The 62019-nt window shown below is 42.4% G+C and overlaps 2 protein-coding genes across 2 annotated transcripts; one reads left to right on the top strand and one right to left on the bottom strand.

Moving 5' to 3' along the window:
• The first annotated feature begins 2164 nt into the window (after positions 1–2164).
• Positions 2165–47598, top strand: stra6 (signaling receptor and transporter of retinol STRA6). Its single transcript, XM_084335357.1, has 17 exons — positions 2165–2366; positions 4159–4225; positions 5394–5476; positions 5828–5961; positions 17734–17900; positions 20601–20723; positions 32273–32337; positions 33876–33955; positions 35608–35669; positions 36117–36279; positions 39019–39094; positions 39570–39703; positions 40249–40366; positions 43589–43690; positions 44370–44533; positions 45255–45392; positions 46834–47598. Exons 1-17 carry the CDS (start codon positions 2299–2301, stop codon positions 47070–47072), a joined length of 1983 nt encoding a protein of 660 aa, XP_084191483.1. The 5' UTR covers positions 2165–2298; the 3' UTR covers positions 47073–47598.
• Positions 47599–49377: 1779 nt separating this feature from the next.
• islr2 (immunoglobulin superfamily containing leucine-rich repeat 2) lies at positions 49378–52447 on the bottom strand (the record flags this gene model as incomplete). The annotated part of the gene is made up of 2 exons (XM_084334555.1): positions 52317–52447; positions 49378–51531 (listed from the first exon to the last, which is right to left on the bottom strand). The coding sequence occupies exon 2, from the start codon at positions 51529–51531 to the stop codon at positions 49378–49380; it is 2154 nt and encodes a 717-aa protein (XP_084190681.1). The 5' UTR covers positions 52317–52447.
• Positions 52448–62019: the final 9572 nt, after the last annotated feature.

Below are 62019 nucleotides of genomic sequence, written 5' to 3'. Positions count from 1 at the left end.
TCTCTCTGGATATCTCTCTAGATGTCTCTCTAGATGTCTCTCTGGATATCTCTCTAGATGTCTCTATAGATATCTCTCTAGATGTCTCTCTAGATGTCTCTATAGATGTCTCTCTAGATGTCTCTATAGATGTCTCTCTAGATGTCTCTCTAGATATCTCTCTAGATGTCTCTCTAGATATATCTCTAGCGGTCTCTCTAGATATATCTCTAGCGGTCTCTCTAGATATATCTCTAGCTGGTCTCTCTAGATGTCTCTCTAGATATATCTCTAGATATCTCTCTATATGTCTCTCTAGATATCTCTCTAGATATCTATCTAGATGTCTCTCTAGCTGTCTTCTCTCTAGATGTCTCTCTAGATGTCTCTCTAGATATCTCTCTAGTTATCTCTCTAGCTGTCTCTCTAGCTGTCTTCTCTCTAGATGTCTCTCTAGCTGTCTCTAGATGTATCTAGCTGTCTCTCTAGATGTCTCTAGCTGTCTCTCTAGATGTCTCTCTAGCTGTCTCTCTAGATATCTCTCTAGATGTCTATCTAGATGTCTCTAGCGGTCTCTCTAGATATATCTCTAGATGTCTCTCTAGATATCTCTCTAGATGTCTATCTAGATATCTCTCTAGATGTCTCTTTAGATGTCTCTCTAGATGTCTGTCTAGATATCTCTCTAGATGTCTCTCTAGATATCTCTCTAGATGTCTCTCTAGATATCTCTCTAGATGTTTCTTTAGCCTTGTGCCCAGTTACTGCTGAACTACTGAACTACTATGGAAACCAAGTTATCTTTTGACAGCAATGGCAGGTGCTGCCCCCCTCAAACAAGGCTAATATATTGGTCACTAGTAACTAGTAAGTCACCCAATGTGACATTTGGATACAGCACATGCTCAGATTGTGCTGGTGGAGTGGGACCAAATTGAATGGAAATGTGGACAACCTTTCACTGAGCGTGTGTTCTACCCCAATTCTCTCCATTTACCATCCTTGCCCTTAAACCAATGCCATCAAGCCTGATTTAATCCTAATTAAATTGAATCTGGATCATGTCAATCGAAATTGAATCGGGTAATCGGTGCCGATACCCAGCCCTGTTCAAGTTCAATATTTCTTGATGTTGTCAAGCTAACTACTGTATTGTTAAATGTACTAATGCACCTCTGATGGGGGACAGTTTTCTGAAGAACTTCTTCTGGTTTCTCACTGAAGGGCGTCCTTTCTGTTGCTACCCTTGTACTGTACATCATAGTCTTTGTACTGTTGCATAGACAGCAGTTCGGTAATGACATTACGGTACAGACCACATACTGACATCTGCTCTCATCTCAAAGTGGGTCACAAAAAGACCAGGACAGTGGACACCAACAGGATGGACTTGATCTTATCTAAATTGTCTTATCCATTGAAGACAAAGTGTCGGGGTGATTGAACTCTTCCTCAACCCTTATCAAGGTGAAGGTGCAGTGTTACATATACATGTGTAACCCTTCACATATTCTCCCAAATACTTGGACACATCCAGTTTGATTTACTCCAGCAGGAACCTTTTACAGAGATAATTGCACTTGTGACAGAAGGGGAACAACTCTTTTTGAATTTCCCTGTTATCACCATGGAACACCGCTCTGATTGAACACTCTCATTTCTCCCATCAGCCCACACACACAGGGAGGGCTTTATAAAACACCTCATCCCTCTCTCACCACCAGCCACAGGTCCAATAACATAACCCCGGAAGTAGATGTAATCCTAGTAATCTTCGGGAGGCCAAGCAGATTGGCTGCCCATTTCTTTTTTTTTAACAATTCTCCCTCCTTTCTCTCTCTCTCTCTCTCTCTCTCTCTCTCTCTCTCTCTCTCTCTCTCTCTCTCTCTCTCTCTCTCTCTCTCTCTCTCTCTCTCTCTCTCTCTCTCTCTCTCTCTCTCTCTCTCTCTCTCTCTCTCCAGTCTCCTAGTGAGGTGGTAATCCTCATCTGAAGTGTGGGGGTGGCACACTGCAGCCAGGGACCTGTCACATCTCTCTCAGCTCCACAGTGGGACCCGGGGCACCTGAATGTGAGACTCAAGCAGGGAAGGAAGAGGGTGAGAGAGGGAGACCCAGACCACGCGGGGGAGACCAGGACACCACCGCCGCCGCAGTAGCACAGCTCAACTTTGGGGGAAACTTTTTTTCTTCTCCTCCCTTGAAGTTCAAGGGGATCACGGTTAGCGCCGCCGGTGGAGAGTTTGGGGGACGTGAGGAGAACGGTGCCCTTGGCTGTTTCACGTCGGGACATTAGATCTGTTTGAAACAGGGACAGGCACAATGGAGGAGGATGCTCAGGACTACGAGTACCCGGTACTGGATCCCTTGCCTCCCAAAATCCCCATCGAGTGAGTACACTCCACAACAGTCCTCTTGCGGTTGTGATTAGCATTGAGTTGGAAACTACAGTACAACCTGAAAGTATATTAGGTTATTGTTAAACTTATCCCCCCCCCCCCCCTCCCTCTCCATGAATGAATATACTACTTGTATGAGTCAGTCTATGGTTTACCAAATGCTGTGTCGCTGCTTGTTGGTGTCTAAACAGGATAATACCGGAGGATAATAGTCTCACAGAGGTGTTAGGTGACAGCTGGCACAATGGTACATTCTTTTAGCATGCTATTGGTTCTGTCCCAAGTATCTGTGTCAGTTAGTTTGGCAATACGACAGTGTTGTCTAGTTCATATGAACCTTTTTATGAATGGAACGTGTTCTGAAGAAGGAAATGTTTACTAATAATGACCCGCGGTGAAACACAATGGAACACAATGGAATACCATGGAATAGCTCAATCAGAGAAAGCATCACAGTTCCCTGGAGAACAGCGCTCCGTGCTCTTGGCCCGTCTCTCATTGCAACAGGTACCCAAGCAGCATTTGGGTGCATTAGTAAAATCCTATTAAGTACTCTTGTTTTAAAAGAAAGAGAAACAGATATTGGGCAAGAAACAGCAGAGGGATTTGAGGATGAGGGAAAGATGGAAAAAAGTTGTCAGATCTTTTGTCAGCCACACATTTCATGCATATGAACTAGGGATGCCCTGATATCGATACTGGTATGGGATATCGGTCCGATACCAGGCTGAAATAGAATATCAGTATCAGAGAATTTTCACTGATACTAAAATCCCATACCAAGAAACACGTCTAACATGTCAGAAATCAAAGAAAAGTGACTTGATTTGCTGCATTTTTGATACGTTAACTCTCTCTAATGGAGAAATCTCTCAGAAATGTTTGTCCAATGACCCCAAAATGACAGTCCAAGTCTATACTGTTCATTAAAAGTAATGGATCGGATTGGTATTCAGTATCGGCCGATTCCCAAAGCCCAGGTATCAGTATCGTTATCGGGACTGAAAAAGTTGTATTGGTGCATCCCTACTATGAACCCTCTGGCTTGGCTATTTATCTATTTATAATTAAAATGACTGGTGAATTGTGGTCTGTGGATAAATTATTTTCACTGTGTCGAGGTCACCAGCTGGCTTTACTGGTTTAGCTCAATACTAACTGTCTTATTGTAAACATTAAAATGCAGTGTTGCGCCTCCTGCTCAGCCAGTGTGCTTTGAATATACAAACAGGAATTCATACAACGGTCCAGTTCGGTGACAGACTGGTTGCCAAGTTACAGATGCACCCAATGTTGGAATGGTGCACAACTGTTTTGAAAGAGACAGGTATGGGAAAATGTAATGACATCCAACTAGGGAGCTGTCAACTTTAGGTCCTTGTTAGTCATGTCCAGTGTTTAAAAGGTTAGGCTGCAAAGTAAAACTCAGCCACCTTGGTGTTGTTTGTGAACACCTTCAGTATCCTCTAGCTTCTGCTCCTAACATCTACCTAAAAGCTGTGGATAGCTACTATCAGGCGTGTGTTACTATTCCAGTGCAAGGGAACATGTGCCACGGCATTTGTCAGTTGTTTTCCTGTGTCACGCTGATACCAACCCATTTAAAATGCAAATCTCTGGTATGTGATTTCAGTGGCAAAGTTTCCAGCCACAAATGGTCCTATGAGGCTGACGTGTGAGAAGCTGTGAGTGTGATCGGTGACTCAACGTGCCTTGGGTTACAAGACTCTAGCAGCTTATGATTATTTTGTTATGGATTTCTTTTTGTCTCCCCCTCTCTTAGAGTAATCCCACCATGTGACCCCACTGCTGATGACAGACTCTACCATATATGCATCTCCGCAATATCTGTGAGTCCCCTCTCATACTGGATTAATGTGACTCTACATTATTTTGACCATTCATTCATTTCATCCATTCATACATGAGGGGTGTATGTCTATCAGAGCTGCTCGTCAGAAGACGATCAACATAATTGTATGATATATTGAGTATTACATGTAAAGTTTGTCCTTTCCATGGATAATATTTTCCTGTGCAGCACTCAATTCTGTTCAAAGACTTGTGTAACCTGGATTGTACGTCAGAGATAGATGTGTAATCACTAGTACGCACACAAGATTTAACTCTGAACACAATGGCCCTCTGTGGAGGAATTGTAAGGCGAAGGAGTCAACCTATACAGGCCTCAATTAAACATGCTGTGAGCGGTATTTTGTTGTTAAAATAAGTTGTCTACATGTTCAAATAATAGCTATACACTCTGACAGCCATCACTGATATAGAGTGTTTTGGTCAGTCCCTCCGCTCTGCAGTAAACAGAAAAGGCATTTCCTGGTATCCCTTTCCCACTTTATCCAATCAGGAGAGAGAACATCACACAATGGTCTGACAAAAAATAAGAAATAAAAACGTCAAATATGTGCTTGAAACAAGTAAAATAAAGATTTCTTGAAATAAGTCAAAGTCAATCTCTCCTGATTGGATAAAGTGGGAAGGGATACCAGAAAATGAATTTTCTGTTTACTACAAAGCGGAGGGACTGGGAGACCCATCAGTGATGGCTGTTGGAATGTAGAGCTATTTAACACTTGCTGTTTCTGTAGCTGTATCTGTCACACTCCATGCTAAGCTACACACACACCCCTTACTGTGTCCATTCTCTCCACCACCTTTGATGTCTATTTAGATTCCTAGTAATTGGTCTGTGTCGGCCCAGGACGTAGCCCGGGCGTTTCTCCAGCCTTGTGTTTCCTAAACGTGTCACAGGTCAAGACAGGTCATTGAACCCTGTCACGCTGGTCAGTGATCCTCACTGATGGAGGTTCGCTCAGATCAGAGCCATGGGGAGGCCCTTCCGAGTGACCGAGGTCTGGCCCTTTGTACCACGGTCTCTCTGTGGGCTGAACCCGTGTGAGGGCTAAACCCTCACAGCTGCACAGGGCTCAGGGTTCTGGGTCAGGAGGACCACAGAGAGCAGGCAGATGGGGGCTAACTGAGATGTCTCCTGTCCTCTAGCTTCTTGTCATGCTGCTCCTTGCGATCTTAGCCCGGCGCATGAAGCTGGGAGATGGTCAAAAAGGACTCCCAGGTTTACTCAGGTGAGGCACCCGTTTCAGTCACACCTTTTCTGAATAGAAATGAACACTGTGATTAACCCTTTCACTACCACACTACCAAAGGGTTAACCCTTTCACCGTGACAATACGGAAGGTTAACCCTTTCACTGCCACATGACTAATGGTTAACCCTTTCACTACCACACGTCTGTAGTGCGGTAGTGAAAGGGTTAACCTTCTGTAGTGTGGTGGTGAAAGGGTTAAATGGGTGTTTTTAACAGCTGATTCCTCTTTTAGTTGGATCATTTATACCTTTAGGTGCAACACTTTCTATCAAATCTTGACACAGCTGGTCACATGAAGGCTCTAAATATCTGCTGGTTGAATCCACAGTCCGGTCAACTTCCTGGATCATACCCAACACAAGGGCCTGGCAGTAGCTGTGTTTGGAGTGCTCTTCTGCAAACTTTGTGGCGTGGTGCTATCGCCAAACCCTCTCCCCTTCACTACAGATCCAGGGAACAAACGTGAGGAGGTCTTCTCTGTTCATCTCACACTAAATATAGGAAAACATCAATAGATTAGATTCGATTCAATTGTATTGCCATTATACAGCACAAGTATAGTACAACGAAAAGAGGTTTGGCATCCAACCAGAGTGCAAATGTAACAGTAATTTATGATTATACTGGATATAAATATATAAATGAGTGCTACTGAGTGATAGTGCTAATCAGATGTATGTACAGAGTTGTAGTATTATTATGTACAGTGATACAGGTATAAAGACACTATATAGTATCTACAGGTATGTACAAATTATTATGTGCAGGTATATACAGAGTATTACAGACAGATGTGGATAAATAATTAAATATATACATATACGATACATATAAATATATATATGTATATATACGGTATATACAGAATTATTGTGCATGCTATCATACAGAGTTATATGGGTTATATGCAGGTGTATAAATAAGTATATAGAAATGATCATATGCAATAGATGCAATGTTTTCCTACAATGTGTTTCTTATATTCATTATAGCGCATTTGCTGTTATTTTAAATAGTAATGGTTAGTTTCTGATTTGATATTGTGATTTTTATAATGGACATTATATTTGGAAAGCCCTTGTATCCAAGGCCACCCCAGTCTGGGAAGCACAGCTCATTTTGGAGTCATATCTCTTGAAGACGTATCACATGAATATGATTCACTGACCCTCTTTGAAGAGGTGGGCATGTGTCCAAAAGCAGGGTGAAACTAGACCCTAGATGCTGTTCCAAACTCTCATCCATGGATCTCCACTATACCGTTAAGTCACAACATTGGTCAAATATTTGTTATGTAATTGGATTACATATTATTGTGTCTCTATTATTTTCGACTTAGAGCTTCTATTTTAAGCTTTACAAGAAGCTTTTTTATAAGCTTTTTCTGAAATGCAATTACGCAAGAATTTAAGAAATCAGTCCCCTGCTAGTCTACAGAATGGTAAAACTGCAAGGTTCACTCTTAATATAGTGCTGTCAGGCATTTAAAGAAATTAATCTAATTAATTACAGGATTTGTAATTAATTAATCTAATTAATCACATTTTAATCGCATAACCATTTTAGGCCTGATATTCTATATTCTATAATCATATTTCAAATTGCATGTGTCCGGATGGCAGAATTCAGTACTGTATCTACAAAACCTTCTGTTTAATCATCTTCCATTTATTCATTTGCTTAGATTTTTCAGGTCTGGTAAATTTTAGCATGGTGTTATTCACAGTCAAAGATAAAAACATTTTTTATTGATATTCTCATTTGGTTCATTACAATTTACTCAAGCCTATAACAGACACAGTATTTCTGACACTGCGAATACATTCCCTGAGATCCATAGATGTCCCTAGAATCAAATACCAAGAACATGCAAATTTCAGCAGGTTGCAGGATATGATCTATGAAACCTTTTATTTAGACCCATCAGTGAGGCTCCCATCTCACCTAAAGGGTAGAAGACTAAAGCTTTTTAAAGTCAGTCCTGAATAATATACAATATTGCTACAATCGGACTACTTTAATAAATGGCACGACACACGCAAGAATATTATGGCATACAAATATAAAAGTATGTAAACAAAATAGTTGATATATCTACCGGTATGTATTAAAGAAAATGTTTAATATCAAAGTCCAAATTCATGCCAAATAGTTGTTTTAATGTTTTAAGTTCATAAATCCAGAAGGTCTCCCTCTTAACGCAGGAGAGACTTCCAGTCTCCTCCTCCCAGTCTCCTCTGTGCCATCGCTCAACCTTCTCCCATCCAGTACATCTGAACGTGGATACATTGTGGCCAGCTTGCGTAAAGTGAGTTGCTACTGGACTTCGCGTGTCATTAGATCTGATGTCACTATGATGTCACTACGTCTCTCCTTGCGCCCTGTCTCTTCCACCAGCACTCGACCTCGTTCCCTCCTTCCCACCGCTCCCTTGCCAGGCCCCATCACAGAGCCAGTATTCTAGCCCTCCGGGAATGGATCCTATCAGGCGAGGACTTCCACCTCCCTCCCCTCGCGGCTCCCAGCGACCCCCCTTCCCAGCCTTGCTGCCTCTCATTCCCAGAGTTTGCGGCAGCGTTCTGCAGATGTACACGACGTACTCGACTCCTCCCCTTTCCAAGATGGCAGCAAGGGAATTGTCTCTGCTCAGTGTTTGTTAATATTTTGTCAGTTTTATGTGTTTTTAGTCACTTTTAAGATATGTTACACTCTTTTTAAGAACAAGTATTTTATCCTCCACCCTGCCATTCCTTCAACCCCGAATAAGGATTATTTATTGTGGATTGGTGGACCATCCAGCCCTGCAACAGCTAGCTGCCAGCAGCTAGCCCCAGTCCTGCAGGAGCTAGCTACTAGCAGCTACCCTCCAACCCTGTAGCAGCTAGCTACCAACAACTACCTACCAGCCCTGCATCAGCTAGCTACTAGCAGCTACTCACCAGCCCTGCAGCAGCTAGCTACCAACAGCTACCTACCATCACTGGCCTGTCCAAACTCTGGTTAGGCCTGCACTACCATACTCCTGGTGTGGCCTACACTGCACCCTGGATCCTGTTCAACTGCTACCAGCAGCTACCCACCAGCCCTGCAGCAGCTAGCTACCAGCAGCTACCCACCAGCCCTGCAGCAGCTAGCTGCCAGCAGCCACCCACCAGCCCTGCAGCAGCTAGCTGCCAGCAGCTAGCCCCAGTCCTGCAGGAGCTAGCTACCAGCAGCTACCCTCCAACCCTGTAGCAGCTAGCTACCAACAACTACCTACCAGCCCTGCATCAGCTAGCTACTAGCAGCTACCCACCAGCCCTGCAGCAGCTAGCTACCAACAGCTACCTACCATCACTGGTCTGTTCAAACGCTGGTGAGGCCTGCACTACCATACTGCTGGTGTGGCCTACACTGCACCCTGGATCCTGTTCAACTGCTACCAGCAGCTACCCACCAGCCCTGCAGCAGCTAGCTATCAGCAGCTACCCATCAGCCCTGCAGCAGCTAGCTACCAGCAGCTACCCACCAGCCCAGCAGCAGCTAGCTACCCACCTGCCCTGCAGCAGCTTACTACCAGGAACCTGTGTCTGGCCTGTTGGTCTCCTGCCTGCCTGCCTGCCTGCTTACTACCAGTCTGGGTCAGCCTTCCTGGGACTGCTTCACTGCCTCGGTCCTGTGGACTGCAAGGTAGGGCACTATGCCTACCTCACCTCCCAGATGCGATGGATGCCTCCGCCTGACCCAGAGAGTATCCATGCTGGAAGGGAGAATATCCATGCTCTACAGTATCAAGGAAGATGAGCACCTCTTGGACTCTTTGTTTGAGGCATCAAAAGTCCTTCGACATGACCTGAGTGACTCAATTATCCCTGAGAAACCAGCCCCTGAGGAACCAGCCCCAGGAGACGCAGATCCGACCCCCTCAGCTCCACCCCCTGCAGGTGCCGATTCATCTGACCCAGAGGTTTTTCTGGGTCGTGTAGCTGGTATCTCAGTTATGGAGGAGTTGGGTAAGACAGTACTGTACACACAGCCTGAAGAGTGATGGACCCGAGAAAGAGCTAAGTCCAAGCGGCCCCCCACAAGCTCCACCCCGGACCCATGGTCTTTGGCTGGTCGGGGCCATCCCCGGGGAAACCGTATCCCCCATGCTCACCAGTCTGCCCCTCCGGTATTCACTGCCAATCCCTTCTCTGTCCTGGATGATGACTTCCCCTCGATCACCTCGGCCGTTGCCCAGTCCTCCAGTAAAAGTAGTGAGCGACGTCATCTGTTAAGATTAGCAGTTAAAAAACACTCGTCGTTCTTTCTCTCCCAAGTCAGCTGAGGTCTCTCAGCCAGTTTTGCCATGACCATCCGGTCCCCCAAGGCCTCGCCTGGCCTCAAAACTGTCCCTGTCTCCACCAGTGACAATCATAATAGGCGACTCGATAGTCAGACACGTCTCAGTAAAAAATGCACACACTGTGGTTTTTCCAGGTGCCACAGTGGCGGTCATCACGGATACATTCCAAGAGGTTATGACATCCTTCCCCACTGCTGATTCGCTCATAGTGCACGTAGGTACAAATGACGTTAGGAAACAGCAGTCTGAGCTGTTAAAGCATGATTTTATTCAGCTGTTTGGTGTACTGAAACATCTTCACTACAGCGTCAGTATCTCCGGCCCCACCCCCTCTCCTGGCCGTGGCCTCGGCCGCTTCTCCAGACTGCTAAGCCTAAACACCTGGCTCCAGTCCGCTTGTCGTACCCACAACGTGAACTTTATAAACAACTTTGACCTCTTCTGGCAGCGTAGCAATCTTTTTGCAGTAGATGGTCTCCATTTAAACTTTGCAGGCGTCCGAGCACTTTCCTCCAACCTATCCTACAGCATCCATCACTGTTCTCCTCCCTCAACCTATGTCTCACAGCAGACCCAGACTGTGGCACTACTCGCCCATGCTCTGCCTGGTGCTGACAGGTCCCTCAACCATTGACGTCCCCCTGATCCCAGCCCCTACCACAATAGTTCCTCCATGTACTATAGTATTGCAATTGGGCCAGGATCAGATTCAGATTCAGATTTAGATTACTTTATTCACCATATTGCAGTACAAATGGAATGTGATTTGACGATTACAGTGCATGCGTTTCACAATTTAGAACAATACAACAGTAATAAATAATAAATAATTATAAGTAAATCACATAATAATAGTGTCTATCCGGTACATACAATCAAAACTAGAATATCTCATTACGCTCCGCTTTACCCAGCTCGTCCTTGTGCGATAAACCTTGCCAACTTAATTGCGATTAAACCTACCCGCATGGCTGAAAATCGCGCTGTTAAATATACAGAGTGCGTGAAGGTTGGCCTTATCAACATTCGCTCTCTGCCAACCAAAGCTCTTTTGGTAAATGAACTGATAACAGACCATAGTCTCGATTTATTGGGCCTCACTGAGACATGGCTTAAACCTAATGACTTTCTGCCCTTAAACGAGGCTTCACCCCCTAATTTTAGTAGCTCCCATATCGCACGCACCTCCAAGAAAGGAGGCGGAGTTGCTCTAATTTACGACTCTAAGCACAACTTTACATCCGACGCAAACTGTAAGTTTTCCTCGTTTGAGGTGCTCCTGTTGCGTCCCTCTCCCCCCAACAGAAAGTGTGGCGGTCTGATTCCTACCTCCACTGCATCCTTTGTAATGGCTGTCCTTTACCGCCCCCCAGGCCCTTACACCCTCTTCCTAGATGAGTTTTCCACTTTTATCTCTGAGCTTGTTACGCGCTCAGATAACATTTTAATTGTTGGTGATTTTAACATTCACTCCAACAAAACTCTAGATCCCCTAAATAAGGCTTTTACCGACATCATTGACTCTGTTGGTCTCATTCAAATCATTGACCAACCCACTCACAGTGGTGGGAACACCCTTGACTTAGTCCTAGCCCGCGGTCTCACTGTGTCAGATTTGACCGTTTCTCCCTATGTTCCTGCTCTCTCAGACCACTACCTCATCAAATTTCAAATTGATCTGACGGTTTCTCGACCAGACAGTGTAGAATCCTACATGAGCCGTTGTATTAACGCCTCAACTGTCCCAATTCTAGTTAACTGCCTACCAGACACCCTCTCTCTCCCTTCCTCTCTTACTCTGGCCCCATTGATCTCTTTACAGACAAACTTAACGCCGCCCTTCGTAGCACGCTCGACATTGTCGCTCCCCTTAAGCCTAAAATTAAACGAGCTCCGCAAAAACAAACTCCCTGGTTTACGGAGGAAACTCGCTCCTTTAAAAAGGCATGTCGTAAACTTGAACATAAATGGCGTTTGACCAAACTCGAAGTATTCCACCTTGCCTGGAATGATAGTTTACGTAACTACAAAAAGTGATGACACACGGTTCAGCGGACATGTCACTGGGAGAGTTCAAGGCCAAGTTGCGGAACTTTGAGGCCTCAGAAGACACCCACCCAGTTGCCGCGGAAGCGGGAGAGAGGGTGCTGAAGGCCCGGGCGACACCGAGAGAGAAGACCAGGCCCACGACGGAGCTGGCGTGTTGGCGATGCGGAGAAAAAGGGCATCGGAAAGATAACTGCACAAAGACTGTTTGGTGTAGCTTCTGCAAATCCACGGGGCACACAGACAAAGTGTGCAGAAAGAAACGCGACCAGAGCGCACGGTACACGCATGGACAAGATGGCGGCTGTGGACAAGATGGCGACGACGGTGGACGTGAGACGAGTCGAGACAACGTCCGGAGAGTAGCGGGACGAGAGGACTTCATCTTCGGGGTGCAGACAGCGTACGTCACCCAGCCAACGCAGCAGCAGCAGGCCCAAAGGAAGGGACTGATCGTGGACACAGGTGCGTCGTCCCACGTCATCAACGACAGGAATCGATTCAAGAACTTTGACAACACCTTCGAGCCGGAGAGACACAGCATGGAGCTGGCAGATGGGAAGCACACTTACGGGTTGGCGCAAGGGAGAGGAGACGCACAGGTATGCCTCATAGACAGTGAGGGGCGCCGGTGTACAGTGACGTTAAAGAACGCTCTACTGTACATACCCTCGTTCCCACAAGAACTATTCTCTGTAAAATCTGCTACTGCGAACGGTGCCAAAGTGTTCAATGAAGGTAAAGATGTTCTTGTAGAGCCTGACTGTACGCGATTTAACATAGAGGTGTACAAGAGAATGTATTATCTACAAACATAGTGTAATGACAACGACAAGTGTAATAATAATGATATGTGTAATGTGACTGTCAGTCACAATATTCAGACATGGCATGAGATCATGGGTCATTGTAATTACGAGGATTTACTGAAACTGCAAGCAGTGACAGAAGGCATGCACATTAAAGGTGAAAAGCGTAGCCCTGACAAAGAATGTGTAGTGTGCATAAAGGGGAAGTTCACTCAATCGAGAAACAGAAGTCCCACAGAAAAAGTAAAGGTACCACTTGCACTAGTTAACACAGATCTAGCCGGTCCAGTTAAGCAACGAGTCCATAGGTGGCTTTAGATATGTACAGTCTTTTACAGATGTGTGTACAGGGGCAGTGTTTGTTTACTTTCTCAAAGCAAAGAGTGACACACTCCAGGCCACAAATTCCTGGCAGACGTAGCCCCTTATGGCAACATAAGATGCTTGAGGTCCGACAACGGAACCGAGTTCACAAATAGAGAGTTCCAATCACTGTTGAGAAGGAACAAGATAAGACACGAGACGTCATGTCCGTACTCCCCACACCAGAACGGGGTGGCAGAGAGGGAAGGACGTACTCTTTTCGAAATGGCTAGGTGTAAACTAATAGCTGGTAACTTACCTAAGAGTCTATGGCATTATGCGGTACAAGAAGCCGCTTACACCAGAAACAGGTGTTTTAATAAGCACACGGGCACCACCCCGTATACAGCACTGACAGGAAAGAAATGTAATTTAGGTAGAATGCACAAATTTGGATCAGTGTGTTATGCTTACCAGCAGGACAGAGGAAAGCTCGAGTCCAGATGTGAAAAAGGACTCTTTGTAGGGCACGACAAAGGAAGCCCCGCTTTCCTAGTCTATTATCCCGGTAAAGGGAAAGTGCAAAAACACAGGCTAGTCAAATTTGTCACAAAGACAACATGTGAGAACGAGACACAGACAGAGGAGCCAGAGCTGGACTCCAGAGAAAGGTGTGAAGAAACAGAGACACCTCAGCCTAGTGTACTTAGCACAGTCATGCAGACAGAGGACCCCCAGAGGACGATGACGAGGAGCACCCGAGGGTGACGTCACGTGCCCCATGCAGTGGGAGGTATCCCTCACGGGAACACAAACCCCCAAAGTATCTGAAAGACTATGCCCGGAGAGAAAGTGACGAGGATGACAGTACACTTACCAGCATTGATTACTGCTACAGAGTAGTGAGTGGAGTACCTCAGACCTTTAAAGAGGCCATAGTGTCCCCTGAATCAAGTAAATGGGAGAGAGCAATGGATGAGGAGATGAGGTCCCTAGAGGACAACCACACCTTTACTCTAACCAAGTTACCAGAGGGCAGACAGACAGTGGGAGGAAAATGGGTGTATTCAATCAAGGAGGGTATTGAAGGCCACGACAAGTACAAAGCCAGGTTTGTAGCTAAAGGTTACAGTCAGAGGGAGGGGATAGACTACGGTGAAACATTCTCCCCCACAGCCAATCTGACCAGTGTAAGGGTAGAAATGCAGAAAGCAGCTGAGGACACTTTGATTTTACACCAGATGGATGTGAAGACAGCCTACCTGCACGCACCCATAGATAGGGAGTTATACATGGAACAACCTGAAGGTTACGAGAAGAAAGGAGAGAAGCTAGTGTGTAAGCTAGAGAAATCCATTTACGGCCTGAAACAGTCTGGGCGAAATTGGAACGAGATGCTTCATACATGTCTCATTGAAGATCACTTCCTACAGAACCCAGTAGACCCCTGTGTTTACTCAAGGGAGTCAAAAGAGTCAGGAAAAGGGATAATTGTCATTTGGGTGGATGATTTGATCATCGCAGCGGACAACACTAGAAACCTAGAGCAGGTGAAAAGTATGCTCTCCACCAGATTCAAAATGAAAGACCTAGGCAGGTTAAAGCATTTTCTAGGCATGGACTTTGAACAGTCTGCCAGTTGTGTAAAAATATCCCAGAAGAGATATGTGGAAAAGATCCTGAAACGTTTTGACATGCAAGAATGTAGAACAAGGGAAACACCATGTGATCAAAAACTAGACTACCAAGAGGATGCTCAGAAATTGACAGATGTAAACATGTACAGAGAAGCTGTAGGTAGCCTCATTTATTTGACAACATGTACTCGCCCTGACCTATGTTTTGTAGTGAGTAAATTGTCACAGCATTTTGCTGATCCCACAGAGGAGCACTGGATTACAGCAAAACATGTTTTTCGTTATCTCAAAGGTACAGCAGATAAACAGCTTTGTTTCAGAAAGAGCAGAGAGGGCTTAGGGCTTAAAGCCTACAGTGATGCAGATTGGGCGGCAGACACCACAGACAGAAGAAGTACGACAGGGTATTGTGTGAGTTTTAACACAGACAGCTCACTGGTTTCGTGGAAAACAAAGAAGCAGCCCACAGTGGCACTATCAATTTGTGAAGCCGAATACATGGCTCTAGCTATGACCATACAGTAATGTATTTATCTAGAACAACTGCTCGAAGGAATGGATACCTATGTATATAAGAAAACTGTTGTTTATGAAGACAAACAGGGAACCATTGCAATTGCGAGAAACCCTGTGTGCCGACAGAGGTGTAAACATGTGGATATAAAATATAATTTCATCAGATCTGTCATCAGGGAAGAAAGGATGACACTTGTTTATTGTCCGACAGACGACATGGTAGCAGACGCTATGACGAAGCCTGTTTCCAAACTGAAATTGAGAAGATTTGCAGAGGTCATGTTTGGTGTGTAAATATTGCCTGTTATGTAGTATTGACTGCCATATCCTTTTTGATGCTCTGAACTGTATTCTTTTCTTTTCTGTTCTGTTTTTGAAAAAGTTGTACAGTATACAAGACAGCCGTAAGTGGGAGTGTTAAAGTTATGTGATGTATACGATTGCATGTAACTGTCTAACTGTTTCCACAAGAGGGCGCTATAGGCGGAGCTATTGACGCTGGCGCCAGGTAAGAGGGTATTTAAGGGAATGTTCCCTCCCTCTCTGTCTCTTCCCATCTACCTCTCACAGAGAGAAGGTCTCATGTACTAATGCTCAATGTGATAATAAACCATGCCGATTAAAGGCTGAAGTGAGAGGACCTTGTCGTCATGACCAAGTTATTGTCGCCCCATAAGTGACTCTGTCAACAACACCTTTACACCATATTACACTATCCCACTATTATTACCGATTATCCCACAGTATTACACACTATTACACTATCGGGTGGAATAAACCTTTTAAAAACAATTTGGATGGAATAAACCTTTAGAACTTGTACATTCATTGGCGCCTCCCATAAGTCTCTGCGACAAACGATTCATGAGATATGAAAGGAGGAGGAGGAAACTGGGAGTCTCTCCTGCGTTAACACATTGGACGCCAGACCCGACATATTTCGGGTTAACTCGCCATCGCTTGAGCGCCAAACCCGAGAAAAGTCGGGTTCTAATCGTTATTTCTTTTATTCGCTATATCCATTCATAATTCATCCATCCAGCCTGATGTTATCATTGAGAATGGCTCTGAGATCGCAAACGGCCAATACTGCCGCCTAACGCCTTGCGGCCACTATTGCACTCCATTTGAAACGATGTGGTTTGTTTTCTGGGCCGAGCTGCGGCGGGCGGGGTCTAAATACTCCGGCAAGACACGCGCTTATAGGGATGGCATCGATGAGGGTCCCCGCCCCCCGTTCATGTTCAATGCTGGATTACGTTGGACACACGATCGCGATCAGTATTTGGAATGGCGATCAGATAATTGGATTATTCTTTTTGCAGTACATCATAGACAAGGTCAGGACTATATGTTATCAATCTTGCGTTGATCCGATAATTTTTTCCCCGCGATCGGAGCGTGTGTCTGTAATGTACTGTGTAGCGTATTCCGTTGGTGGCAATCGACGCATAGAAAAACGACCTTCCCCCCCCACCCTTTCTTGCATGCATGATGAAACATAATACCGATAATCTAGCATTGATTTCAGATTGATTATTGATCCAGGTGAGAAATGGCACGATTTATAATGAAATGCAGTAAAACGCTGTTTGGCGTCGTTTCCCGGGATTACACAGAATCACTCTAAAACTATACTCATATTCACCACGGTATAAAACGGAAATGTATGGATGAAAAAAGTATCTGTTTTTTGCATGTTGACCGGAAGAAACTCACTGACAATCGACTATGTTATTATATCCATAGCTATAATATTTAATATAGTTTTAGCACTGCAAACACCGGCATTTATCCCCATTGAACAAAGCGCTGGCACACAACGGCCATACGCCCATAGCAACCTCTGGCGCTGAACCTGTTAAGAGGGAGACCTTCTGGATTCATTAACTTAAAACATTACAACTCTTTGGCATGAATTATGACTTTGATAGTAAAACTTTTCTTTAATATATGCATTGTCTTCTTGTAGATATATTGATTATTTTGTTTACATATTTTGATATTGTTTGAATAGGGGGTAATAAAGCATGGGACAGCAATACACTGTGTGCAAACATCTCCTTTGTTTACTTTGAGTTTTTTATGGTCCAGCACCAGTTTTTATCAATAATTGTGCATAAACTGCATATACAGTACTACATCTTCTCACTTCACTAGTGGACATGCTGTAGCCCTTGATATGAAGCCAAACCTAATCTCACACATAAACATTATTATTTTTATTTTTTTTACACATGAATTAAAAACCCACATATTTTATTTTTTCTAAATCTACATTTCACTGAGCTGTAATTAACACAACACAATGATTCAGTGTCCTCTGATGACACCACCGGAGGAGATATTCAAACGTCTCTCTCTTAACTCTTAAAACTTAACTCTCAATAGCTGTCAAACTAAATTAATTTGTGCAAAATAAGCATTGGTTTTTGGTGCCCCTTTAAGATACCATAATTGTCTTGAGTGAGGAAAAATATGAATTAGTTGCCAAGCTAATGGAATTGTTTGGACAGTCAAGCAGTCTTCCAAACTGTTTTAATATTGGATCTCTCCATGGTACCCTTTTGATGATTTGGTTCTGTTGTACTTGCAGAGAACTGGATGATTCTGGCCCTGTTCTATTACCCCGCTCTATACTACCCTCTCCTGGCATGTGGTACCCTGCATAACCAAGCTGGCTATGTGCTTGGTAGCCTGTTATCATGGACACACTTTGTTGTTCTGGTCTGGCAGAAAATTGACTGCCCCAAGACAGCCCAGGTAAGCACAGATCCTGTGGAATAACCATTTCAACATTTCCATTGTATGTACCTGTTGCACATGATGACTCAGGTACCATGGTCCGCCATGAATGGATGCAGGAAGAATATACTGGTGACAGTTCTTGGATTTGCATTCAGATTCAGATTCAGATTCAGATTCAGATTATTTTATTGTCACAGCTTTTTTAAATGTAGCCTACATACATTCAGAAAAACGCGAGATGCTTGTTTTTCCCAGCTCCTCAACCGTAGTAGATTTGTAAACATAATACACAGCATATATTCTATCTATAGAAACTATAACTATAAACTATAACTATAAATATAAACTTAACTATAAACTAAACATAATCCACAATGTATATTCTATCTATACAAACTATACAATACAAGGTATATGTTAGCAGCAGTGTGTAGTGTACGTGTGCTGTAGTTTTATTTATCGTTCTCTCAAGACTCAAGTGTTGGTATGCTGTGGTCTGCATAGCCATTGATATCAGAACAAAGCTGGTCTGTAGAAGAGTTTGGAGATGTGGTCTGAATAAAGCTGGTCTGAATAGATGAATGGAAGGCTGCATTCAGGGTTACAGCTTCATCCTGAGGCTTCATCTGCTCCTGTCTCATCTGCCTCTGGACTTCATGCAGACACCATATTATGTAGATGTTGGTTTGCGTGGTGAATGGTCATGACTTGAAACAGTTGCTTCTGGGTTTTGTCCATCTTTAAAGGCTTTGTTACAGTTAATCACGTTAGTGTCAGTCATGGAAAGAGACATTTCAGAACGTCTTTGTCTTTATAACAAGGCCCTGACTGCTCCGCCTGGCCTGTGTGCTGGTGCTCGTACTGAGAGGCCTGCAGGGAGTGTGGAACTGATCTGCCCGGCCTAAGCTCTTTGTTCTCTAAATAGTCACAGAGGAGGAATTTGTTTTAATAACAACTATTTTGGTGTTGTACAATGTTTAATACTATGAATCAACATGCATTTAGAATTCCAGGATGAAGGGATTTCTTTCACAAAAGTAATCGGTGCCCACCAGGAATGTTCAGATGGATTTGTCTTTCAATGTATGTACAGTATATAGTGGTATGAAGCGTAGGAGCGTGTGGTCGTCACACCTTCTTCAGGTGTCTTTCATAGTATCTACAGTATATAGTGGTATGAAGCGTAAGAGCATGTGGTCGTCATACCTTCTTCATTTGTCTTTCATAGTATCTACAGTATATAGTGGTATGAAGCGTAAGAGCGAGTGGTCGCTACACCTTCTTCATTTGTCTTTCATAGTATCTACAGTATATAGTGGTATGAAGCGTAAGAGCATGTGATCGTCATACCTTCTTCATTTGTCTTTCATAGTATCTACAGTATATAGTGGTATGAAGCTTAAGAGCATGTGGTCATCACACCTTTTTAATTTGTTTTTCATTGTATCTACAGTATATAGTGGTATGAAGCGTAAGAGCAAGTGGTCGCTACACCTTCTTCATTTGTCTGTCATAGTATCTACAGTATAAAGTGGTATGAAGTGTAAGAGCATGTGGTCGTCATACCTTCTTCAGGTGTCTTTCATTGTATCTACAGTATATAGTGGTATGAAGCGTAAGAGCAAGTGGTCGCTACACCTTCTTCAGGTGTCTTTCATTGTATTTACAGTATATAGTGGTACAGTATGAAGCGTAAGAGCATGTGGTCGTCACACCTTCTTCAGGTGTCTTTCATAGTATCTACAGTATATAGTGGTACAGTATGAAGCGTAAGAGCGAGTGGTCGCTACACCTTCTTCAGGTGTCTTTCATTGTATCTACAGTATATACAGTAGTGGTATGAAGCGTAGTTCTTCAGGGTTGCTCCATGTAAGTGGCTTTGTGATACGGACTGTGAAGAAGTGCTTTGACTTTCCGTTTGAAAGATGCACCAAGAAGGGTTTTTTGATCATTTCAAATGAGGACCGCGTATTCCATTCAATTTCTTTATTCCCCAGCACACATTTATTTTCATTAAACAACAACACAACATCAACAGTAACAACAATAATAATAATAACGACAAAACAATAAGAAATAAGAAATACAGATCTAAACTTAACTAATAAATACAAATATACCAAATAAAAATAAAAACAAAAACACTACAAACAAAAAAGACATTAGACATTAGACAACAGACATTCCTCCCCCCACCCCACCCCCACTCCGCCGCTACATTGAGCTTTTGACCACCTCGGCCGCCGCAGTCAGCACTTTTATATGTGTGTGTGTGTGTGTGTGTGTTGTCTTTTAAATCCATGGTTTAATTTGACTTTCAATTTTGTATTATTTATAAAAAATTATTACTGTGTGTTCTATCGTGATGTAGCTTGAAAATCTGAAATATCTTGAATCTAACTGAGCCATTGCTTTTTATGCAAATGTAGCACTGATTACAACATTGTATTACCTTAAGCCTAGGGAAATAAAAGAATAACAAACAATATAATAATATATTATAAAATATTCATTCTGGCCCAAGTGCTGTATTACAGTAATATCAGAGTGGGAGGTCAGGTCACTGCAAAAAATACCCATCCATACCCATCATAACACACTACAAAGACACCGGTCACCAGTCCGCCCACATACAATGTCTTTTTTCAGATATAAATCTAGTGTGAGACAAAAGCCTTCAACAATTTGTAAGGTGATGTAATTTTCCTTTTTCAGATCTACAAGTATTACTCCCTCTTCTCCAGCCTGCCCCAGATCGCTTGCTTGGCATTCCTCAGCTTCCAGTATCCACTGCTCCTGTTCAAGGGCCTGAGGGGAGAGAAACACAATGCTACCGAGGTACGACTTCCTCTGGCTCGTCTGGGAAAGAGGGTTTTGTGGGTACTTGATAATTCTGGGATCAGTGTTGCCTGATTTTCCTGTATTATGTAAGGTGCTATACTGTAGATAGAGTAATCATTAAAAAAAATATATAATAATAATACATCCACATAGCTTTTAACACTTTGAATGCCCATCACGAGATATCTCAGGTTATCAGCCCGCCCCCTGAATGCCCATCACGAGAATTCTCGTTTTATTTTTTTTATTAGCAATCTGAATTCATATTTCATCAACCGAGTCTACCGTTGGTAAATCTAGGTGTCTGGGTGTTGGCTATCTGAATGCATCTCCCCCTTCATTCTGTGTGACGGCAGTGGAGGTGAATACTAATGTGGCTCGGAATTCGTGATGGGGGTCTACCTGCTTATGATTGAATCAAGCGTCTGCCGTGCTGCGCGCCAGCTTTCCAATTGCTCTCGCGCGCACATTCACACAAATAGAGAGCAAGAAGAGCGTGTATGATAGAAAGATTGCACTTGCGTATATGCGCTTGTGTGTGTGTGTGTGTGTGTGTGTGTGTGTGCGTGTGTGTGTGTGCGTGCGTGTGTGTGTGTGTGTGTGTGTGTGTATAACTGCGCGCGCGAGTGGGTGTGAGCGCACCACAAGGTTCATCACCAAACCTCCCTTGCTGTGCACTAGGAGTCATGCACACACAAACTTCAAGTAAACACAAGTAGTCTGATTATTTTAAGTTTGCTTTTGTGTTTGTGTGTAAAACAATTTCTTTAATTGAATTAACTTAAACTAAAAGTAAATACAAACTAAATTAACAATGTAACTTACATTGTTAATTTAGTTTGTATTTACTTTTCTAGTTTAAGTTGATTCAATTAAAGAAATTGTTTGTTTTTCAACCATATCTGTTGACAATATAATTTCTTTATATATTGAAGGCTACATCCTGCTACCTTTTTCAGCTTCTCTATTTCAAAAAAAAAATAAAAAAATCTGTTCTGTGCGCATGCACGTACCCGCGCGCGCGTGCACGTGGCGTGGCGTGTTACCAGTTCCCATATTACGATTGCACCACTGGGCACCAGCGTGCATACGTACACATATACTATCGATAATCTAGCGTTTATTTGAAAACGATTCATAAATAGGCCGAAAAATGACAACGTTCTAGAATATTACAGTACAGGGCGTTTATCACGGATTTTTTTTCCCCCCTTGAAAACAAGGGCTTTTCAAAATGCTATAAAACGGAAATGAACCGATAAAAAAACAATCCGCTTCGACAATGTTGACTGGAAAATGAGTCATTGATAAGCGACGGGCAGATTAGACACATAGCCATAATTTAAAACATAGATTAGGCGATATTAATGCATTGAAGTGGATGGTGGGCATTCAAGCACTAAATGTGCGCCCCATGCTGGGCACTGAAAGTGTTAAAGTGCAGAATAAAAGTATTGCTTTTACTCCCCAAAAAATATTTATCAATGAAGTTATCATTAAAAAAAAATCGTTGTGGCATCCAAAATGGATGTTGTCGTTTACATGTATCCCCTTCCTACTTCCTATTTTCCCACGTGGAATCCACTTGATTGGATAAATTACATGCTGGTGCTCTAGTGCGACATCTGGTGGCTGAATGTTAGCTATAGCAGCTTTAACTTAACTTACTATTTAGTAATTTAGCTGATGCTTTTAGCCAAAGCGATTTACAGATTGTGAACAACATGTCACCAGGAGGGGCGGGTATATCTCTGGCAGCCTAAGGGTCAGTGGCATTGTTTGTCAATTAATATCAAGCTTGAGTGTTACACTCTGAGTGCATAGTATTATAGACATATTAGCTAGATAGTATAAGAATAGTAGCTTAGTACATTTACATTTAGTAATTTAGCTGACGCTTTTATCCAAAGCAACTTACAAGTTCTGTACAACAAGTCATCAGGAAGGGCACAACTCTATCAGCTGAGTAACAATGTTCATCAAGTGTTGAGTGCTACAGTGTAGGTTAGTTTATTAGGACAAGTGCATGACAGTAAGGTTAGTTAGGGTTAGATTTTATTTAATTTTTTTAATTTCAGATAATGGTTGAAGAAGTGCGTCTTTAGTCTACGGCGAAAGATTGGACGGGTTTCGGCTGTCCTAACTGGGGTGGGTAGTTCATTCCACCATTGTGGGGCAAGGACTGAGAAAAGGCAACTTCTCCTTGATGACCCTCCCGGAGCTCGGATATAGGGTCTGAGACGGCCAGAAGATGCAGAGCGTAGGGGTCTTGAGGGTGTGTAGTTAGAGACCATTGACCGGAGGTAAGCAGGAGCGGTTCCCTTTGCCGCACGGTATGCCAGGTCGAGGGCCTTGAAGCGGATTCGTGCAGCAATGGGGAGCCAGTGCAGGTCCCTAAGAAGTGAGGTGACATGGGCCGACTTCGGTAGGTTTGAGATCAGGCGGGCCGCTGCGTTCTGAATGAGTTGAAGAGGCTTGGTGGCAGTGGCCGGGAGGCCAGCAAGCAGTGCGTTGCAGTAGTCGAGGCGGGAGATGACTGTCGATTGGACGAGGAGTTGGGTGGCTTCTTTTGTCAGTAAGGGGCGGATCCTTCTGATGTTGCTCAGGAGGAATCAGCAGGTTCTGGTTGTCGCTGCGATTTTGAGCAGAGAAGTTCAACTGGTCGTCGAGGACAACACCAAGGTTCTTGGCGGTCGGGGACGCGGTCACAGCTGCATTCTCGACTGTGATGGAAAGGTCAGTCAGGGGGGAGGATTTGGCCGGCAGGTGGAGCAATTCTGTTTTGCTTAGGTTCAGTTTGAGGTGGTTGGTCGTCATCCAGGTGGAGATGTCGGAAAGACAGGCCGAGATCCGCTCAGAGACGTGGATATCTGAGGGAGGGAAGGAGAGGAAGATTTGAGTATCATCGGCATAACAATGTATTAGGGTACATAATAGTCAAAGTTAGTATTAGAATTTTTTTTAACCTAACTTAACTTAACCTATCTTAGCTTAAAGGTTACTATCGATTACTATTGTTTTTTTCTTAGTATTATTTGATTACTAGATATAATATATATAATATATAATCTAGATATAATAAGAAATCTCTGTAACACTTTATAATAACACTCATTTATAAGTTCAAGGATCAGTAGGCGGCTGCCGATTTTTGGCAACATTTGAGATTTCGGTAACGCTTTATAATAACACTCAGTTATAAGACATTTATAAGGTATTTGTAGATAATGAACTAATCATGAACTAATCATGAACAAACCATTTATATACATTCGTAAATTATTATTAAATAATGTATAACTATATTTGTATAACATTTACAAATTAGTTATACATTATTTATAACTCATTATCAACATTGTTTGTACTTGATTTGTTCATCATTAAATAATGTTGTTTAATGTGTAGTAAACACATTTGTAGATGCTTTGAAAAATGGATATGAAAAAACTACTATACTGTACTATCCATTTATTTGTTCATGTTCAACAAATGATTTGTAAAACGTTCTTAAAATATCTATAAATTATTTGCAGATGTTATTGTGTGCCCTAATCTAAAGTGGAGACTATTCATCATTAACAAATGTCTAATAGTTTATTATTTGTGGACATTTATGAATACAGACAAAGCAATTACCAGACTTGTCTTTTCATGTTTAACAAATTATTTGTTAAGACATTCATAAAACATCTATAAATCATTTGCAGATGCTATTGTGCGCCCTAATCTAAAGTGAAGACTATTCATCATTAACAAATGTCTAATAGTTTGTTTATTTGTGGACTTTTATGAATACACATGAAGCAATTACCAGACTTGTCTTTTCATGTTTAACATTAAGACATTCATAAAACATCCTTAAATCATTTACAGATGCTATTGCGTGCCCTAATCTAAAGTGAAGACTATTCATAATTAACAAATGTCTAATACACTTTTTCATCACCTGTTACAAATGTTGTAGACAGCTTTCGGATCCACCCTTCTTTGTGACATCAAACAGTGACAGAATTAGGACTATAGATAAATGCAATTTTATTAACAAATTATAAAATACATGTGCACACATAACAGATATTATAACCTGGGGGACACTACATGTGCACACCTCTATGTAGAGGGAGTATCACGCGAGTGAGACTTCACGTTTGTTCCCATCTGTTTGAATGGAAGCTACATACACATTATACATTAGCAGAGCCATGGAATTTGTGCTGCCCCAACACTTTTAATTAAGGTATGAGCAGGCTAAACACCTTTTTTGTTGGTCAATCTATTCCATCATTTCCGACCTACAACTTAATAGTCCTATATTTTGTGTAGACGTACTTGATGTGGTTGGACCTTTTCTCATTCCTGTGAAGGCAGTTGCTGGCTGGCTAATGTGCGCTCAGTATATGTATGTAGTATGTTGGTCGACGTGTATGCTACATGAGGGTAATAATTATTTGTATTTTCAGGCTGTATAGGCACCGATATAGCCTGAAAATACAAATAATTATTACCCTCATGTCATCATCACATACCGCAATATACTGAGCACACATTAGGAACAAACACATAATTCAAATGTAACGTTAGCGCCCACCACATCAAGTGCGTCTACATAAAATATAGGAGTTGTAGGTCGGAAATGATGGAATAGATTTACCAAGGAAAAAGGTGTTTAGCCTCATACCTTAAAAGCGTGGGGCAGGACAAATTCCTTGGCTCTGCTAATGTATAACGTGTATGTAGCTTCCATTCAAACAAACGTGAACTTTCAACGACACCCTCTACATACTCTGGAAATACCTGGCCATGGAACTCCTGGGTCCTAGTGTCCCACAGGTTACACTATATGTTATGTGTGCACATGTATTTTATATGTTAATAGCATTGCATTTATCTATAGTCCTAATTCTGTCACTGTTTGATGTCACAAAGCAGGGTGGATCCGAAAGCTGTCAACAACATTTGTAACGTGATGAAAAAGTCAACAAATAATTAACTGTATTAGACATTTGTTAATGATGAATAGTCTTCACTTTATATTAGGGTACACAATAACATCTGCAAATGATTTATAGATATTTTAAGAATGTTTTACAAATCATTTGTTGAACATGAACAAATAAATGGAGGTATAGTCGTTTTTTCATATCCATTTTTCCAGCATCTACAAATGTGCTACTACACATTAAATAACATTATTTAATGATGAACAAATCAAGTACAAACAATGTTGATAATGAGTTATAAATAATGTATAACTAATTTGTAAATGTTATACAAATATAGTTATAAATGATTTAATAATCATTCACGAATGTATATAAATGGTTTGTTCATGATTAGTTCATTATCTACAAATACCTTATAAATGTCTTATAACTGAGTGTTATTATAAAGTGTTACCGAAGTCTCAAATGTTGCCAAAAATTGGCAGCTGCCTACTGATCCTTGAACTTAGCCTAAACTCTAAACTATGAATAGGGAAATGTTTTTAGCTGGAATTTGATACTGATACTGTAACAATTTTCAATACCTTAATACTTGCTGAGTGTAAACACATTTTAGTATAAGTTACTCTGTCATCCAGTCCATCCATCCCAAAAATGTCAAAGGTTTGCCATGATATGGCTAGAGAAATTAAATGTTCTACAATGATAGATGTTGGTCTGCCAGGTTTATCACCACAACCAATTGGTCAGATGGTGGTGCTGTAATAAAATGTCAAAATGTACAATTTGAAAAGCCATAACTTCTACATAACTTTTTTTCAAGTTTTTATCAATATAATATTTTTTGGGCTAACAGCCACCCTTTTCCCGCCAATAACGTCGTACGACGGGTTTCAAGTTCACGCGAATTCTGCCAATAACGGCGTACGACGTGATTCTGATCATAATTTCATATTTTCGCCATGGTATTCATATTTCACTCACAGAGCCTTGTCATATGCAGCACAACTCTGCAACTCTGGCTGATCGGCGAGTTGCAACCGGAAGTGGATCTCTTGTGATCCCGGTGCGTCTCCCTATTCCGTCCGGCCACTCGTTTATCGTCCCTGGACTCAAGACACACACCGTGGATATGGATATTTGCCATAACTCAATAATCCACATGATTTGGGCATATATTAGTATTATACAAACCGGAACTGGATCGCATCGATCCACATCACATAACTGGGATCTGTTTGCTCCACTCTCATCGCCCAACGCTACGAGGAAGCTGCCGTGAGTTTCAGCATTTTTCTTTATCATTTTCGATACAAACTGCTCTGATCTATATATCACCCATACTACACAAATCATTTAACGTCGGTCACGGAATTATAAACGACCCCCCCCCCCCCCCCCCCTCCGTTCACCCGCGGATGATCAGTCATAACGTTTAGGACCATGTACAGTTGAAATTGTTAATATAACGTTGATCGGTATCAAACGGCATTTGATAATCTAATATATGCATTTATGTCTATATCTCACGTTCTAGGAAATACTGCAGAAAACGATAAAAACATATTTATACAGTATTTTTGTATGAATGTGTGAATGAAAAAGTAAAACGTTCCTACATACTGAACGATATATAATTGATGTTGAATGGGCCATAGTAATGTCAATTTAGCATTATACAACGGCATGCAAATTTCTCGATTCTGATTGGCCATTTACACGTCTTTATTGGCAACAATCCACGGTCCTGGGCTCAGGACCCGCCCACAACCGAATCACATAATCACTCCGCCGGCTCACTCCGGGAGAATGTTGATAGCGCCAGAATGTTGATAGCGCCATAAGCCCATAACGACTAAATATGAAGCGATTCTGTCAAGGGGAATGTGTTAGTCCTTTAAACAATGTTGGATGATGTAATTGATGGGTCTTGAGTCAATCTAGAACAAAAGAAAAATCGCGGATTGATTGATAGATTAATTGATTGATTTAAATTTCTACTTCCTTCCCACTGACTGCAGCGTTCACTCTCACACTGTCCGACGCTGGCGTACCCACAAACACACACACACACACACACACACACACACACACACACACACACACACACACACACACACACACACACACTCCTGTCTGCAACAGCGGGGGAGTCAGACTGAGAGAGAAGCAGCGCTGTTTTAAGTGAGCATGGTCTATTGAATTGATTGATTGGTTGATTGCTAATTTTATTACTGTACCCCTGGTTTCCAACTGGTTAAGTTTAGGCTAAAAGAAATAAATAAAAAAATAGGGCGAAGAAAACGTTTTTTTTCCTATAGGGCAAAGAAAACCTTTTAATTTGTTTTACCTACTTTATATAGAAGCATCTAAGAATGAAGTTCTATGGAAAGTAGGTCTGCATTCCCTTAACAATTGTGTGTATTGAGCCGTACTGTATTGTACCCATTCTGCATCTGGTAATAAAATTTTCAATCAATCATTCCAATAATACACAGTTGGATGTGTTAGTTGGTTGGATGCACTTCAAGCTGCTTCCACATGAGGCAACTTCTCTCAATCATTCCAATAATACACAGTTGGATGTGTTAGTTTGGTTGGATGCACTTCAAGCTGCTTCCACATGGAGGCAACTTGTCTTTTTTGTAGTTGTGGGAACTACTTTTTCTGGCGGATGGTTTTTTCAATAAATCTTCGATTAATGTGTGTTTATTGTATAGAAATAAGGTTGGATGAATCTGGCAGTTGTATAAAAGCTTTACACCACGTGCAGTCGTGATTTGTGACCAATAAACCATGCCTAGGGGGGTCTAACGACCCTCGGCTGCGCCTCGGGCCTAACGACCACCCCTAGGCATGGTTTATTGGTCACAAACCACTCCTGCGTGTGATGTAATGCTTAAATACAATTTAAAAAGTTATAGCCCTACAAAGAAGGTGAACATCTCCATAGACTTACAGTACTGGCAGAGAATGGTATAAGATGATCAAAGTGGTGGCAGGGAATGGGTTAACCCAAACAACAAAAACAGTATGGAGTGAGGCATGGGGAACACTCAGCAAGTCAGTGAAAGAGAGGAGATGACAGATGAGAACTAGACTAACTGGGCAAATTACCTTTTGATACTTTGATACCCAGTGCTACAGACGTGATTCAGTCGGTGCTCAAAAAGTACCAAGGGTTTGATACCCAGCCCCTTCCTATGATTCCGTGGTGAGTGTGCACGTGGGGGGAACCATCATAAGAAGCCTGATAATGAAGGGGCTTACTGTGCCCAACACAATCTCGGCAGAGGGAAATATGTGAAGTGGCATACCAGAGGCCTAATCATTTTAAGTGGATTTGATGAAATTGGTTTACGTTATGTTCTGATCAGATTATGAAAAGGTTGCCTTGTTTTCTCACCGAGGAGGTACAATGCTGTGTTTATGTGATGCTAAGCTCAGAATTAACTGTGACAAAGCCGGGGTTAAGGAATCATCACCACTATGAATATATATATATATATATTAGGACTGTCAAAGTTAGCGCGTTAATAACATGTTTATGGAAATGCGTATTAATGCCAAAAAAATTGTTGACACATAATATATATATATAATATTATTAATATAACAAATTTTTTGGCATTAATACGCATTTCCATAAACATGTTATTAACGCGCTAACTTATATAATATTCTTTTTTTGTACAGTAAATTGTAAAAATTTACAAACAATACCAGTTCATATATCAAGAAAACGGGGCACCTCACTTCTTCTGAACAATATGTCCCGACAATGAAATAACCTCATGGTACTGTGTGAGAGGGCAGAGTGAGAGAGAACTTCAGTTTTACTGTACAAAAGTATATTCGTTGGAAAAGGGTTGGTAAGAGATAACATTGGACTCCATTCAGTTGGATTTGTAACACTGTTTTGATTCCACATAGTGGAAGCGGATGTTTTTGTGACCCTTTATTTTTCCCCCATGTGAGGTTGGACACAATAACATTGGCTTTAGAAGTGCGAGGGATCCAGGGAATTATCTTTGTCCCTTTAGAGTACATTTTAAACAGATTAAAAATATGTGATTAATATGCAATTAATCACAGTTATTAAATCGCAATTAAATATTTGAATCGATTGACAGCCGTCTTGCATGTGAACAAAATTGTGAATCATCAGTTTGGGGGAGAAAGAAATCAACCCATTTCCCAGATGCCCCACATCCTCTGTCACATCCTCTGTCACATCCTGTCACATCCTCTGTCTCATCCTCTGTCACATCCCCTGTCACATCCTGTCGTATCCTCTGTCACATCCTGTCACATCCTCTGTCTCATCCTCTGTCACATCCCCTGTCACATCCTGTCGTATCCTCTGTCACATCCTGTCACATCCTCTGTCTCATCCTCTGTCACATCCCCTGTCACATCCTGTCGCATCCTCTGTCACATCCTGTCACATCCTCTGTCTCATCCTCTGTCACATCCTCTGTCACATCCTCTGTCACATCCTTTGTCACATCCTCTGTCACATCCTCTGTCACATCCCCTGTCACATCCTGTCACATCCTCTGTCACATCCTCTGTCACATCCTGTCACATCCTCTGTCACATCCTCTGTCACATCCCCTGTCACAGTGACTTTCTCCATGTTTATCAGAGTTCAGAGTTCAGTTTATTAGAGCAAATGAGAGTAAATTAGTTTGAATATGGGAACTTTGAATCCTTATGTTGTGTTAATTACAAATGGACTGCATTTGGACTGTATTTTATATACGATATCATGAAATGATGTAGATGAAAAAATACCGTAGCAATATATAGGGACTGCTATATTATCATTTAATGGTGCTGTAATTAACACAACACAAGGATTCATCACTGGTGGCCATATTCAGACTAATTTACTCTCAATAACTATCAAATTCAGCATTTTTGGGGCTTTACATTTGTAATATACCTCAGTGCTCCATGGTAGACAGTATCCAGCGCATTTAGGCATTGCAAAGATGCATGCATGTATATAACATCACCATAGTCCAGCACAGACATACAAGTGGCAGCAATAAGTAAAGAATTCTCCTTTTTTTGTTTGTTTCATTTAGCTAAATAGTCAATAACAATAACAACTTAAAAAGGATGTTTAATAGTTGAACTCTCAGGGAAATGTAGGCCTATATGAAGTGCATTGCATTGTTTTTTACATGGTCTTTTAATTCAGCTTAGCAGTCTAAATCTCTTAATAGGCTAAACATAACTTAATACAGAGATCATGGGCTACTGTATAACCTAAATAAAATCCATTAAAAACATGATTAACTCTCCAACCCTAACTCCAACCCTGTCCCAGGGTAACTGTGCCAACAGCCCCAGGGTAACTGTCCCAACAGCCCCAAGGTAACTGTCCCAACAGCCCCAGGGTAACTGTCCCAACAGCCCCAAGGTAACTGTCCCAACCGCTCCAGGGTAACTGTCCCAACCACCCCAGGGTAACTGTCCCAACAGCCCCAGGGTAACTGTCCCAACAGCCCCAGGGTAACTGTCCCAACCGCTCCAGGGTACTGTCCCAACCGCTCCAGGGTAACTGTCCCAACCACCCCAGGGTAACTGTCCCAACAGCCCCAGGGTAACTGTCCCAACAGCCCCAGGGTAACTGTCCCAACAGCCCCAGGGTAACTGTCCCAACAGCCCCAGGGTAACTGTCCCAACAGCCCCAAGGTAACTGTCCCAACAGCCCCAGGGTAACTGTCCCAACAGCCCCAGGGTAACTGTCCCAACAGCCCCAGGGTAACTGTCCCAACAGCCCCAGGGTAACTGTCCCAACCACCTCAGGGTAACTGTCCCAACAGCCCCAGGGTAACTGTCCCAACAGCCCCAAGGTAACTGTCCCAACAGCCCCATGGTAACTGTCCCAACAGCCCCAAGGTAACTGGCCCAACAGCCCCAAGGTAACTGGCCCAACCACCCCAAGGTAACTGTCCCAACAGCCCCAGGGTAACTGTCCCAACAGCCCCAAGGTAACTGTCCCAACAGCCCCAGGGTAACTGTCCCAACAGCCCCAAGGTAACTGGCCCAACAGCCCCAAGGTAACTGTCGCAACAGCCCCAGGGTAACTGGCCCAACTGTTCCAGGGGAGAACAGACACACTTTGGACTCCTGTGCTAGCTACCGACAAAGATTCGGACAGCTAACACTAGCATCAACTGATAATAATCTTTTCAACTAGATATATTGTGGATGTGGCATAACTAAAAACAGTATGGTAGAAGAAAAATAACAAAATAACCAAAAATTTAAGATTTCAAAACCGTGGATACAATGTGAGGAATAGTCAGAAGGTATAGAAGGAACGTGAAGATGTGTGAACATGGTGAATGACATACTGTATGCATACTGTAGCTGCTTTCTAAGTCAACTGAAATTGCATAGCCTTTCCGATAGCATTGAGAATTAAATGTCTTCAAGATCTCTGATCTCAGACTGAGATCTCTCAACGTATGCTGATGACATTACATTTAGAAACATACTGTACAAAGCCTATTTACTATGTGGGTAATTTTTCTTCCCTTGAAACTGTTCTACAGACTATTTGTCCCCTTTTTGTGTTTTTAGGATCTAAACAGCAGCTACTACCAAGACTATGTGAAGAGAATCCTCAGGAAGAAGAAACAAGCCAGGTGAGAGCTGAGGCATAGATTAGTCTCGACACCTCTAGTGAATTACGAGTGCATTTCTACCTGTGGTCATAATCTGACCTGTCATAGTACAAGATTGATTTCTGTCAAAAATAGATCAAAAGAATAATTTAACATCATTAAATTAGGTTCTGCTGAATATTTTACACTCTTGACTCCAAAACATATCAAAATAAAGTTTCCCAGAAGGGAATTTCTTGTGTAGAACCTCTCCATGACATCAGCACAGGCAGGGAATTCCAGACCGGGGAACTCTCCTCTGCTCCTATCAGATACATGTGTCAGATCGCTTCACGTTATGCTTATCTAAATAGCATGCAAATGTCACTACCCACCTGGTTTTAACCCCTCACTAGCTGCTTATTCATTCAAATAAAAGTTGTAATCTTACCAGAAATGTCTGCCTAGTTTTAAAACAGGTATTTCTGTTGTAAAGATTAATTGGGAACCCCAATCTGTGCTTTTTAGATTTTCTGGCACTTGTGAAAGACACCAGGTGTTTGCATAAAGATTGTACAGAATGGGAGCACTGATGGAGGATTAGTGGTCAGGTCACATGATCATGCAGCTTTACAATCGGTTTCAAATCACTGGTCAAATCAGTGACTCATTCTAAGATTCATCACACATACGGAAGAACATTTTGCCTTGCATCCGGTGGCCAGAGGCTTGTGAATAGTTTGATGTGATCTTATACAAAAGACGGCTATTCCTGTAATGCAAATTACCTGTCGGTGACGTAAAGGTCATTGGAAATCATTTCCCAACACTCCTACACAGAGCTGTCTCTACGCCTGGACGTGACAGCCTGCTAAACAGTTCTGCCCAAGAGAGACACCATCTGTAATCTGGACATCCGCGACCAAAATAGTTTGAATGGAAATGCAGCTATAACGTTGAATTTGGTGTATACAGATCACTGATAACCAACCATTAAGCTTATCTGAACTTGTATGCAGTTATGCAGTGATGTGGTTGTCAACCATATCTTTTTATAGCTGCGTTCATCATGATTTCCATGGACACAGTGAATAAACAAGGCTGCACTCATTTAAGAATTAATTTTCGGTTCTTACTTATAAAAGAGACTTAAAAAATATGGAAGGAACAATATTATAATACTATTTATTCAATGTGTTAAGGGAAAGTAATATAAGTAAAGGTAGCAGTCTGACAGTGGATTGCCGTCCAACTCTCTGGGAGACTGTATTTCCTCGTGTCATCAAGTGAATGGGTACCAGGAAGGAAAGTATTTCCTCCTCTGTGGAAATGTGTTGGCCTTATCCAGATGGGATCTTTATGAGATTGTACTTTATCAGTGTACATAGAAATACAAACGACGGTTTAGCGTGTGGGGTCGCCGAGTTACTGGAAAACGGAAGGAACACCTTATACTGTCTTGTGTGTAGAATAATGCCTTGTTAAATCAGAAAGATATGGGTATCACATTGTAAATTCCCTGTAATGTGAGGCACAGCATGTGATCTAAACCCCTGGAATATCTCTGCCTGTCTCTTTAGCACATCAAGCACAGAGAAGCCCAAACTCGCAGAGAGGATTGTTGATGCCTTGAAGTCCTATGTTTACACACCAGAAGATGGTAAATATCAGGGTTCTGTTTTCTGTCTGTGCTGGTTACTATGATCACACACATCCACAGTTTATAAAGTCCCATGTTGTGAAATGTAATCATTTGGTTTATTATAAAATAATGCAAATAATTTACGGAGCTAAAACAAAGTTACTCCCGGACTGCGTGCAAAGGTTTTTTATAATACAGGAGAGCAAATATGATTTGAGATGTTTGTAAGTGTACTGTTCAAAAAGCTAAGAAAGGGATTAAAAGGATATGTATTTATATTGTTGGGGTTAACTTGTGGAACTATGATGATATAAGTAAGTGAGTAATTTCAAAGCTTTTGGTTTTCAAAATTATTGGTTTGTGTAACTATTTTTGAGGGTTACAGATGTGAATACATTTTATTTTGTAACCATATTTTTAGTTTTGGAGGCTTAATTTGATAAGAATATAGGAATATAGGATAAGCACTATGCTTCAGCCTGTCAGTATCATGGGCAGAATCAATCAATCAGACCGTTGTCAGTCTGGATTGATTGTGCATTATTGTATTGTGTGCGATGACTGAATAAAACTACAACTACTACTACTACTACTACTACTACTACTACTACTACTACTACTACTACTACTACTACTACTACTACTACTACTACTACTACTACTACTACTACTACTACTACTACTACTACTACTACTACTACAACTACTACTACTACTACTACTACTACAACTACTACTACTACTACTACTACTACTACTACTACTACTACTACTACTACTACAACTACTACTACAACGACTACTACTACTACTACTACTACTACTACTACTACAACTACTACTACTACTACTACTACTACTACTACTACTACTACTACTACTACTACTACTACTACTACTACTACTACTACTACTACTACTACTACTACTACTACTACTACTACTACTACTACTACTACTTCTATCCCCAGGCCATCAGGCTGCTAAACGAACAATAAACACTATGCAACAACCATCAAATGCACACAGCACACACACCCACACGCACACACTCACTTAAACAAACAACACACTGCAGCACCCACTCTCCACACTTTAGATCACACAAACACACTTTATATTGATTGATAAAGGATTTGCACTACAACTCGTACACCTACTGTAAATTGTACCTAAATTGCACCTCATCCCATTTCTGCCTTGCACTATATAGTATTGTATATTAGTACACTGCATAGTATTGTATATTATGGTAACTCAGTTACGTCTATTCTGCATCGAACATTGTACATATGTCTATACTGAACACTGTGACCTCATTTTTTTACTTCTAATTTACATGCTATACTATGTTATTTTATTTCATACTATCTTGTCTTGCACAGTCTCTGGAGCGTAACAGTAAGAAGCATTTTGTATAAAAGTATTCTGTACTTCTGTATGACAACTATTAAAGAAACTTGAAACTTGAAACTACTACTACTACTACTACTACTACTACTACTACTACTACTACTACTACTACTACTACTACTACTACTACTACTACTACTAGTGATGGCTAGATTCAGTGAAGACATGTGGTTCCAGAGGCATGGGTCTCAACCACTGCTGTTCACTACTATTTATTTTAGTAAAATTTGTATTTATTTATTTATTTTGTGAACCAGTTTTCCGTTTCCCAATGAAGTTGGCGATATCTGCAGTGGTTGCCTTCATTGCCTTATACCAGGTAATTATTACTCTTATCATTGTAGAGTATATAGTCCATGTCTAATATGTGTGAATATACCATAACATAATTTCATATTCATAATGAACCACACTTATAATATATATCCTCTTTGCACGATCCTCCCTCAAATGCATAATGTATGAATGAGAGGCGCACACTTTGCCTCGATCTCTCTCTTTGACACATAGTGCCCATAGTGCCCATAGTGCGCATCCAAATCCATGCATCCTTTTAGTGAAGGCCATGCATTATGCGTGGCCTCAAAGCGCCTCATCTACACCAGATACATTTTGCCGTGAGGTCGCTGCTTGACATAATACAGTATATACAGATCTGTTACAAATGTTAACTGGGGTATTCATAAAAGCTGGTACTACGGATGTACCATGTTCAGTTGCAGCAGAGTTCTGTTTCCGGTGTTGACTTGAACTACCTTTTACTTAGATGGCACTGATACTGATCATAGCCGTGGTGCCGCCTCTCCAAACCGCTCGAATGGGAGTCACTGAAGAGATTAGCTACTACCTCCAAGGCTTCCAGATCGTCCTGGCTCCGGACAACGCGGAGGTGGTCAGAATAGTGGTCTACTACATGTGGTGTGTAGAAGGTGAGTTTGGACGCTGGCAAAACGTGCTGCCTTTTTACCCTTCTAATCTGGTGCAGTGTGTTAATACGGTTTGGACCGTGTATACCATCATCACTATTACTATTATTACTACTACATCCAGGGCCGCCTGGGAGAAATGCGAGGCCCTGTGCGAGATTTAAACGCGAGCCCCCCCCCCCCATTTTTTCATACAGTCAACATATTCTTAAATAATAGCGCTGCCCGAGGCTGGGAGAGAGAGAGAGAGAGAGAGACACACATTGGAAAGAAATTTAAATGCTATTTGGCCCTAAACAGAGAGTACACAGTGGCAGAATACCTGAGCACTGTGACTGAAGATCCTTGACTAGGTACAGACTCAGCGAGCACAGCCTAGCCATCGAGAAAGGCCGCCATAGGCAGACTGTGTGTGTTAGAAAGAGAGAGAGAGAGAGAGAGCATGTGTGTTTGTCGTGTGTGTTAGAGAGAGAGCATGTATGAGAGAGATAAGCAAAGATGAGCCCCTAAGGATATTCAACTTTTAATGGAAGAACAAAACAGAAGGAAAAGATAACTTCACAAAGGCAACATGAATATACATAGATCCAAAAGGACAAAGATCAACACTTAAATCCAAAGAGAAGAGGGTCTATACCAGAGAAAACAAAGCAGCAAGGAGCCAATGGCCGACATCAGCTAAATAGGCTAGCCAGGTACTGACACCAGGCCACACACAGCTTTGGCCAACGGCCCAACGCTACCCAAGCTACACAAACGACCAAGACAATTCACACACAGCACATGTCGTATCTCCAAATGTTGTGAAGTAACATATGTTTTGCCTGGAAAAAAACATCGTTATTAACAAAACATTCGGGAGGGGAAGGAAGGAAGAGTGGGGTAATGTCATGACATTTTCATTCATCTTACCTGCACCAAGGAACGCAGGGCGAAAGGCCGCAACACAGGTCTCCACGTTGACGAAAGGCCTCTCGCTGGCGGGACAAAAAGAAGCTATGGCCGGAGCCTTGTCATGGTGCAGGCCCGACTACATCTTCTGTCAAAGATGATGTTGTAGTCAGAGTGCCAGAACCCCCTGCTATTCTCACGGCTAATGTCAATGGTCGTAGCACAAGCTAACAGCTAACTCTAGGCTAACTGATAGCATCAAACTAACGTTCCCAGCCGAGCGCAGCCGGCAGCTAACGTCGTAGCTAAACAGCTAACTGGCTAACAGTTAGCTCAACCCGGCTATCGCTAACCATTAGCTAACGCAGAAGCAAGCTATGCGGCTACCACTGAAAAACTGTACAACGTGAGAAAAGCAATACAGGTGCTGACACCAGGCCACACACCGTTAGCTACTAGTACTACAACAGCTAGTCGGCCAGTTTGGCTCCAGAGAGAGAGAGAGAGAGATATCCACGGCGGGAATAGAATAGAGTGCATTAAAAACTCACCAAACGTCCAAGAGGATGGAGACAACCGCGTGGAGTTGACGAAGTTCATCTGCCGAACGACCATCCTCTTCATCTTGGCTGCACGCGCTGTCTCTAGGTTAGCTAACGCTAGTTAGCCTTTAGCTAAGCTAGCTACTAGCCGACATCATCATGGCTATATCCCGACTGAACCACACTTAATATTATAACGTAGCTAAAGCTAACTAGCTGTCCCTGTCTTTAGCCGGGATGGCTAGCCTGACTGAACTGTCTAACATGCAACAACTTTCATCTTCAGTCCATCTGCCGAACGATGTCCTCTTCATCTTGGCTGGCATAACCTCCAATGCTGCACGCGCGAAATAGTCAGACGCTAGTGATGGGTCGGTCATGAGCGACTCGTTCATAAGAGCCGATTCATTGCCGTGAGCGTGAGTCGAATCGCTCACGTCTGGCAATGAGTCGGTTCACGCCCCCCCGGCACGCACACAGACACACACAATGAACTCAACAGACCTGGCTGTAACCCCTCCCCTCATTGAAACCAATTCTGCTGCCTGCAGAGCCTCAGAGCCATGAACGTGTCTAATGTGAAATATATAAGCTTATAAGCAAAACTAGATTTTAGGTCTGTGATGAAAAAGGGCCTCGCGGGAAGGGGGGCCTCACAAAAAAAATAAAAATAAATAAATAAATAAATAAATAAAAAATATATTTTTTTTATTTTTTTTTATTTTTTTTTGTGCGAGGCCCCCCTTCCCGCGAGGCCCTGTGCAACCGCACTGCTCGCACACACCCTGAGGCGGCCCTGACTACATCACTATAACTACCACTCACTACTGTTCACTACTACTACTGTTATCACTATCATCATTATTACTTTGTTCTATGTTCTATGCTCTATTATTATTACTACCTATCCTACCTGTACCCTCCCATCCATGCTAGGAATTTCCCAGAGGGGATTATTAAAGGAACACTTGACTTGACTTGTGGGTTCATATGGATTCAAAACACTTGTAATGAATGAACTTGGATTACAGCACATTACTTTGATTACATTATATAATCTAGTGTAGCTTCACAAGTCAATTAACACAAGATCCTTTATGGGTAATCATGTACAATCTCCGTAATCCTCCTGTTGTGTACACACCGAGTCACACCACCAAAGGAAAGGAATAGTTGTACTCAGCACTATCCAGCTGCTTAACCATTTAATGTTTTTCCACAAAGACCCAGAAAGGGATGAGAAACTGCTGAATGTCTGCAATGAACGTGACCGCGCCTCAGTAACTGACCTCTGTGTTGTTTTTGGCAGTGTGCTATATCTCTGCAATGACCCTGTCCTGCTTAGTGAACCTGGCCATGCTCATGAGGTCCATGGTTCTGCATCGGTGAGTTTGACAACAGAGCAGAGTACTGTACTTCCTGTCCTCCGGTCGTCCTCGGTCTCCTCCTTCATATCTTGTTTTCTATACTGTGAACCTGCTGAACAGCCTGTTTCCTCTGTTACACAATGATGGCCTGGAATTGGAGTTGCTGTCACTTAATGCAGATCTAATTATCCAGACAGGCAGAGTAGTGTTTCTCCTCTGTGTTAGCATGGATGTTTACTGCCGGCAGAGTAAAAAAAATAATAATACAGCTATTAACGATAAGAAATGAAATACTGTGTCATTACCCGGCCGAGATTATGTCGCATTAAAAGTAATGACTTTCTCAATTGGGCATTTAATTGAATGGTGTTAAACTCATTTAATCTGCCATGTGCTAATTTGCCTATTCTAATTATGATTTGGTTTCCGTATTGCGTGGGGGGCTCCATTGTCTTTCATACATGGTGATTGTCTTGTGTGCTCTCTTCATTAGGTCCAACCTGAGGGGGCTGTACAGAGGAGATATCTATAATGTGTATAACTGCCAGAGGAGTATCAGACCGTCCCGTCCTGCCCTGGTCTGCTGGATGGGTTACACCAGCTTCCAGGCAGCTCACCTCTGCTTAGGTATGGTTTCAGTTTTACACTCCTGTGGGAGTCACGTGTGGGAGTCACGGAAGACAAAAAGGACAAGGAACACTGTAAACCCAGAAAGAGACACAGTTTAGGTGAGAATAGCTGGGCTAACAGAGGGAAGGTCACTTCAAGAGCGTCCACCGCTGATTCATCTTCCACCGCAGAAACTGGTTCAGGGAAGGACTACTGCATAGTTATATAGTAGAGGCAAGAAATCGATGTATCCTACAGTCTAGAACCGAAGTGACTTTTGTAACGTACATGCAATGGACCTATCTCAAACCCTGCCCTTTATTCTTGATCCTCCGAGCACAACTGTTGCTTCAAAAGCAACAGCTTCCGGACGAGAAGCAACAGTTGCGATTGGTGGATCAAGAAAAGAGGGCAGGGTTTGAGATAGGTCCATTGGGTCCGTCGGAACTCTCAAAGGCTATTAAAACCGACGGATTGGGCTGCACTTTATTCCAGTTTAATGTCAGCTTCTGAACAGATTTAGTTTTTTTTCTTTTTCTGAGGCTCTGATCCCTCCCCTCCAGGCATGATCATTCAGACCATGGTGTTCTTCCTCTGTCTTCTGGTCGCCGTCTTCCTCATCGTCATGCCCATCCTGTATGGACAGAACCTCATGCTCTTCAAGGTCCTGTGGAATATGTGGTGAGTCACGTCTCGTGCACACTACCCTCCTCTCCTGCACACTACCCTCCTCTCCTGCCAGTGGTCTGACCCCCTACGTGGGTTCAAGCTAAAAAGTCGGGAAGAACGTGGATGCTCACATTAAATATTTTTGTCTCGCATGAACTACAACTCACAAATACATATACCATATAGCTAATATACTTACAAATGTACTCTTAAAACAGCTAATAACGGGAGGCAGGGTAGCGCAGTGGACTAAGCACTCGCCTACCACTGCAGAGACTCTGGGATCGAATCCAGCTGTCAGCGGTACCTCCGGCTTGGTCAGTCTTCCCTACTAACACAAAACCGGGTGGGAAGCCGGTGTGGTATTTGTCCTGGTCGTTGTAAACTGCGACTCCTACTGGTCGGTCGGGGCGCCTGTTCAACAGGGAGGGGATCTGGGGGAAATAGCGTGAACCTCCGTACACGTTACGTTCCCCTCATAGGCGGCGGGTGAGCTGGACATTAGGGTAGGCTATAGATGGGATGGGACCCCGCAAAATGTTCCCTTTTTCTTTTTTGCTTGCACGCAAACGGTGCTGTCCAGGTTCTGATTTCATACAATACACACACCCACGTCTACTAGGCTACTACAGCGAGCCCCACTCATTTCATATAGTGCAAATTAATTGTTCAAATGAAGGCATCCAATATGATTAACCATTGTCTTACCTTAATGCAACAAAAAAAAATCGACGTTTCGCGCATCAATGATCTTTTCTGCTTTAAGTTGGTCTGTGAGATCACTTTCAATGTGAAGCGGACTCAGAGTTGACCGTCTCTCCTGGCGCATATTGTTGTTCTTTTAGCCAGTTTCGGATGCGCCTCATTGGGAAAGACTGTTCACAAGTTGCGGTGCCGACGGCAATGAAGGAAACGTTTTCCGTAATTTGGATCTCATCATGCTTTGAAAACAATGTACATAGTAGCTCTAAAAAGTTTCCACGGTTTGATTAACTCTGACTCAGTCGCATCATGCCCTCGGCCTCAGGTGATCCGTGTTATGCCCAGGCGGCATGTAACTTGGAATGGAGTTCCAGGTCTTGGCAGCTCTCACGGAGAGGGCTGATTTGCTAAATGTACTTGTCCTTAATGGAACAGCCAAATCACCCGGTACAACAGTTCTGAACCCGAACGCGGAACTGCAAGTTTGTTGGTAAAAAACTACACGCAAACCTAGAGGTGAAAAATCGGAAAGTGGGGGTGGGGCTAGACCATGGAGGGTTTTGAAGACCAGACTGGCATCGGTTAGTTTGATGATGCGGCGTGATTGGTTACTGCCTGCAGTCTGGAATGTTAACGGCCACCACACCTACTGCCATTGACACCTTGGTTGGCCGACCCTTGCGTATTGTCACCACCGGGCTGCAGCAGCCCACACACACACAATATCGTAGCCTAGGCTGCCTATAATAATGCGCAGACTGGGTCGGCATTGCCTCCCCTGGCCTTATATACCCGCCGCCTATGGTTCCCCTATTGAAACTCCTCGCTGTCAGGTGAAAAGAAGTGGCTGGTGACTATCGGAGGAGGTTGTGGTAGTTCTACACCATCCCCAGGCCGACAGTGGGGCAATGCGGCAATGTGCACAACGACCAGGAAGGGGATTGGCATAACAATAAAAAATTGGGATGGGGGGAAAATACAGAAAGCCCAAAAAATAAATAGAATAAAAAAAATTAAAACAGCTAATAACAACATTAGCGTCTATACGATGTGGGTGGCCACATGACGCTGAGGCTTGAACTGGGGGTTGAGAAATCATACCCGAGTTTGTGACTAGGAACTCCAAGTCGAAGCACCGCTTCATTTAATTTCTCCTAGTAGGAATTTGGAATTTACATTAGATGTATAATGGAATGTAGCATAACACATACCTTGCATACTGTACAGTAAAATAGTGGCTCAGGATGTAGAGCAGGTTGTCTGGTAAACAGACGGTTCACGGGTCGATTCCAGCTCCTCCCAGCAGCATGTCCTTGAGCAAGACACTTAACCCCTAACTGCTCCAGATGAGCAGGTCGGCACCTTGCATGGTTGTCTCTGCTGTCGGTGTGTGAATGTGTGAGTGAATGGGTGAATGTACTGTAAGGCATAAGTTGTAAAAGCGCATTGGCATAAAAGCTGCTATATAAATGCAGTCCATTTACCGTTTACTTTGGTCTCCATATCGTCAGTCATGACATTGTATTTGTACCTAGTCTTCTTGTATTCTACATTGTATTTGTACCCAGTCTTCTTGTATCTTTACTAGATGTTGTATTTGTACCCAGTCTTCTTGTATCTTTACTAGATGTTGTATTTGTACCCAGTCTTCTTGTATCTCTACTAGACGTTGTATTTGTACCCAGTCTTCTTGTATCTCTACTAGAGGTTGTATTTGTACCCAGTCTTCTTGTATCTCTACTAGACGTTGTATTTGTACCCAGTCTTCTTGTATCTCTACTAGAGGTTGTATTTGTACCCAGTCTTCTTGTATCTCTACTAGACATTGTATTTGTACCCAGTCTTCTTGTATCTCTACTAGAGGTTGTATTTACATTTACATTTACATTTAGTCATTTAGCTGACGCTTTTATCCAAAGCGACTTACAAGTTCTGTACGTCATCAGGAAGGGTACAACTCTATCAGCTGAGTAACAATGTTCATCAAAGTTTTGCGTGTTACAGTGTAGGTTAGTTTATTAGGACATGTGCATGACAGTAAGGTTAGTTAGGGTTAGATTTTATTAAATTTTTTTCATTATTTCAGATAATGGTTGAAGAAGTGCGTCTTTAGTCGACGGCAAAAGATTGGACGGGATTCGGCTGTCCTAACTGGGGTGGGTAGTTCATTCCACCATTGTGGGGCAAGGACTGAGAATAGGCGGCTTCTCTTTGATGACCCTCCCGGAGCTTGGATAGGAGTAGGTCTGAGGCGGCCAGAAGATGCAGAGCGTAGGGGTCTTGAGGGTGTGTAGTTAGAGACCATTGACCGGAGGTAGGCGGGAGCGGTTCCCTTTGCTGCACGGTATGCCAGGTCGAGGGCCTTGAAGCGGATACGTGCAGCAATGGGGAGCCAGTGCAGGTCCCTATTTGTACCCAGTCTTCTTGTATCTCTACTAGACATTGTATTTGTACCCAGTCTTCTTGTATATCTACTAGACGTTGTATTTGTACCCAGTCTTCTTGTATCTAGACGTTCTTTTGTCATTTCAGGCCCTTCTTCCTGATGCTTCTCGTGGCGGTGCTGGTTCAACACATCACTGCTAGGTTCTGGTTCATCAAGAAAACAGCAGGCACACGAGACCTGGACAATAGGTAGGAGTGCATCTGGACAATAGGTAGGAGTGCATCTGGACAATAGGTAGGAGTGAATCTGGAAAATAGGTAGGAGTGAATCTGGACAATAGGTAGGAGTGCATCTGGACAATAGGTAGGAGTGAATCTGGACAATAGGTAGGAGTGAATCTGGACAATAGGTAGGAGTGCATCTGGACAATATGTAGGAGTGAATCTGGACAATAGGTAGGGGTGAATCTGGACACATGAGGCACATTGTCTACCGCCACAAACTCATGTATTATGTTCTCTGAAGTTATAGTATATGTTTAATGTAGGGCTGTCAAAGTTAGTGCGTTAATAACGTGTTAACACAAATGTGTATTAATGCCACTCATTCTTTTGAGGCATAATACACATTAAAAAAATTAAATAAAGATTGTTTATGCTAAATGCAGTACCTTTGTTTTTCCTGACAATATTTACCATTTTGGTTATTTATTTCATTTAATAATCACACATTTGCATAAAGCAAGCATATCTGTCCACTCCGATGTTGGAAACACTTGCAAAATATCCCTAGGTACATTTTGAACAGGTAAACAAGTTGTGAATAATGCGGGATTAATCACAGTTACTGTAACTATGGACAATCATGCGATTAAATATTTTAATCAATTGACAGCCCTGGTTTAAAGCAGTCCAACGTGTTTCACAGGGGCAGTCTGTTCCTGCTCACCTACCTACTGTTCCCTGTCAACGTTCTGGTTGGGGTGCTGCTGGCAGTGTGGCGGCTGGTCATCACTGCCCTGTTCAACATGGTCCACATGGGTCGCATGGACATCAGTCTTCTCAATCGCAATGTGGAGGCATTTGACCCAGGTGAGCCAGACATGCTGTATACATGCACAGATGGTAACCAGTATAACCAGTATGACCGTCCAGTGTTTCCATATTGCAGTACTAGCTAGTTGTAATTGTTATGTCAGTGCTTTCTTGATCCATACAAGTATTCTCCTCACTGTGTACAGTGTCATATACCGATCAGAGAGGACATAAAATACACTGTTTTAAAGTCAGACGGAGAATGTTATCATACTCATTACTGTTAATATGGAATGGCATGGGACACCTTTTTACACTAATAGCTGTCAGTGTGTGTGTGTGTCTCTCTCTCTCTCTCTCTCTCTCTCTCTCTCTCTCTCTCTCTCTCTCTCTCTCTCTCTCTCTCTCTCTCTCTCACTGCGAACACTCACAGCATAATGTAAGGTGAAGCAATTTCATCTGAATAAATGAATAAAATTTACTTACCCCACTTAGACACCAGAAATGGGTTTCTCGTCCACCTCACCGCGCTAGACGCTCGGCGCATGATACCCTTGTTCCATAGAGGGTGCTATGTAATTGCCAACCGATCTCAGAAAGCAGCCCTACAATATCAGACATCTGTTGTGTAAGAAAAGCCAGATGGTTAAAAAAAAGCTGTGATGGTATAGTTATCATGTGTGATGATGGTCTCCAAGCCAAACGCCTGCGGTGAGATCCTATGTGTTTATTGCTTTTGCCCAGTCGGCCTGACCCCCCTCCCTGTGTCTCCCCGCAGCCTACCGCTGCTATGCTCATTATCTGAAGATCGAGGTGAGCCAGTCTCACCCCGTCATGAAGGCCTTCTGTGGGATGCTGGTCCAGTGCGTGGGACAGGAGGGCCGCGCCGCACAAAAGATACGGGACGCAGAGGAAGGTCAGGGAGCCCAGACACCACAGAACACCCGCGGTAGAACTGACTAACGTACAACACGCACTTTGTATCTCGTCTGTCATACGACTTTTCATGGCACTAAGAAAAAGCAAATCTTCAGATCAATTCCCAGTGTATTTTTTTTACTTATATGCTTGATATTTGAACGGCTTTAATTTACCATATTCACACGGAAGGTGGGAACGGCCTGGAAAGGAACCCAACTTGAGCATGACATGAGAGCAAAATGGCCGTCGTGTGAATATGGTCAATGGGACCCAGGGTCGTGAAACTTGCTCACCACACAGAGAACCATTTTAAAACGTTCAATTCCATTAACAATGTGAAATATTACCGAAATTAGAGATACAAGGTCCCCCCCCCGACTGTAGCGTTGTGATGCAATACATACTATACTGCCGGTATTTTACAAGTCTATTCAGCATATTGGTCTGTACTGTACATAAAAATATAAATCCAGTAGAGCGGTAAAGAAGTGCACAGGGCAGACAGCTTTGTGTCTATTCAACATATTTGTATGTATTGTACATAAATATATAAATTCAGTAGAGCAGTAAAAGGAGTGTGGAATATTGTATTTCTCCTGAGGTCTTAAGAATGCAACTGCAGGCTCTTGGAAGCCGCTCTAAACATAATTAGATCATAACACCATCTTGCACGTACAGTAGGAATGGAAGCTTAGCAGGTCTGATTTAATTTGTCAGTGCAAATTGAGTCTCGATGTGGAATAATTTACAGGCAGGCTGCTGGCCTCAATCAGATCTGTCATAAACTAATCGGCCGTCCTCATGGTGTGACCACACTCTCCTGCCACCACCTGCACAGGGATGCTTCCACCCTAGTGAATGGACAGCCATATTTCATATTATGGAAAAGAAAACAATATATATATATTTTCTTTCTAACAGGAACAGGAACTGAGTGTCATTGTGCTGGATGTGCTGGTCACCGCTGTAAATGAAAATGAGCAATTACTGGCAAATGCACTATGATTCATCCCAGTCGTGACTTTTGGTTAGAATAACAAATTAGTTGGTCTCGTTGCTTGTTTTGGCGTCTAGAGAACAATGCATCACCATCATCGGTGATGATAATCTGCTGTAGATTAGCTGCATAGTATCTGATTACACAGATGAGCTGCTCTAATTGACTGTTTCATATTCATGTGGCCCAAAGGGCTGTGAGGTTCAGTGTGTTTAATAGCGAGGGCCGTGTGCTCCTGCCGCTCAGAGGATTACAATATGATTGCTTTCCATTATTTCTCTTCCTGTAGTGTCGAGCCGGTCCCCCAATCACCTTCCTCCAAAACATTAATGCATTTAAAAAGATTTGTTTTTTAAATGAAAGGAAAAAGGCCCTGTGACTACAGCGTGTGTGTCGCTGTCGGAGCCTCTGTACTGACACAATGTCTGAATGCCCTCAGGGATCCAGCTGGTCCAGCATGAGAAGAAACAGAACAAGGTGTCCAGCGCCAAGCGGGCACGCGGTCACTGGCAGCTCCTCTACACCCTGGTCAACAACCCGTCGCTGGTGGGCTCCAGGAAGCACTTCCAACGGCAGACCACCGAGAGCTTTCTGAACGGAGCCCTGAGTCGCACCGCCAAGGAGGGCAGCAAGAAGGAGGCGGGAACCAAGGAGGCAGAGGCTGCAGCCAGCAACTGAAGAGAATGTGACCCCCCCCCCCCCCCCAACCCACCCGTTAAGGATTGGCATGCCTCCATCTCTGGTTCATGGTTTTTGGGCAAATTGTATTATTTGTCCATACATAGATCTCTATGCATTTATTGACTTAAGTGCACTTATAGCGTGTTGCCTCTCAATAGTGCCATTGACTGAGTGATGTCCTGTTTGTCTAGAGATGTTCGTATGTTTGTATTGTCTAGTGTTGGTTTTGTTGGATGGGCAGAATCTGTAGTGTTGCAGGAAAGCTGTTAGTGTGGCACTTCACTCCACTGTCAAACCATTTATACAATGTTAGCATGTGTGACTATTTATGAATGTACAGAATGTTCTGTTTTGGGAGAATGAGCAAATATAAATTTTCAAATTTGTAAAATGTTTACACATTTTTCAGTGTAATTAACATTCATATTGAACAATGGTATGGAATAAGAATGCCAGACAAAATGACACTGTTTGTATTTCTTGAGTGTTTTATTTGTAGACCCTTACCTCTCTGATGAAAAACGTACCGTCTGCTTGTCATCAGTGGTTATGGTTTGGTTTCCTTTTGTAGGATGGTGAGAATGGAACTCTCCTGGCTCCTCATGATGCTCTTTCTCAATGTTGATGTACATGAAGACTGTTTCTGCATTACATTTCAAAATACCTGCTCTTGACTGCAAATATGAATACTTTTCTTTCTGTGATTTACTATGAAAATAAAACAACTGAGAGAAAAAGAAGAAGAAAAAAGTATTATTTGGACTATCTAGATTTTCATTTTCCATCATTAATTGCTTTTGGTTTCTCAGGTGTGTGAATTTGGTGCTGTTAAACCAAGCGAAATAAATTGGATTAGATCGGAAATAAATGAAGACAAATCTTTTTTTTTGTCTTGATAATGCTTTGATGTTGAGTGTAGCCTACAAGCAGGCGCTTCACGCGCCAGACTTCCCCGGTCCCCCCGTCAATAAATTAATAAATTATTTATAGCCTTAAACCTTTTTTCATTCACAAAGTAAAATTATGTTACTCAAAGGGAAATGAAGTAAAATAAGGCTCCCCATTTGTATCACCCGTTATCAGAATATAAAATAACTTCCATGCAAGGGAGCATGACAAAAAAAACAGGATGATTGTTAAAGCCTATACAGAATCCTTCAAATGGTGTAACTTGACCCGCTGCAATGTAAAGTTATCTGAAACTGGCCGAAACACTTTCGTCATTTTCTTAATGTCTTAAAAGTCTTATTAATGGTCGCAATTATTTTCTGAAGAAAAATACAGAATATTTTTTTGCGTTGGATTACCAGTAGCCAACGCCCACTTCTCCTGAAAAGCTGTTGACCTATAACCAGTGGTCAATGATAAATCCATAAATGCTTTGAGATATTTTATTTATTTCACGTACATAAAATTATATAAAAAAATCTTGAAAGATCACGGATATTTTTTTTTACAACAGTTAATCACAAAAACTCACTATGCATAAAAGTACAGTAAACGCGTTGATACTTCATAGAAACCAATTGTACTTTCGTAAAAAAGAGAATAATTTCAATTCACAGGGCTTACATCACAGTTTGACATTAATATCTAATAGTCCTATACGCTAATAAAAACCACACATGGGAATGCGTGTGACATGCCATGAAGTCTCCCGAAGAGAGAGGACACGTTTAGAATCATTGTAAAAAGCGAGAGTATAGCAAGCACCCGTGAGTAAGAGGTTAAATTCACACATCTTAAAGCCCTACATTACATTTACACAACATCTGTTGAGAAATACTTGGGTCCCCGCCGGTCGCCCCACACCCCCCACCCCGCAACAGCACATGCCTTGACACAGAAAGTGATTTCCCCGTTTGATAACCACACAACAATGGAACGGACGGTGCTACGGGCGCATCAGAGCGCGCTGTCCAGCACTCCGGTCTCCTGAAACTGATATGAGAATGAAATCACAATGTTACAACCTATACGTCCTGCATAAAGGGGACATTGATGTGTGCATTAACTTGTCAGTAACTATGAAGTCTGCTAAATTGTACACTAACCCGTGCTTGCATTGTAAACGCACTTTGAGGAATGTTGTTAGTTTTAATCTATTGTAAAATTGGCTGCCGGTGTTAACATATTTCAGAATCTCAGTCATTGATTGTAGCACTTTCTGAGGTAAAGTTATCTATCCACCTTTATCGGGGCTATCATTTTACGTGTAGTAATGATAGGCGTGTTACCTGCTTCAATGTAGGTTATAGTTAAAAGTAACTATTTTACAAGATCCTTCCCTACACCGAACGGCTCAGCGACTTTGCTGTTTGTAGTTGCCATTGATTTCCTCGGAGATGTTCACCGCTTCAGCTCCGAGTGGTAATCTGTCGCTGTACTCCGAGCCCATTTCGAACTCCTCTTGGTTCGTTTTCGATGAAGAACCGGGGATGGATTCCGTCACCACGCTGCCCTCAACATCCCCCTCCCCGTCGCCGTCTTCCCCGTCGCCATCTCCCTCCCCCTCACCTTCGCCCAGCTCGCTGGGGTTGAAGGTCTTCTCGGACTCCACAAAAGACGCGCGAGGATCAAAATCTCCAGCCATTTGTTTTTCCATCTGATCCGGATTCTGTGCTTTCATAATCAGCTTGTATGTCTTCCCTTGATACTTATACAGTAAGTGGCAGCAGGTGGCCCCCAGCAAGGGGACGGTGGCCAAAGCCAGTAAAAAGGTGCTGACGATCACGATGATCAGCAGAGAGGGGATTTTCTTCCTGGTTGTAAAGACGACCTGAACTTGGCAGTCCTGCCCCCCATATGTGAGGCAGAGAGTGTAATTGGTACCAGCCTGCAAACCATGGAAACGATAGGCATTGACACCCTCCTCTATTTTGGACCATTGAACCATAGAGTGTCCGTTGCCAGTATTAACGCAGAGATATAACATGTCCAGGGGGGCTTTCTGAGCTGAGGACTGGTAGAGACTGAACACCTCCTTATCCACTGTCTCCAGGTTCTGGCTGAGGTGGAGGTTAGACTTGCTGCTGGGAAGCTGCAGAGGGTTGAGCTGAACTCGGGCCTCCGTCTCCGACACCTCCAGCGCGATGACCCCAAAATCAAACGTATACTGCTTGAGGTCATCCAGGCTCAGGTTGAAGGCGTGGTTGGAGATGTATTCACTCCCGTCACCCACGCCACACTTGCTGGTAAACGCCGGGTCCTTTGAAATGTCACCGGCCAGCTCCGCGTCGCCGCGCTTGGCCGACGACCCCGTGGGGAGGCTCTTGGCCTTCTCTTCAGATTTGGGCCAGTTGATGGCGTTGGTCTTGGAGCTCTTCGGCCCCGCGGGCTTGTTCCCGGACGGGCGGATCTTGTCCACCGTGGCGTCGAGCACAGAGTTGGTGGCGTGCTTCTGGGTGCCGGCCACCGACACTTTAGCGGCGCTCTCCGCCTTGCCTAACTCGTTGACCGCAAGACAGCTGTAGTTCCCGTCTTCCTTTTTACTCACACGGGGGATGATCAGGGTGCCATTTTGAAAGATGAGAAACCGACCGTTGGTGGTCTTGTCGTTGACGGGTAAGTCGTTTCTCTCGGTGGTGGACGACAAGCTGAACCCAAACTGTTCATTTCCCACGGTGACCTCCCAGCTGACCTCTGGTTCCGGGTTCCCTGTAGTCTCACAGTTCAGGGTCACCATGAAGCCCTCGTATACCTCTGTGTTCTGGATGTTGGGCTGGTAGGTTAGAGTGACAGTGGGAGCCTTGCAGTCCAGTTTGGGCATCTTTGTAACCAATGCGCCTTTCAGCTGTTCAGGGGCCTCGCATAAAATGGATTCCTGCTCAGGGACAGTGATCTTGGTGTCTGCCATCCAGTCCCTCAGCCATTCCAGGCTGCAGGAGCAGGTGAACGGGTTGTTATAGATCTGAAGGTGGGACATGGATGAGAGGGCACTGAAGGTGCCCTGCGCGATGGTGGCGAACTTGTTGTTGTTGATGCGCAGTGACCTCAGGTCTTTCAGGGTGGAGAAGGCCTCCTTGGGCATGGTGATCATTTCATTGTTATTCATTTTCAGGAGCTGCAGGGCTGTGAGGTTGTACAGATCCTCCCATGGGAAATTGACAATTTTGTTGAAGCTGAGATCCAGGTTTCGCAGCTGGATCAGCGGGGCCAAGCTGTCGCTCTCCAGGGTGACTATCTCGTTGTGGGCCAGCCAGAGAGAGGTCACCTGAGTGACATTGATGAAGCTTTTGGCCTTCAGTAATGTTATCTTATTGGCAGAAAGACTAACAGTGGTCAGATTGGAAGGCAGACCTACGGGCACCACTAGCAGGTTCTTGTAAGCGCAGTCTGCAAACTGGTGGGCATATTTGGCCAGGCAGCTGCAGGGCTCTGGGCAACACTGCACGATGCCAGTCACAGTAGTCCAGAAGGCAAGGAGCTGCAGGAGCTTCGGCGCCATTTTCAGCATCTGCAAATTCAGTTACCGGATGTTAGCTGGATTATCAGACATATACTATTCATATATGACAAGTTTATACAAAATCCCATAATGTTTCATGCCTCAGTAGTATGTAGCCTAACAGTCTTTTAAATGTCTGTTATTTTAAATGCCTGGGGATGTGGTGAGATGATAAAAACATGATGCAATGTGTTAAACATGACTATAAATACAAGGTATAGCAAAGTGACTCAATAACTATAACAACAATAACCCCGCTGCTACTGCTGTAGATTTGAGTGGAGGCATCAAAGTGATACATTTTCCAATTAATAACAAAACAGCAAAGTTCCTCGTTCTCATGGACTGTTTCACCAAAAGCACTGCACAAACAAGATACACACTTTGTTGTCGCCTTGGACATCTATTTAGGCTACTTTAAATTTTTCGTGTACACCAATACAGTAAGATTGAGGCTCTTTAATTAAATGGAGAGTCGGGCAGACCTGGTTACATCTATGCGCGCGCGTCGACACAGACGCTGCGGACGCTGTCCATTGTCCTGAATTGGTTTTGTTTGTGGTTATACTCTTATAACCGTTGTTTTTCTTTTAAACGACAGTATATGATATTCCCATAAATCATTATCATTGCTGTGTGGCCAACTGCACTTCTGACAAGTGCTTTGTAATTGCTTGCAGAATCTTGATAAACGCAATTAGATTAAACGGGTGGAAATGTCGCCTTGAATTATATGGATTGTCTTTTATTGCGACGATAACTGACATACTTTTCAACTTATTAAATCATCTTACCTGTCCAATGTCAACTTCCACTTCTTGGGGGTTTAATGCTCTCTCGGAGTTCAAATCTTCGGAGGGGGAAATAGAAAAAAAATTAATGGTCAAAGTACATCATGTTTTCGTATATTGTGGATCCGTTCACATGACTTTTGATGTTTTGAAGACAGCGATAGCATTGAGGGTGGGCGATGAAGGCAACATTTTTCTCCCGGTGAGATGCTGTGCAATCCGATGGCCCTGTTTTCCCCTCTCCACTGAATGTGCGCTCCAATGCGCGTGCCCGCAGTAGCGGAGCAAGAGGAGAGGTTGTGAACGCGCAGCCTCTCCCATCTCACTTCTCGGTATTAAAGATACAGAAGCTCCGGGTTCCTCCACCCTCAAAGAAAATTCATAATTTAGACTGTACTGTTTTATTTATTAGACACTCTCGACCTAGACTCATCTTTGACCTCCTTCGGCTTGGTCTATTGTCTGCAGGCTCGCTTATTTATGGGCCCAGCCATACGTTTTCAATGTAAAAATCTTGGTGAACGGTTAGGGATAAATGGTCACTCTCGTGCCCGCGAACACAATCAGCGAGGTCAAATGGGAACATGTTCCATCAGTGATTAAAGAAATAAAGACATCGGATAGCTAGATCATTCCATTGTGCAAATGTTATTCTCTCAAAATGTTATTGGAACCAATCGGTTTAGGTACGATTAGTCTTCTTCACACTATGATGAATTGAAAATGGGGGACCCTGATGTAAACAAGTCGAAAGTCTTTCTCTGGTCTGCATCCCCTTAACAATTGTATGTATTGAGCTGTACTGTACTGTACCCATTCTGCAATCTGTTAATAAACTTTTCAATCAATCAATCAATCACACATTCTGATGCGCCTCGGAACAGGACTAATTTGATAACTATAATATGTATTGTTAGCTTCCCGAAATGGCATAGAAATCTGAAAGAATATATCTGAATGAACAGTTTAGAATAGTACATAATAAATTGGTCTCGTAAAGAAAACCTATTCATAATTTTAATTCTACATTTTGTCATAATTTGATATGTTGTTGTGAATCATATCGTCATGTTTCGCTATTTTGCCTTAACTGTTATGTATTGTAGCCTACAGTAGATTATTTGTGATGGGTGATGGTGTTGGTGTTGGAGCCCGGGGATGCTTCGAGCAGACTCGCTCTTCTTCTCAGACGGGCTACTGCCTACTGCCATCCTCTGGTAAGGCCTGCTTGCGTCACATTGGAGTTTCTTGCTTAGGGTATAGAAAGCCAATTATCTTCTTGATTGCGAGTGCCCCCTACTGTAAATAGCCTGTAATTACACAGAGAGTAATGGCACCTTTCAAGCTTGTCAGCTAATTTTATTCACCGGGCTATTTTGTATAAAGATAAAACTCCTGTCGTGTTCGGTCAAATCTGACCGACTTAAGTTACAACGTTTAACCAGTCATACATGGTTTTGTCAATATTCCAATGTACAGTTTTGCTTGTTTGTACAGTGCCCCCCCCCCCCCAACCCCCTCCAATGCAAATGACCTAGTATGGTTGTCAATATCCCAATGTACAGTTTTGCGTGTACAGTTGTACAGTGTTTCCCCCCCCAACCCCTCCCTACCCCCCCCCCCCCCCCCCCACACACCACAACCCCACCCAACCTCCTCCAATGTACAGTTTTTACTTACAAATGTATATACTCCCTTTTCTGGACTCTTTTTGTATCACAAACAGTACTGTATTTGCAAATCTGGTATGTCATAAATGTATAGATGTAGCAGTACTGTCTATCTGTATGTCATGTATGTCATATATGTCCTGATGAATTGAAAATGGGGGACCCTGATGTAAACAAGACGAAAGTCTTTCTCTGGTCTGCATCCCCTTAACAATTGTGTGTTTTGATCAGTGATGCCACAGATTACTTGTAAAAATAATCTGATTACTGATTACTGATTACTCCTTTAAAAAGTAATCTAGTTACTTTACTGATTACTTGATTATCAAAGTAACTTAGTTACTTTGAAAGTAACTAGGTTACGAAGTCGTCGTCGTCCCCCCTGCTGCTGCCACAAGAATGACAACAGTTTTTTTTTAAATAATGCTTTATTGAAAGTGCATATGTCATAAATCATGATTGGCTGCTCAGACAGGTCATCATGAGACGTCATCAGCCATCAGGCCATACTCCGGTCTAGCTGACTGTACCCCTGGCTCTCTTATCATCAGCATTATGAGATAGTAACTAAATAGTAACTCACAGCCACTTGGAAAAGTAACTGTAATCAGATTACTGGCTTGTAAAAAGTAACAAGTTAGATTACTATTTACTGAAAAAAGTAATCAGATTACAGTAACTAGTTACTTAGTAACTAGTTACTGGCATCACTGGTTTTGATTGATTGAAAACTTTATTAACAGATTGCAGAATGGGTACAATACAGTACAGCTCAATACACACAATTGTTAAGGGGATGCAGACCAGAGAAAGACTTTCATCTTGTTTACATCAGGGTCCCCCATTTGTATTGAGCTGTACTGTATTGTACCCATTCTGCAATCTGTTAATAAAGTTTTCAATCAATCAATCAATCAATCAATCAATCAATCAATCATACATATTGTGTTTTACATTTGATTGCTTCAAGGCCTCATGATATACCCCACACTATAGGCATTTCAATTCATAATTGCTGATCACCACTTTTATTTAATTTTGAGTTATTTAATAAACTTTTTAACACCTATGGTGTTAAATGAATGAGTAACACTAGATTATGTTCATCCATCAGATGGAAAACATCCCCATACCCCCCCCACACACACACACACACACACACACACACACACACACACACACACACACACACACACACACACACACACACACACACACACACACACACACACACACACACACACACACACACACACACACACACACACACACACACACACACACACACACACACACACACAGTATTCCCAACTGAACAATTAGGTGTCATTTATGGGAAGCCATCTCTTTTCCACATGTACTGTATGTGCCCATCCCCCCACCCGAACCACACCCGGCTTCCAGACTAAATATATACCTGTGTCATACCTGTTCACAGACCCTGTATATAAAGTTTTACACATTTCAAACTAAACAACAAGGTGTTTGTTATGAGAACCCATCTCTTCCTCGCACTTATGTGCATGCCCATCTTCATGTTAACCACAAATCTGAGCTTAAAAGGGTGTTACAGACAGTATACAATTGGGTGTTGATTAATTGTTTTTGTGTTAATGTAGGAGCAGTTACAACATACCGTCAAATTTGAGCGGGGAGAAACGAACACGACAGGAGGGTTAAAAGGTAAGTTCTGAATTTTGGACCCATCGCCCTATTTCCTACTTACCATTACAATATGGTGTTGAACGGTAGAGTTGTTTCTCAGCAGTTCTTCCTGCATACCAGCATGAAATAAACAGCATACTTTACAGTGCATCCAAAGCAAAGACATTTGTTTTAGAATATGTTTAAGAGCTTTTTCTACAATGGCCCCAATAAATGTTCAAAAATGTTGAACTTGAATCGGCTGTGATGTATTAAACAGTCAGTGAGTTGTCAAAAAAAAGCATCACATAGGCCTACATGTCCTGGTATTGTTGGCATACCATTCTGAATGTTTGATGAATACATAGTAAGAATAAATAAACAATTTATTTATTGTTGAATGATTTAAATCCTTGTTTTTCTTTGATCCTTTAGATATTACAGGAGATGTTGACTGTTGGCAAGAACCAATATCTCTGAAGAGGAAAACAAATTAAGAATAAAGAAAACAATAGTTTGGTTGGTCACAGTTTTTATTTCAGTATCTTTAGTGAGGGTTTCACTCCCAAGAATCCTTAATCTGAAAACATTATAGTGAAAAGGGATGTGCAGTGTGCACAGACAGAAATTAAGGGCACTTCAAAGGTGAACTGAATTTTATTTTATTTTATTATTATGTGTTTTACTGTACTGTCTGGCAGTTTACCTCTCTCTCTCCCTTACTTACTTAAACAATTTCATCAATAAATTGCCAGGCAGAGAAGTCAACACTCCAACAAGAAACACATATTTATCACCTCTCTGTAATTGCTTCAGTAAAATTTCTTCATCCTTTCCCTTCCTTCCTCCAAAGATTACTGAAAATAGGGCTTGAACTCGAAAAACATTAGAACATCTGTTACTTCCTTTGTTACTAGTTAGTTACTAGTTACTCTTTGTTACTAGTTACTCTTGGCTGCTTTGTGGTGCTCCTTCTCCTTCCTTTTATGAGTTATTGTCTTGTTATTGCGCTGCAGGCCTGATTCAAATGAATCCTGTTTAATTACTTTGTGATGTTTACAACTCAGATAACCTTTCAGCTTCTATCCCATTACATAAGAATGCTGAATTGACTTACTACATTATTAATTTAATTGTATAATGTATTATTACTTTAGTTTTGTAGTTTTATTTGCCTATACTGTTCCACATCTTACTTATAAGCAAGTACGCATTTAATTGCTCTGTACCTGTATTCATATAGCAACTAAAACTACTACTACAACCCCCCCCCCAAGTAAGTCATCATACAAAAGTATAACTATAGAAAATTTGCTGATGACAAGGACTTAGATACACTGATAATTTTTCATGTTTCTATTATGCCTTCTTGTCAGCTGTCACATGTATGTAGGTTGTAATTGATTCATATATATGAGAATACCCTACAATAATCCAGTAAAATGAATGGTTATTAAGTTAGAAGCCTACAATCAAAAGTATGTAGTTACTGTTTACTGTCCATTTGCCTGTATGCCTATACCAGAGAATCCCAGTCATCAGGTGTGATCTTAATAATTGATTATGACATTAGAGAACATTTATTTTCTTTAATATGAGAGAGAGAGAGGGGGGGGGGGTGGGTTCAGTGGATGAGACACAATAACTCAACCATATTCCACTGATTTTTGGCACATTTCAAGCTGCTAAATAGTTCAAGTGTGTAGATAGACCATACAGTACTTGCAAATTGATTGATTGATTGATTGATTGAACATTTTATTAACAGATTGCAGAATGGGTACAATACAGTACGGCTCAACAATTGTTAAGGGGATGCAGACCAGAGAAAGACTTTCGTCTTGTTTACATCAGGGTCCCCCAATTTCAATTCATAATGACATTTATGACATACACAACATACAGATATATATATCATGACATTTATGACATACATGACATACAGATATACAGTACTGTTACATTTATGACATACAAGATATACAAATATACAGTACTGTTTAACAGAGATCCTAACAGAAACATACATTCGAGGGGGACGAAACTGTTCATTAGGAGGGGGTTGGGGGCTTTGGACATTTACGGGGGCCAGTTTCGAATTGCAGCCTCCCGTAGGTGCTCTTTGTGGGCGGTTTTGAAGGTGGGTAGGGATTCACATTCTTTTACGGCTGTGGGTAGGGCGTTCCACATTGTTCTGGCATAATTGCGAAACGTGTTTAGTCCCTTGTTTGAGCCGAATCTGGGTTGAACATGATTTGTGGAACTCCCTCTGGTGTCGTGGTCGTGGAATTCACTGACCTTTGGGAAGTATTTTGACATGTACATGGGTATCTTAGTGGTGTAGTGTATCTTTTAGACCAGGCCCATTGCAAGCTGCTGTACTCTGTCGTCTACTCTAAGCCATCCTAGCAGTGGAGGTTATTCAATGACAACACGTGAAGCACAAATTCACTCATAATTATTATTAATTTTTATTTTATTAATTATTAATAATTAATTATTATTAATTTACACATATATATATATATATATATATTCTTTTTTTAAATTATTATTATTATTTTAATTTTTTTTATTAGAAATGTTTTCCTCTGTAAAAAAAATGCCAGTGAATTTAGTTTTTTCTTCAAAAATGGCCAAGTGACAGCTCTGAGCTCTCTGATCAGGCCTGCTCATCACATAACTGCAGTGATGGCGAGCTGTCAATCACTATAGTGCAACTTATAGTGCATGGGTTGATCTTAGTTGATTATTATCCAATCAAAATAGGCTATTTGAGTCATCTAAGCCCCGCCCGTGCATTATTGCGCACGCCACTCGCGAACGGGGATTGAATGATTGACAGCCCTCAAAGTTCTGACACTCAAATCAGAGAAGAGCTCCGTGACTGTGATGATGTCATCAAGTTCTCCGGCTGTTTGATTGATTGATTGATTGAACATTTTATTAACAGATTGCAGAATGGGTACAATACAGTACAGCTGTAACAACACAGTAGGCTAAATTAAACTATGCGCCAACATTAGGACTGCAGCGTGACTGTGATGATGTCATCACCAGTGATCTCCAGTAATCGGAGATAGTATAAGGAGTTTGGGGGAGGATTCGCGAAACATGTGTTTACCTGTGGCCAGGGAGAACCGGGAGTTGCATTGAAACCTACCAAGATAGACCCCCACGACCAAGGTTATCGGACTACCAGGTCAGACGGGCCGACTTAGTCTCGCTCTGAGTGGGCTAGCTGGGGAAGACGAATGGAGACCTTTTTCATCAGAAAATATCGAAGGATGGATTTAATTTACAAGTGATCAGATGGGAAAGAGTCTATTTACGAGGGACACTATTTCCTGTAACGTCGTCAATGGTGAGTGAATTTTTTTTTTTTAATATTTAGTAGCTGTGTGTTGATTATGAATTAATTGGCTGTATTTTACTGCATGCGTTCACTGCGTTGGTATGCTTTATGCCTTTCTGTGGGTAACGAGCGATTTATTTTGGTCCGCTGTGGCCTGGCCTCTGTGTGTGCGTGTGTGTGTGTGTGTGCACACAGGGCACGAAATTGGAGCCCGCCACCCGCCATTGGCGGGCAGATTTTCGGTTTGGCGAGTGACACTGAGAGGTCTGTCCGTCACATGGCGGGTAGGGATGGGGATCGAAAACCGGTTCCCGTTTTTGCGCATAACGTTAGTGCCACGCATGTAGCCATATCAGACTATTTGATTCCTTAAGGGCTCAAAATTGCCTGAGTTTTGGTCATATGCTCCCGAAATGCTCCCGCTGTTTGGCTGCTTCTATGTGCAGTGAAAACTACTCCAATGTTTTAGAACCTAGTCATTGATTTAATTCAGCGTAACCTAAGATTAGCCGCGGAGCTAACGCTAGCTAACACTAGCTAACGCTAGCTAACGCTAGATAATCAAGCTCACAGAGAGAGATAACAGCTGACAGCAGGTACAAATAAAATAAAAAAGGGTGTGGGGGCTGTTGTGTAAACCTTGTACTCTTTAGTTCACATATAATAAGAGACGGAGAGCGTGTGATCACGTTGACTGTTTGTTTACTAGTAAGTCAGGTAATGTATCTTCTCAATGATTCTATGTTATAGCTATATGCTCATTCTCTAATGTATAGTGGAATAGCTTACTCTGCTCGTTGTATTTTCCGTTAAAGTAACAGTTCATTCAAATATGGTCCGTTGGAAATCACGTGGAGGCGGAGACAGCGCTGCGGGTGAAAACGGTTCTGACCGTTGTTTTATTGGAATATCCAACAGCTTAAATTATCTGGTTCACAGCATCAATTATTTTCTATCTCTAATCAGCTTTTCCCAGAGGGCTTCTTAGTGGCGTCTCTTATTCTCGAACTGGTGGGGTGGATTCTCCGTCTCTGCTTCTCCGTTCTCTCTGCGTGTCTCTCTGCGTCTCGGTGTCTCCGTGTCTCTGTCTCACCTCCATCATTCAACCTGTAGGTTTTATAGAGAAGAGAGAACCCCCCCCGCCCTTGCGCCATCCAGTGCCGTCACCCCAGAGAGCCTGCTTTCCTATTGGCTAGAAGGTCTCCCCTCTCAGTGATTTGGGTCTTGCGAAACAGCGTTACAAGGTGACCTTACAGAGGGGATATGAACTAGTTTCCTTTTAGAATGATTTACCCAAGTGTCCCTGAATGCGACCCTCATACAGATGGAAATATAGTACCCACTCAACCTAACAGTGGGTATCACAGAATGGCCTGTTTGGTCTGCTTAGCTAAAGTAAACAGAACTCGGGTGTTGGCCTTAAAGTTAAGTATTGGGCCCTCCATCCCACTTTGTTGTGTGGGGAAAGAGGTTTCATCTGTTTGCCATTTGGTCTGTTTTTTTTTTATCTTTATGGCACTCTGGGCCTTTCCTATAACTGCTAAGTGAAGGCTGAAGGGGTGCACTGTTAGCTTTTTGACTGAGTTCTCCTGTGGCTTTTTCCATCAACCGCTAGATGATTTTAATCCTTCCTGTAATGCTTATATGGGTCATTTTGATCCATTTCGACTGAGGCCAGTTAACAGCCTTCTTGTTGACTCAAATGTATGGTTAACCTAACAGGTGATTTGGCATGGCTGTGAGTCTCTATTTTTCTAAGAGAAAATAACCTAGTTCTTTGCTATTTCATATATGTGCATAATTTCTATTGTTAAATTTACAGGTTTTATTTAGATAAATATACGACAATCCACCCTTAGTGGGTTTCATAACCCACTATATAGCACCAATATGTTCTAAATTAAACATGTTAAACCATAATTATCATTTTTGCTAATATTTTCAAAAAATTCAAAAAATCCAAAATTTACACAAATCGAACTACCAAACCCATTTCCGTCTGTACAGTTACAAAATTATCATTCACTCTTTCCGTTGGCTTCTTCCCCAGTCACACACAATATCAGTTATTACTATGACTTTAGACTAAGAAAGCTGTTCCTGTTTTTACAAGGAAACACTCTTTCAATAACAGCTTTTTTGTTTAGACTATTTTATCCATGTTTACTTAGCTTCAATGTGTCTGTTTTGTGTAATTGACTCTGCAAGAAAAGATTAATACATCCTACCCAAAAGATTAACACTCTAAACATCTAGGGAGATTCAAACAAGCAAACATAAATCATCTCTTCTCCTTGAAAAGACCACTGAGGCCTCAATTATTCTTCGCTTTCATCCCTGTCAGTTATCCCTGTTTAAACCTCCTGAGGTCTTTACGGCTACCTCGTTTTGACTGTTTTCTTCTTGTTGTATTTTGTGCTAACCACAGCCTCTTCTTTGTTGTATGCAGTTTTTGGTACTGCTCCGATTTTCCACAGAAGGAAACGATTTTCCCTCTGTCCTTTTTTGCATTTTGGATTGTTATTTGCAAACACACAATGGATTGGAAGGTCTCATTTTCTCACAGATACATTTTTACTGTTCTGTATTTGACAACACTCTTTTTCCAAATTCGTTATCTATATATTCCACAGCTTCAATTGTTAATATTCAATCAAATCACCTTTGTCTCATTCCTTTTTGTGCTGTACTATCTTACTAGATCAAATATCTCAAGTTCAACACAATCACCACTCCACCCTTGAAAGTGGAATAACCATTTATTACACTATCAATACCTTGTTTCCAGACAGCCTCCTCGGTCCGGACAGCCAGCTCTAGACGAGGCCAACCACCAACAGAACCTATGCGCATGGTAACAAACCACAGTCCCTTTAAACACACATCCCACACACTCTGCCAGCCTTCAACAAGCCGGTGCAGAGTCTCCCATAAGCCAATTATCAATTTCACACGTCTGCACCCTATTTGCAAACTATTTGGCCAATGGCGACCAAAATCTACAGAGCTTACCTACAAACAGAGAAACACGTTCGCC

The sequence above is a fragment of the Notolepis coatsorum genome, assembly GCF_963971535.1.
Source record: "Notolepis coatsorum genome assembly, chromosome: 18".
Taxonomy (NCBI): Eukaryota; Metazoa; Chordata; class Actinopteri; order Aulopiformes; family Paralepididae; genus Notolepis; species Notolepis coatsorum.
The sequence above is the reverse complement of the archived record's forward strand: the minus strand, read 5'-3'. Positions and strand labels throughout refer to the sequence as shown.

Coding starts and splice junctions, on each gene's coding strand:
- stra6 (XM_084335357.1), top strand. CDS start 2,299: ATGGAGGAGGATGCTCAGGACTACGAGTACCCGGTACTGGATCCCTTG. Junction 4,226..5,393: donor TATGCATCTCCGCAATATCT/GTGAGTCCCCTC, acceptor CCTGTCCTCTAG/CTTCTTGTCATGCTGCTCCT. Junction 40,367..43,588: donor AAGGTCCTGTGGAATATGTG/GTGAGTCACGTC, acceptor TTGTCATTTCAG/GCCCTTCTTCCTGATGCTTC.